This window comes from Brassica napus, chromosome A4 (assembly GCF_020379485.1).
Source record: "Brassica napus cultivar Da-Ae chromosome A4, Da-Ae, whole genome shotgun sequence".
Taxonomy (NCBI): Eukaryota; Viridiplantae; Streptophyta; class Magnoliopsida; order Brassicales; family Brassicaceae; genus Brassica; species Brassica napus.
Window position 1 is genome coordinate 9,426,437 of NC_063437.1, and position 58,487 is coordinate 9,484,923.

A 58,487-nucleotide genomic window follows, 5' to 3' on the forward strand; every position below is an offset into this window, starting at 1 on the left:
TTATTTTGGATTTCCCACAGAATATCCTATCCGCCGAGAATTTTTCAGTATGTTTATTGGATGTTGTAAGAGTTTGGCTTTCCAATAAGGTATCATGAATCGATGCAAAAATAATTTTCCATCAAAAATTTGTCAAAAAGAATTTGAATGTATTTTCATACGTCAAAAATTTGTAGAAGATTCCCGGCGGACTTCTGACAGACTTGAAAATTCCATAAAAATTGTCAAACGGATTGTCGTTCCGGTTACGAATAATAAAAGAAAAAAATATTGACGATATCTGATTATGTTATACATCTGATAAAGAAAGGTTTATCATTCTCACACACTATCCAAAACAATTATACTATTTTAAGAAAATAATCTATCGATTTGGTTTATCATATGTATAAGTATACATATCATTAATTTGAATTTTTGTAATTCATTCAAATTACCCTAAGGTGATGTAATTAGTTTCGAATATTAAGTGTTTATGGTGCCCCCAACATTCTTTTTATATTTATTATATGACCCTTTAATCTTTTTGAAACCGTAAACCCTAAATGCTATACATTTAAGACCCTAAATTGGTATCCTTTAGAAAATCTATGAGGAATTCCCAACGGATTTCTGACATAAATCAATTTTTATTACTTCCATAGGAAATTCATGAAGGATTTATATAAAATTTATATTTATTTAATTTATTTGAGAAACTTTCTAGAATTTCTGAAAAATATATTAAAAATATATATTTATTTAATTTTGTTAGAAATCCGTTAGGAATTCCTGAAATGTTCTCGAAGGATTTATTAAAAATAAATATTTAATAATTTTTTAGGAATCCGTTGAGAATTTCTGACAGATTTCAGACGGATATATTTAAAAATAAATATTTATTTAATTTTGTTATGATTTTTTAAGAAATTTCTAACAGAATTCTCGATGGGCATATTTGAAAATAAATATGTATTTATTTCGTCAGGAATCTATAAGAATTCTAATATCTGATGGATATATTTCAAATTTTATCAGGAATTTGTGAAAACAAATCGATGGATTTTTGACGAAATTTTTTTTATCAGTGTTTAGTCAAGATTCTGTTGAAAACATCCTACGTATTTAATTTTGTCCAAAACTCCATTGGAAATTCATATGTTTTATTATTCTGCCTGAACCAAAATAAAGATAAAATTACGGTTGGTAACTTCTAGTCTTAGGGGGTGAGTGGTTTTTCCGCTACCACCCGCAAACGCAGCTTTTGCGGTTGGTAGCGATTGTCGGCGGTTTGCAACAATCACTCAAATCACTCTAAACCGCTTCAAACCGCTTCAAACCGCTTCAAACCGCTCCGAATCTCATAAATTCAAAAGCTGGCTCCAGCTAGCGTTTGCGGTTGCGGGCGGTTGCGGGAAGGTAAATTTTTTTTCTTTTTTAAAAAGCAATATATATACAAAAGTTAAAATATTTAATAAAAGTTAAAATTGAAATTATGAAAATGTTAAAGTATATCTATTATATTTTAATTAATATTATAAAATTTTATAATAAAAACAATTTCAATAAATTTTCAAAAATTAAAATTATAACTTTCTAAATATAAATTTTATATTTATTATAATTTTATGATTTTTGATATTTTATAATTATATTAAATGTAAATATTGTTAATTTATTATTTGATTGTTACCGCATTAGGTAGTTAACCAATCATAAGTCATCCGTAAACGCACCAATTTTTAACCGCAGTACCAGTCGTACAAAATTTTTAAAACCGCTAGAAACCGCAACCTCCCGCATCCACAAACTCTCGCAACCGCTGCATTTGAACCCCTCAGGCCCTTAATTGTTTTCTCCGCAGGTACATATGCTATAATAAATATACTAGGAAATAAAAATTGTGTAGTTAGTCAAACCACCCATTAACATTAATTGCAATTGTTATAAAATAGAAATATATTATTGGCATAAGAATTGTTGCATATATATGTGGATTCTAATACCATATAAAAACAAACCTTTTTACTAATATATTTTAAATTTTTATTGTCATTTTGCAAATTAATCCAATATTAGCTAAAACAGATATTGACCATTAATTTTAACGTTCGGGTGTCAAAACTAATTTATTATTATGTAATGAGTCATCATGATTCATGGAAAAAGTGTGACTCGTTTTTTTCTTTTTTTGTTTTCTTTGTCACTCTGACTCAGATTCTTGCATAAGTCAAAACAAGATAAAGACCAGAGAAATGAAATAAAAAAGGGTGCGACCGTGGACAAAGAAGCCATACAATTGCTTTTTCTTATCTTTTACTCCTCCTAGTCCCCTATTGTTTTCGTGTATGTGTTCATATGGTGTTTCAGATTTTCATTTCTCTTTATCAATCAAGAATTTTTCCGATTTTGATCTTGAATTTTTATCTATTGCAGATTTCCCCAACAGTGAAATGAATGGATCATCGAGTCAAATTTCCAGTAAGAGGAAATCAGTTCTACCAACTTATAAGATTGGTAAAACTCTTGGACAAGGATCTTTTGCGAAAGTGAAATTAGCTGTGCATAAAACTACTGGACACAACGTTGCTATCAAAATCCTTAATCGTGAGAAGATTAAGCAGATGGGAATTGAAGCAAAAGGTATATAACTTCAGTATATCTAGAATAAAACTACAAGATTGTGGCAATCCTTCCATGGTAATCAATAGCTAATGTATGCTCTTGATAGTACAACTAGTTGGTATGGAATGTATACGAATCTTTCTCATACTCGATTTCGAAAACTGACCTGGAATGTGACTATGACATATAACCTAATTGATAGTTTGTGCTATTGTTGTCGATGTGTTACATATTTTACAAAAAAAAAAAAAGAATTAAGTTGAATGTCTTGGTATATGCATAAGATCACTTTTTCGTTTAATCTTCACTTTTTTTTTTTTGACGTCGGTTTAATCTTCACTTATATATATACAAATTAGTGTTTTCAATATGTCGTTACCTATATTCGACAGACAAAATTTATACTATGTTTTTTTAGGTACATAAGATCACTCTTTTATTGTTTCATATTTGTTTATACGTATGTTTTTTTATATACGCGGTACGTAAAACAACATAGTAGAAATTTTGTCTGTCGAATATAGGTAATGACATATCTTACGTACGTAAGATCAATCTTTTTCATTTAACCTTGATTAATGCATTCTTTAACCTTATAGTGGAGAGGGAGATCAAAATTATCAGATTGTTGATGCATCCTCATATCATCCGTCAATATGAAGTTATAGAGACACCAGAAGACATTTACGTTGTCATGGAGTATGTTAAGGCTGGCGAACTGTTTGACTATATTGTAGAGAAAGGTAAATTACATGAAGACGAGGCTCGCTATCTTTTTCAGCAGGTTAGTTTTTCTTATAACTTTTTACGGTATTTTGCAAAATATATCTTACCTTCTTTGATTTCTAGTATTTTCTTAAAATCTTTTTCTTATTCAGATCATATCTGGTGTGGAGTATTGTCACCGCAATATGATCGCTCATCGAGATCTCAAACCGGAGAATATACTCATGGATACGAAATTCAACATAAAGATTGCAGATTTTGGATTGAGTAATGTCATGCATGATGGTCACTTTTTGAAGACCAGTTGTGGAAGCCCTAACTATGCTGCTCCGGAGGTATATATCATTTGGAAAAACTAATAATCATTTCATTAAATTCAGTTTCTATATCAAGTTTCAATTAATGACATCCGAAAATTTGTTTTGATAGGTTATTTCAGGAAAACTGTATGCGGGACCAGAAGTGGATATTTGGAGCTGTGGAGTCATATTATACGCTCTACTATGCGGTAATCTTCCTTTCGATGACGAAAATATGCCTGGTCTATTCAGCAAAATCAAGGTATATTATCCAACGATCTTTCGCAAAATCATCTATTATACATGTTTAGCAGTCAAATATTTATGTTCTTTTTTTTTCAGAAGGGAGAGTATATTCTTCCAGATCATTTATCGTACGCCGCTAGAGATTTGATACCGAGAATTCTTACGGTTGATCCTATGATGAGAATTAGCATTCCTGGGATTCGTCAACATCCTTGGTTCAGTAGTAAACTTCCCCCTTATCTTGCTGCTCCTCCATTGGATACTACAGAACAAGCTAGAGAGGTTAGAGCCCTTTTCATTTTATCGTAGCAAAATAATATCATTCGTATGAATTAGTGAAGTTCACATATATTTTTTTCCAGATTAATGAGGAGATCATTCGAGACGTGGTCAACCTAGGGTTTGTTGAAAAACACGTTAAGGAATCTCTTTTAAACAGAATCCAAAACGAGGTATAAAGTATTTTCTCAATAATTAGTTAGGTATGTTTATACCTTAAATAGTTTTAAAAAGATTACTGAGGCTTCATATTTCACTGTTTTAGGCAACCGTTGCATACTATCTGTTACTGGACAGTCGACGTCGTAGTCCCAGTGACTATTTCGAGTCCAATGTTAATAGGATTTCGGTATTAATTTGCTCTCTTTCTCTACAACATAAACTCTAAACGAATTAATAAAACTATATAATTAAAAAACATGGATGTTTTTACCAAAAAAAGACATGGATGCAATAACACTACCAGTAACTCATTTGATCTTACCATTTGTTGTATTGGTCTCTAATAGCCTGTGTCGTAATTTCTTTTAGAGTTTTAATTCGACGATTCCAGCTCAAACGGTTGCTCCGTTTCCTGCATTGGTTAATCATCACCTCATGGCTGGACTAAGACCACGGGTTAGCGCTGATAAAAAATGGACCCTTGGACTTCAGGTCAGTCCATGGTTGTTGAACCTTTGTCATTTGACTTTTCATTTATTTTATGGCTGGAAATTTAGGACAATTGATAATCGTGGAATCTCTCTCCATTATACTTTTTAATGTAACCTCTCTCTCCTCTATACAGACATTATACTTTTCGACTTAATCGTTTTTGTTTGTAGAATACAATTATATAATACTAAAATAACTTTTAGTGTGTATTATTTATCTAAACTGCTATAGTTTAGTTTGAATTGTTACAGCTTAACTAATACAGTATATTGAGTATGTTTTCATATATCTTTTATTTCTCACTTCCATCTTAAATACTTTTGGATTGCACATGTTGTTACTTTATAACTTTTACCAGTCAAAACTTAGGATTGCTGTAGTTTAAGTTTTGTTCTTTCTATGTTGACAGTCTCAAGCGCGTCCTAAGGACATCATGACTGCTGTTTTTAAGGCTCTTCAAGACCTTAAAGTGAGCTGGAAACAGATTGGAGAGTACAACATAAAATGCAGATGGGTTCACCAAAGTAGTATCTCCAAAGAGAAATCTAACATGATGGAAGCTGAACTTGCGATGATCTCACCAACCGTTCTCAAGTTTGAACTTCAGGTATATATACATGGTATAATTTATCGAATAAAGTTAAATCGAAAATAATTTGTATCTTTTTGTGTTTATAGCTGTACAAAGCAGGTGAGGGAAAGTACGTGCTGGACATCCAGATAGCTGATGGACCTCAATTTCTCTTCTTGGACCTGTCCGTCTCTCTTCTCAGAGAGCTAAATGTGGTCTGAAGCTCGATATCTCTTCGGATAATTCTTCCATGCTTCACTGCGTGGAATTCAATTATGCTATCTATGTTTTCTGTAAGCCAGCTTTGGTACTAAACAAAAAAAAAAACTAGTTAATTTGTATTTTGTCTATTTGCATGAGTTTTTCTCAAAATGCATGAGACAAAAAACAATATTTCTCAATCTAAATATGAAATTATATATTTAATGCCAACTTGAAAGAAAACATAGTGTAAGAGATTGATTTCGAACAATAATATGTCATATATTCGTGAGTTGTAGTTATAAAAATAAAAGAAAATCACTATAACTTCTTACAGTATAATGGTTTAGGTTAAATTCGTAAGAAATAAGAAATATCTACAATAGAACAGGAGAATATATATGATGTATCCTAGCTTGATATAGAAGACATCCTAATATTACTATTCTGTTTTCACAATAAGTCATCCTGAGTTACCATTGCTCCCAACATGGATAAGTACTAAGTGTTTAGTAATCCTCTTCATCTCAGGAGGAGACCAGGATATTTACATGGTGGATCTTCGTAACAAGTTAACTGCTACAATGTTCCTTTACGAGCAGAGCTGGCTCTTATCTATGGCAATATGAGCATTTGTCATGGGTCCATAGATTTATAATTTTTTTGTGTGTTGATTTAAAGGTCTATTCAATCTGTTAAAATTATCAAAAAAATTAATAATTAAGTAAATTGAATTTACTTATTAAAAACAAAACAATAAAAAAATCAATATTTTTACCATTAGTTTTGAGATACTTTTTTCTTATTTATCTCACATCTTAGAGTTCAAGTTAAGAGAAGTATAGAGAAGAAAAAATATATAAAATATTTATAAAATAGTCTATATTTTGTGTTTCGCCCAATTCTATAATTCCCTATATATTATTTGAGAAGCATTGCAACATTTTTTGTAGCCACGTGTCATCTACTAGAATGATTCTTAGAATCCTTAGAAAAATATGTTGGTCCATCTAAATATATAATAAGCTTTTTATTAAACCCCAATAAATATATTATTAATGTGCTTCATTATTTCCTTAAATAAGATTACGGAATTGCCTAATATGGTTAAAGTATATATGACAATTAATGATTTTGAATAATAAAGATTTGATAAAAATAAGTGTGTATTATAATTATATTTGTTTAATTTTAAGCTATTAAAATAAATTAAACAATCATAGCTAGTAACCATATAATAAAAATTAAAAAAATATTTATATATTATATTTTGAATTTTTAAAAACGAGTATAAATTACTAAAACTGTTAAAAGTTTCACATTCAAATTTTGTGATCTATGATTTAAAACTTTTGTTATGACATGATACAAATAATTAAAAAATAATATAAGTTGAAAGTCTCATTTAATAAGTATAAAAAATAAAAAATATATAAATATATGTATCATTTTAAATTAAACTATATGTCCTATAAAAATACATTAATATCTTAATTTTGAAATTTACTTTGAACATTTTTTGATAAAAAATTTGAACAAATATTGACAACTTAATTTCTTAAAATATTAAAAATTACTTAAACCATTAATCTCACAATGAAAATTTTGTTATCACTAATTTAGACTTTTTGTTATAACATATACAAATGATAAAAAAAACAAATATGAGCAAAAAACATCATCTAATAAATATTAATATTAAAATATACTATATATATGTTACTATCATTTAAATTTAATTATATATTATATCAAATAGAAAAAATATTTTTTCGATTTATAAAATTTAATTATATGTTCGCACAAATTTAATTATATAAGTAGTAGATAATGACTTTTTAATTATTCAATATATATTTATTATTTCATAATATGTTATAAACATATAATATATAAAATAATTTTTATATATAATGTTCATTTCGCGCAAGGCGCAGATCTTAACATAGTATTAGTTAAGACGGCACTGTTTAGGAGTGCTTCAAAGGCCTATGATAACAGGTTTAGTTATCTCAAAAATATATTGGGGTTATGAAAATATTTATTAGCTGGAGAAGTACCAACCGACCAAAGGTCTCCACATTTAATATCATGAGCCGTCTAATTCCTTCACTCCTGATTAAGCCGTTTGGTTTTGTAAGAGTATTTTGATTTTTGAAAAAAGTTTGTTTTCTTAATTAAAATTTTGCTTTGGCAGAGGATATTTTTGTTTTACTTTGTTATTATTATCTTTTGACCTTTTGGGTCTTGGTAAGTTAAAAGGATATAGTTTCTTATGAAAAGCTTCTTGCGGAGATCGATGGATGATGCTATTGTTTTCAGTACAGTGAGAAACAAAAATTAATTCAAGAAGAACTTGTGTGATACCAATGTGTTAGCGGAACTTGATTCAGCGTAGAATTGTTTATTTAGCGTGAAGAAAAAATGTGAAAATGTCATTTGGATTAAAAAAGATTTTTGACTTAAATGAAAAGAAGAATAAAAAGTCTCACATTTTTATAACAAGAGAAATGCTGTGGTATAAAAATGTCATTTTCTTATCAAGGTTCAAAAAATTGAAAACAATGTGGAGAAAGAATGAGTAAGATCGAGAGTATATCGTAGAATTACAGTTCTCAGATTCTGTCTGGAGTGTTGCGAAGCAGTCTCATCACATATTCACATTTGTCTTATGAGATTCAAAAACCACACATAACCGTCACACATTACGGTCATTTATTTGAGTTAAGGACAGAGATCAAATCTCGACTCCCTGAATTCATTTTTTCCTTAACGATTTCTTAAATGCTTTGAAGCTTTATATTATCAATATCATCGCTTTTTGTTTTGTGATTTTCAATTATGATTTTTGCTGTCTTACAATCTTAACTCAATAATTCCGCTTCTTGCTTATCGCTTGAGTCAGATAGAATATTTCGAACAATATTGGTAAAATGATTTTAGAAACATTTTTAAATTAATCTGAAACGGTTCTGCGAACGCTCTTTAGCTATTATAGTATCCCACAAACACATTAATTTCTAACTTATGTACCACGTACAAATTAATTAATAACATTTAAAACCACAACATCGCATCTGTAAACTCCCGCTGCTAATATATAAATAAATACTCACAAAATATAAAAAAAATTCAAAAAATAGTCTCAAACATAATTTTTTATTTTCAAAAAGAAATTTTGAAAAAAATACAAAACAAATTCAAAAAAAAAATTCAAAAAAAAATTATAAAAAATTTCGAAATTTAAAAAGTATAATTAGAAAACATAAAAAAAATATTTCTTTTTTATTTATTTAAATAATAATTTATTATATATATGTAGATAACAAGGATATAAGAATCTTTTGCCACTTAATGAATAATGTATTTTTGAAAATACCCATTTAGTGGTGGTAAGGATGAAAAGTGGTACCATGAAAGTGGTAAACATAAAATTTACTCAACATTTTTAGTTAACTAAAGGTTTCTTGGTTTATTACTTTGAAAATATATTTTATGTTGTCTAGGAATTAAGATTATGTTTAAACAGAATATGGCATATTATTTTTTCTTCATATCAATATTTTTTTTGTTAACTTTCCTATTTTGCTAAACCACATTATATATATATATTATTTTTTATAATTTTTTTGTTGTTTGTAAAAATATAATACGTAAAATATACTAAAAAGAAAAATAAAGTTTAATAACGGTAAATAAATGTAATATTTGAATTTCATTAAGGATACCTCCGTAATTAACTATCGCAAGAATTAATGTGAGCGCGATACATATGAAACTGACTTCTCAAATAATTATATAGAGATTTTGTGTACACCAAATTATCTAATAAGAACAACATCAAATTTATATATATAAACTTTAATTAATAGGCATACAGTAATATTAAGTATTCTTCTTATTTTTACATGAAAACCTACATCAAAATATATAAATCTAAAAAGTAAAATTTTAATTTAACAACTATGTATATTAATAATATACCAAAATCTAATAATTGTAAATTTATAGAATTTTAACTGTGTCTTGTAATCAAAATTTCATAATTTAATTGAATTTTCTCCTGACTTGCTAATTTTTGCATTTTTCAGCTGGCTTCACTTGTTGTGTACTGTTAGAGTATTGAAGTCGTATATGTTCGTGACAATCCCTTTTCTCTCAGAGGATACTTATATACTTAACTAAGATTTTCTATAATGACACTAAAAACGTTTTGGAGAATTTTCATGTTTATCATATTATTGGTATCTTTATTCATGTTTACTTCACTAAAAATACATTTTCAAAAATACATTATTCATTATGAAGCAAAAGACTCTTATGCGTTTACTATATATATAATAAATGACTATTTCAATAAATAAAAAAAATTATGTTGTCGAATTATATTTTTTTCAAATTCGAACTTCTTATTAATTTTTTTTTTTTGAATTTCTTTTTCAAATTTTCTTTTTGAAATCAAAAATTATTTATGAAACAATTTTTTTAAAAAAAAAAATTAAAAAGTTTAAGCATTTATTTATATATTTACTATAATCATAAACTCCACATTCCAAAAACAATATTTTACACTTCAGCTCTAAACTCTAAATTTATATTAGTTAACCGAGAAAACCACCAAAATAATCTCCAACTTTAAAAAAAAATAATACAAAAAAAATCTGAACTCAAATTTGAGCAATTTATATCACCAACCTTTTAATATTGGTCAATTTAATCTCACATTAATCTTGACTAGGTCATTAAACTTTTCCAAAGTCCACCGTTAATTATCATTAACCCTCTGTTAAATATGTAATACACCGCCATCGTTCACTTTAATACAATACAAATTTTTTTTTAGAAAAAAAACTTTATCACGAGACCTAATAATTAAAAGAGAAAAAGACCAAAATAGCACTAAATCAAGTTTTTGTTCCCAAACTAGCACTTAAGGCCAAAAGTCACGAAAATAGCACTCAAGGAGTGGGGTTAGGGTTTATAAATTAGGGTTTAGAGTTTAGGTTTTAGGGTTTAGAGTTGAGAAGTGAGGTTTTGGGGATAAGATTTCAAATTTTGAAAAATAAAAAAATTTAAATTTTTCAAAAGATAAAATGCTATTTTGGTCATTTTAGTTTTTGAATGCTATTTTTGTGATATAAACTTAGAAAGGTGCTATTTTGGAGATTTGCCCTAACTAAAATCTTAATTTTCCTTCCTCTCTCTATGGTCACACGAAGCTTGAACAATAAGATGGCCAAGATCATGCGGTAGTATTTATTGATATTTCTCAAATTACCCTTGACTTTTACTTTCTCAAATAAAAAGTTCACTTATAGTATTTTATGATCGAATCTAGAAGTAGTTAGAGCATACATATAATAATAAGCAGTGTTTAATCTTGGTAAAAAATTAAAACAATAAATAAGCAAGCAAAGCGAACAAGGCAGTTGATTAATTTGAGGTTTGTAAACAGTTATTAGAAAGCGCTAGATCTAGGGTTTCTATTCAAGTAATCAAGATTATAAAGGTATAGAATACTTGGGTTGTCAATCCTAGAACTCGACTTTTTATGTAAAGATATCCAGCTTTCGCATGCGAGTCTTATGTTTTGACTATGTCCAATATCTTAGATGTAGCTTGTTGATACGGATTGAACGTCGATAGATGTTATGGTAAGAACGTCGATCGATGTTCTCTTAGGCAAGCATTAACGAGTTGATCAATAGGTTCACTAGTATTGTTTAAATCAGTTGTCGCTTGTTTCTAAATAATCCTAGCTCAAATAAATCAATTCTGGTGCAGAAACTACCGTCGTAGTTGTCCACAATCCTAAGCTCAAGATTCTAGTTAGCTACTCTAGAACACATTTAACAACAACTCCTTAAAGGATATTTATCACCTTAGAAATTCTAAATTTTGGGCTAATCCCTCGTGATCTATTTGAATCCTAAATCTAACAGATGAATTACTCAGACAGAGCAAACTAAATCATAATGAATAACTGAATAGGATGCATAAATAGAATATAGTTAGAAATACTGGAGTTTCAATACAAATCTCTGAAAGATTTTTGGATCTTCTCTCCAACCTACTAAAAACCCTAAGTATTGTTTGCTGTGAAAAGTAGAAAATATGAAAGTGTGTGTTGCCTAGAACAATGGAAGAGCACATAAATATTAGGTCAAAAGTCGGTCAAGGGTATTTCTATAAATTTGTTGTCACTTGGAAATTAAGTCGGCTGGAAACCTAGATGAATCTCGGGCGCTTCGCTATCGATTGACGGCACATGATGTGCATTGATAGATGTTTGTCTCTTATTGTCGATAAATCATCACTTTTTTTTTAAAACACTCTTGAACTTGTAAATATGCTAAAAAGACATTAAAATAGAATAAATAGTTCCTAAAATACTAATATACTACGCCTAAAAGTGGGTAAAATCTTTAGTATATTATTTATCACACTGCTCAATCAGGTGATAGAGAGGTACAATAGAATACTAGAGAAGATGGTAAAGTTGAAGAGCAGACTAATGACTGTGAGGTAGTTCAAGACGAGGCTGGTTCTGATTTTGAGAATGAAGAGCAGAATGGTATTGGTGTTGAAGAAGAAGATATTGGGGATTAGGAGAGCAATTTGGAGATATTGCTCGAGAACAGGTTGTAGATAAAAGTGATGAGGACAGTGGAGACGAAATTTGGAACGATGATACTATTCTGGATCCATTATCTTCTGATGATGATGATGAAGAAGTTTTAAAGCATAGGGAAGAGGTCGCAAACACAGAGGGATGTGAAGAGCTTTTGTATTTGGGGAAGACATATGGATGTGCATCCGATTTTAAAGTGGCTCTCCTTAGGTATTCACTCAGAAAAAGATAGGACATAAAACTTTACAAGTCATGTTCTAAGCAACTTTGTGCAAAATGCTCTGATGTTGAGTCGAAATGTCCTTGAAAATTTTACTGCGCTTATGAAAGTAGAAAACATAAGATGCAGGTAAAAGTTTATGTGAATGAGCATACTTGCTTACACTACAAGAAAACATCAGATTTACAACTACAAGAATAGTTACTAGTTAGTTGCAAATTAAGGTAATGTAACTATTTTGCAACTACTATGTGTAGTTAAAAATCCTTCGTCGCAAAAAAAAAATGTCGCAAGTTAGTTGCAAAATAGCAACAAGAGTAAAACTGTGTGATTGGTTGTATATAAAGCGACTTATTAGTCACAAAATGTAGTTGCTAATTAGTCTCTTTTCTAATTTTACAACAAAATTTATGTTTTGTTACAAACTAGTCACAAAGGTTTATGACTATTTAGTAACGAAAATATCTATATTTTTTACTAATTAAATTGCAGGAATTATTGATTAATAAACTAATTATTAGTTTAATTTAATTAGAAAGTAAAATTACAAAGATAAATAGTTAAATACACATATATACACAAATACACCATCATCATCTCTATGGGTTCAGCCACGGCGGCACGGATTCCGCCACCGGCTTCTCCACCGGCTCCGGTTGAACGGCACCAAGAAGAATCGGAGTGGTTCCATCTGAAGCGGCGACTCGGAGTGGTTCCATCTGAAGCGGTGACTCGATCTGGTCGGGAAGCCACTGGTGTTGGTCTGATAGATACAGCATCTGCGGTTCCTCCGATTCGTCACGCCACCACCACCTCCGGCGCGTATGCTCCGTTACACCACCACTTCCCCTTCCCGTTTCATCACTGGTCCTTCTCAGATCTGTAAACAAAACAAAAATCAGTTAGAAATAGCATAAGTAGATGAAGATAAAGAAGGTTCAGTCTGTGTGAAATGACATAAGAGAAATGTAAGAGGAAAAAAGAAAAAGAAAATAAAGTGACGAGGAGAGATCAGAGAACAAGAAGAAGATGAAAAAAAGGTTCAGTCTGTGTGAAACTAACAAGGAGAAAGCAGAGAAGAGGAAAGAAAAAAGAAAATCTGATTAAGTCTTGACCGTTAGATTTACTAATCTCAACGGTGATGGAAGAACAAAGCCAATCCTTCCCTTTGAAAATTGACCAATCAGAAGTAAGCTTTCTACTTTCTACTTTCTATTTAAATTTTATTAGCCAAATTATTATGCTACTAAACTGCAACTACGCTAGGTCAAATGGTTGCAAAATAGTGGCTAACAATACCCTAAACCTTAAAATTAATCTCATTACTTTTAAAAACTACAATATCTGAAAAAGACATATTATTATATATTAAGTAAAGAGAGTATACAATCATTTGTGTAGAACAATCTAGTTGAAAAAAATTCAACCCAAATCCAAATCATTACACATGAATGTATTACATTTAGGTAACATATGTTTTGTGAAGATGTGCATATATCCAAATTATGTCAATTGTTCTATCTTATACAAGATATAACCATTTGAGTGTCTTATATATGTTACTAAAATGCTACAAAAAGTATGTTTTATTATGTTATTTATTAAATGATTTATGGTAAACAAAATTTAAAATAATATATTTGGCTAATTATTAAAACAGATTTGATTGCAGTGGCAAAGTAGTAGCTAATGATACCCTAAACTCTACATATATATTTATTTTCAAAATATATGTAAAAGAAGATATATGATTTCATATATTAAATGAAGGCAAACTTAGAAAACTCTTAATGTAAAATATCTGGATTGACTTTTTTTTAATCAAAATGACTATATATTTGATACTCCAATGTAACTATGGCTGAAAAAAAATACTGATAGTCACAAATTAGTTACAAATGTTTATAGTAGTAAATCGGTCACAAAATAAGTTACTACATCGCGACTACTGTACATTTAACAGTTGCAGATAAGTTACAAAATAACTGACATGTAAAACTATGGACATTATTGCAACTATTTTGCAACTACTGATGAAAAATTGTGAAAATTTTACCCTAGACCCCAAAATAACTTGTAATCATCTTAGAGTGGTCTAGCTTCAGAATAATTTATATAAATACAAGCTATATACTAAGTTACGAGACATTACATAAAATGATTGTTAATTTTATAATTTACAATCCAAATTCAAAAGATAAACATGAAATTGTACAAATGTGTTAGTTGTGTGGTCATGTCCATTTTTTCAAATGACTCAAATTTATTCAAGATAAAATTTTATTTATTAGATTATTAAGTATTGGTATGTAGTTAAAATAAAAAAAAAGAATAATTAAACTAATATAATTGTAAGAAATAATACTATTTGCTACTACATTGTAACTGCAAGACATTTAAGAGTTACAAAAAAGATACAAAATAATTGTATTAACCTTGCAACTAAACCTCAAAATACATTTTACCTCAATTACATGGTTTAGATACATGAAAGGTAGCAATTAATATACATGTATCATTCAAAGTATTATATGTAATTGTTTTATAATATATGTATGGAAAATTTGCAACTAATTTGTGACTTGTTCGCTTTTAACTAAAGAAAGTAGTCACAACATCGTAGCAAAGCTACAACTACCATTTTGCAACTACGAGTATTACATAGTTTTGTGACTAATTTATAACTACAAGTTCGCAACAACATATGTAGTTGTAAATTAGTCTTAATAATGCTACTGTGTTGCGACTATGCTTACTAGTTACGAAAACGTCACAAATATGTCTCAAAAAAGCAACTTAAATGCTATTATTGGTTGTGGTTGCATATTTGCAACTAATATATGACTTATTTTTTGTAATTGCAAAATAGTTGCAAATTAGTTTGAAATTAGTCACATACTTTTGCAACCACCAATTGTAGTTGCAAGAGAAGTCTCTAAATTGATGTTTTCTTGTAGTGTTAAGGTCAGGATACTCGAAAATTCTAAACACATCTTCAATTGCTATGTTGTTTGAAGAAAGATTAAGACTGAACCCGAAGCTCAAGAGGACAGAGATGGCAGATGAGATAAAAAGAGAATATAATCTGATTTTCTCCGAGGATCAATGTGGCAAAGCAAAAGCTACAGAAAAATAAAAACCAGCCATGAAGTTCATTTTTCTCGTATTTGGGACTACCAAGCAAAGATTCTTCACACGAAACCTTACTCAACGATGGAGATTGAAATGATTCCAGAACCAGTTTTACAGAGCAAACAAAGGTTTGATCGTCTTTACATGTGTTTTGCGGGATTGAAACATGTAGGCCAATAATAGGTTTAGATGGAGCCTTTCTGAAATGGGATATAAAAGGACATTTTTTGCTGCGATTGGAAAAGATGGTGACAACAGGATAGTTCAAATTGATTGGGCAGTAGTTGAAGTGGAGAACAACATAAACTGTGAGTGGTTTGTTAAACACTTGAAGGAAGATCTTCGACTTAAAGATGGTGCAAGATTCACCATCATATCAGAAAAACAGAAGGTTAGTAGTTAAAGCTTTAGTAGAATCTTATGACTTTGTATTTGAACCGTATAAACTTTAGTAGTTAAAGCGTCTCTGTATTATGTATTTCTCTGTATTTTAAGTGTTAATTATTTATTAGTTCGTAGTTAAAGCGTTAGTATTGAACTCGGGACAAAAAAATTCAAGTTAAATAATAGGGTTTGAATACAAATTAAAGGGAAAGTTCGTGAGTTCAGAAATCCTAAACTATAAGCGTTATAGAAAGTAGAAAACTTGTGATGACAAAATTCTTCACGTCTCTTTTGGAGTAAGACTTGATGTATTATAGAAAGTAGAAACAGAACATGTAATGACAAAATTCTTTTAGTACATACAATACTACAAAAGCTTTATAGTAAGAGTTTAATTGTTTCCTTTTACAAAAAAAAAAAGAGTTCAATTGTTTAGTTGTTTTGAATTTAGGTGTTTACACTTCTTAAGCTTTATACTTCTAAAACACGTATTATAGAAAGTAGAACAAAAAACGTGATGACAAAACATATTATAGTAAGACTTTTGGTGTTTTGTTGTTTTGAATTTGAGTGTTCCGATTTAGTTTTTTTTTATTTTTTTGCTAAATGCAGGGTTTGGTGAATGTTGTCAAAAATGAACTACCTAAAGTTGAACACCGTATGTGTGCAAGACACATTCTGTCTAATTGGAAGAGAGATAGTAAAGATCCTGAATTGGAGCGTATGTTCTGGATAATAGCACGCTGCTACACAAAAAGAGAATATGAGGATTCTTTAAAAGTACTTAAGAAGTATAACAAAAGTGCGCATAACACTTTTGTTCTCCAAAATTCTCCAACATGGTCTAGAGTATTCTTTAGATTAGGATCATGCTGCAATGACAACTTGAACAATCTATGTGAGTCATTCAATAAAGCCATTAGGGAAGCAAGGAAAAAGCCATTACTCGATATGTTAGAGGATATTAGGAGGCAGTGTATGGTTAGTAATGCAAAGGTGGCTATTGTTTCTGGTAGGTTGAAGACAAAGTTTACTAAGAAAGTACATAGTGAGATTAAATTGACAAAGGAAAAAAAAAGATTGTAGAAGGTATATGGCGTATGGTAATTGACATGAGATTGATCATCATAGTGTTTCATATAGTGTGTATATGGACTTGAGAGCATGTGGGTGTAGGAAATGGCAGCTTACGGGAATTCCTTGTATACATACCGCGTGTGTGATTGTTGCAAAGAAGATAAGGTTTGATGATTATGTTGTTGATTACTATACAACAGAAAGGTGGCGACAAACATACAACCGTAGAATCAAAACCTACAACAGAAAGGTGTAGCGATCTGTCCTTGTATGGCTGCGGATTAGGTGGACTTAGCAAGCTGTTTTTGACATTCCGATCTTAAAGAGTTGGGCACCGGGGAGGCCAAAATTACTGGGTCCAAGCTTTCGTTTTAACTGCGGTTTTGATTCTGTGGCAAGCGAATGCTCGGCCTCTGATGTTTCCGTCTTGCGGCTGTCGTTATTCTTGTAGATAGGTCCTGTAATGATTGGTCTGAGTCTCTGTTAGTTTTATTTATGTTGCTCTGTTTCTTTGTCTTCTCAGTGCTTCTGTAAAAAACTGCAAAAATTGGTAATAATCTTAACATGTTTACCAAAAAAAAAAAAAACCTATCAGGTATGAAGTTCTGGCCTAGGTTAGGTAGGATAGGAGTTCTGCCACCACCATTTAGAGTAGGCAATCGTGGAAGACCAAGTAATCATGATATGAATAAATGTCTTAACGAATCTTCAACCAATAAGAACAAGTTAAGCAGAGATAAACGTATCATGACATGCTCTACGTGTCGAGATCGAAGGTCATAACAAGTCAACTTGTCCTAATGAGAGAGTCAAGAATGGGTCCAAAAGGCCAAGAGGTCGACCACGAAAAAAGAGATATGATTCTTATTTTTTAATTACTAATGGGAAGGATTGAATCACAGTTTCTTTTAACTACTATGGTATATTTTGTAGGGAGATCTCTCTCAAGCATCCCAACCATCTCAAGGACTACCTCAGCCTCAAGTGTGATTGTATCCCTGTTTCTATCAATGTATTATCTTTGTGTTCAAACTTATTAGCATGTATTTGAAACATAATAAGCAGATTAATTGTGTTGCATCATAAGCAGAGTACTTATATCATCGTTCTTTTTGGTTGTTGTGTCGCAGAGGCTAAACATATGAATCATTTTTTCTATGTTAAGCAGAGACTAAATAAGCAGATATCTAAAGTGCTACATATATCTTAAAACCTTTAACGTAATATTGTTGTTTTGCAAAGTACTCAGTCTATCTTAAAACTCTAGATTATGTTTTTTTTTTTTTTGTAAAAAAAAAGCTTAAATGACCTAGTCAACATAAATGACCTAGTCAACATAAATGTAAGATTAAATTGGCCAATATTAAAAAGTTGATGATTTAAATTGCTCAAATTAGAGTTCAAGTTTTTTTTTTTTGCTTTTTTGATAGTTGGAGATTATTTTTGGTGGTTTTCTCTTAGTTGATCATAGGGTTATAAGTATCTTTTTCTTTTTAAAAATAAGAGTAAAAGTGGTTAATGTAAACATGAAAAATGATATTAAAAATGTGGTATTTTTCGCAATTTCCCAAAAATTGTTACCATAAATATAGTACACAAAAACTAAGCGACCAAAATATTTTATTAAAGAAAGTAAATACATACTAATATTCTTAGGATTAACTAATCTAAATTTAAAGTTTAGATTTGAAGGGTATTTTTAGAAAATAAGTACTTAAATTTTAGAAAATTTTAAAATAAAATTTTTTAAAATAATTTCAATTCTTTATTTGGATTTCAAAAAAAAAAAATCAAATTTTTTTAGATTCAAAAAGTAATTTTAAAAAATAATAACAAAGGAGTTTTTTTATCTTTTAATAAAATTTATTTTGGTCATTTAATGAAATTTATTTTGGTTATTATCTTTTAGAAGAATTGCCCTAAGATTTGCTTTTATTACTTAGCTTGCAATAAGAAACACAATGTCGACAGGTGAACGAATGTGTGCATGGGGTCAGGTACAATGCTGCCTATTTTGTGGTGAACCAAACGAATCCAAGGATTATTAATTTTTCGTTTTCCCTTACACTTACCCGCTCTGGTTAGAGGTTGTTGGTACGCTTCTGGGTCGTTCCCTGATCCTGATTGGGAAGAGACCCTCACTCACCTTGCAACTCATGGTTTTGATCATCTCACCTACCTACTCTTGAGACTCGTGTTTCAAACTAATGTTTACATGGTTTGGAGGGAGAGAAATGATAGGAGGCATCTTAAAAAGCCTCGACAAATTAGTCAATTCGCCAAAGTGATCGGGAGAACAATGAGAAATCGAATTTTGTCAGTGAATTACTCGGAAAAACCTCGACGAGGAATGATGCAACTCTGGTTTAGTATTCATACTTAGGCCTGGAAAAAAATTATTCCCTCTTCGTACATAACTATTTTTTTTTGATGATAATTAACATCTCATCAAAAAAATTGCCCTAAAATTTATGACATTACAGATGGCTCACATTTGTAACACATTTGGTTAAGGGTTATGACAAATTTAACAAAATTATGACATTACAGATGGCTCACGTTCTCATCGATCCACTATTCTGAAATTGATTCACTACTTTTTGTGATAATACTGGAGTGTAATCTTCTTGTAACACATTTGGTTAAGGGTTTGAATGGTAACGTGCGGGACAACTGCAGAATAATTGCAGTGCGGTTCAAATAGTAGAAAAAACATATAGATGTTATAGGTATATGTAGAAATTTTTGTTACTATTAACGGCAGTGCGGTGCCGAGCGAACCATCACCACTAGACTCAAAAATAGTTTTAGTTAGATATTTAACAATAACATATTTTTTTCAACGATATTTTTTATATAATTTTGATTCTTAGTTTTTTTATATTATATAATATTTTAAATGAAAAATAGAAAAGTATGATTCCGTTGATGTTTTAAACTAAGGCTGGCAGTCTTTAGCGTCAGCGTTTAAAGGTTGTCTGTTTTATAAGACAAAGTCAATAAAAACGAAATCCCTTCAAAGACAACGTCAACTAATAGTCCCCACAGGCTACAGCCAACGGTCCCAATCCGGACATATTGTTAAAATAATATTTATTGGATCATAAATATAAATAAAAATATAAATAATATTTTAATAAAACAACCACTTAAGAAAGACTGTTACAGTCAACTACAGCTTGAAACGAAATACGACTTTTCTCACCTCAAATCCTCTTCTTCTGATCTCATTCAAACCCCCAAAGCTGCCTTTCGATCATCAAATTGATTTTCTGTGTTTCAATTTCTGGGTTTACTGATTTTATTACGAAACTGGCTTCGTAACAGATGAAGATCGGAGACTTGCTGTCGGAACTGCTTCTGTCTCTTCCAGAAGATGTCTTTGCTCTCATCTCTCGTTTCCTTTCACCAACCGACGTTTGCAACCTAAGCCTATGCTGCAAAACTCTCCGCGACCTTGTTGACTCAGAGAAGATATGGCTCGTGCAGTGCGAAGTCGTAAAGGTTCTTCCTTTATCTGAAATAGTCCAATGGCGAACAGGTATCTCTTCTTACAAGGCTCTCTGTCGGTTTCTCGTAGAGGTAGTGAAGCCTCTTGTTGGGGTTTGGGTTCACCAGAACCCTGAACTAGGGAATGTTGTTTACGTGATGTCTGGTTTCTTGTCTGTTATTGGTTGTCGGATCATTCCGCAAGAAGTTGGTTCTTTGGGGATCCAAGAAGGGAGGCTTCTGTGGTCGCCTGTGTTTGAGATCGTCTCTGGTTTCGATGGCTCGGCGAGGTTCTTCCTCCATGGGATAGATAGAGAAAGCAGTTACTTGTACCCTGGTTTCGTTACTAGCATTGACAAGTGTTGCAATGTGCTTCTCCTTGAGGTTGAGCCCAAGAGACGAGAGATTGAGAGAAGGGCAGAGAAGGTTCTGTTTCCTTTTTGTAAGCTACCTTTTTGCGATAGGAGGAAGTTGCTTTACTTGGTGACGGGCCATGTAGGTTTACCAGTGCCTGAGCTATCGCTGAAAGATGATAAAGCGAAGTCGTTGGAACGCAGAACCATGCTGCTTAAAAGTGGTGGGAACTGGAGTCACATGAGCCTGGAGGATGAGTTGTGTTACGATCCGATTCAGGTGGAGATCAACGATGAGTTGTGGACGCATCTTGGTTACGGTGGAGATTTTCGCCACGTGGATGATGAGGTTCAGGTGCAGGGGACACAGAGGAAGAGCTTAAGCAAGTATTTCAGAAGTGGGATCAAGAGCATCTTGAGGAGGTCTAACTCAACTGGTTCAAGTTCTTCTTCTGCAAAGCAGCAAGCGTCTTGCAGCAGTGAGATTAGACGTTTCAATCTCCAAAAGTTTCTTAGCGCTGGTGATTTTGTAGGTCTTAGTGTTAAAGCTTCAAAGATTAAGCTGACTTCTTACCGAGGTTGGCCAAGCATGCACGAAACTCATTTCGCTCTTTATAAGCTACCAATTAAGATACCTGTGGAAGAGAATCAAGAGTATGCTGGCTTGTGGGGAGGAACATTTGGCTGGCCACCTGGGAAATGCACTGAAGATAAACCCGGTAAGGCTCTTTTCTTACTGATGCTCACTTATGAAAAATCTCAAGATGGTAGTGAGAGACTTCTTGTCGGGACTAAAATACTAGAAGGCACTCACTATGTGATGCATCCTAATGGATCTGCAATGTTTGTTGTAAAGATTGGTTCGCCTACTTCTGAGATCTTTCCTTTTGATGACACAACAAATGGAGAAGAAAAATATAGTTTTGAGTGTTGCTACACAGGAGAAGGTATTGCAAAGGGTTATGGTTTTCGGTATCCTGGATACAAACCGGGTTCACTTTTCGTGACATCTAAAGGTCTTCTCATGTTTGTTTTGAAAGAAACTAAAACTGTGTTGACGTTGCAAAGACTTAACCTTGAAGAGCTCTTGAAGAAAGGCGTTTGTGTATCGCCTTTGCCTCCATGTCTAAATTTTACTTATCTGACAAAATCTCACACCAATGTGTTTGCCTCAGGACAAAGAACATCATAGAAGGCTTCTTCAACATACATGTCTTGTCTCGTTTCCATTATATTTTCATTGTTGAATGGGAAAACCACAACATAAAAGTATGCTTTCAGTATATGTATGTACTAAGTATATAAAACAATGTATTCTTACAGTAACTAGATTTGTGTCTTGAGTTAAAATATACTCACTCCGTTTCATTTAATTATCTTTTTAGATTTGTGCACATTAGTTTTATATATTTTCTAAATAAAAACATTATCACTTACACATTTAACCACATTTCAATTAATATAAAAATAGACTGGAAAATATAAAGAGTAATATATAAAAGATAAAGCTAATAAATTTTGTATAGAAATTTTAAAACTGACATTTATTTTGAAGCAAAAATTTTTATTCTACGGCAACAATTAAAAAAGTAACGGAGGTAGTATAAAACATTATATTGTTGAATGAACTAAAGAGAAAATTACACAAATTCAAGTATTGTTAACGTATTGTTTAAAATATATAAAGTAAGTGAAATCTCAGAAACATTTGAGATATCTTTTCCTGTGAGTGTAAATGTAAAGAGGCAAATGATGTCACAAGACATTCAATAATGAGTTTATATCGCAGAAACAAGACAAGATATGGGAGAGAGCTTTGAGTATCTGTTGCAGAGTGATCCATTTTCCAACACTGCCCGGAAGAAGACGAACAGATTCATCATGACTTGGTAAACACGTTTGTGTAAGACGTTTCCATATAAGTAAAGTTCTCAACTGGAGGCAGAGGAGGCACCCATAAACCAAAACCTTTCTTCATGATCTGGTCAAGGTCTAGTCTTTTCAAAGTAAACACATCTTTAGTTCCATGCCAAACGAACGCGAGATGATCATCAGAGATCACGTAAAGTGAACCAGGTTTTGAACCAGGATAACGGAAACCATAACCATTTGAGATACCCTTTCCTTTATAAGAATGCTCAAAGTCTCTTCCATCTGCATCAAACGGAAAGGGCTCAAGGGAAGGTGTGTCGTCTATATCCACAACAAACATTGCTGTTCCATTGGGATGCTCCACATAGTCAGTGCCTTCGAGTATCTTCGTCCCAACAAGACGTTTCCCATTGCTCTTTCTAGATTCTTCGTAAGAGAGCATCAGTAGATAAAAAGCATGACGTGTTTCATCTTCATTACATCTCCCAGGTGGCCACCCAAAAGTTCCTCCCCACAAACCAGCATACTCTTGGTCATCTCCAGGGCTCTTGATTGGTAGTTTATGCAGGCAAAAGCGGTCTAGGTCCATTCGTGGCCACCCTTTGTAAGAAGACATCTCAGTGTAGGAAGCTTTGAGACTAAGGCCAAATGTGTCACCAGCGCTAAGAAAGCTCGAGAGATTCACACATGGAGAAGCACCCATCTCGTTTATGTCAACCTGCGTAGGATTGTAACACAACCCATCCTCCTCCAGGTTCATGTGCTTCCAGTTCTTACCAAACTTGTGCATTTTAAGGAGCATGGTTCTACGTTCCAACAACATCCCTTCTTCATCTTCTCTCCTTGTGGGAAACAACTTTACATTTAATGGTTCAGATTCATGTAGAAGACCTACATGGCTTGTCACTGATTCTATTAAGTTTCTTCTATCGCTATCATCAAGCTTCTGAAATGGAACCCCACTCTTCTTCTCTTGACTGGGCTCAACCTCGAGTGAGAGCACATTGCAAGTCTTGTCGATGATGCCTGTAACAGAACCAGGGTACACGCAACTTCCTTCTCTGCCTCTTCCATGGAGGAAGAACTTGGTGGAGCCATCGAAATCAGAGACAATCTCAAACACAGGCGACCACATAAGCCTCCCTTCTTGAATCCCCAAAGAACCAACTTCTTGCGGAATGATCCGACAACCAATAACAGACAAGAAACCAGACATCACGTAAACAACATTCCCAAGTTCAGGGTTCTGGTGAACCCAAACCCCAACAAGAGGCTTGATCACCTCTACGAGAAACCGACAGAGAGCCTTGTAAGAAGAGATCCCTGTTCGCCATTGGACTATTTCAGATAAAGGAAGAACCTTTACGACTTCGCACTGCACACGCCATATCTTCTCTGAGTAATCCACAAGGTCGCAGAGGCTTTTGCAGCATAAGCTTAGGTTGCAAATGTCGCTTGGAGATAGAAAACGAGAGGTAACAGCAAACACATCTTCTGGAAGCGAGAGAAGCAGACAAGTACTACCAACTGATTCTTCCGACCGTAACTCTCTGATCGTCATCATATTATGACACTCAGGGATCAAATCTGTTCGTAAAGTCGAAATGGGCTTTTGCCGGATTCTCAGAGTATTAAGATAGAAACGTAGACTGGGTTTTTTTTAACGCACGAAAAAATCAAACTTTCAGATCACACATCAAAAGTCAAGAAGACATCTTCTTCTTTTTTTTTTTTGGTCGAATCAAGAAGACATCTTCTTAAAAAGTCTACTAATCTACTGAAATGGACCGACCATCCGATTGGACCGGTCTATCCGTGACCTTGAAACTATCCGGTCCGGTTACACCTTAAAAACCGGAAAATCATGTCAAAAACAATGATCCGGACCGGTGGTTTTCTTCAAAATTATTAAGAGTTTTTAATGAGAAAATTTCATATATCACTTGAAAGATAATTTTTCACAAAATATGAGAAAAAAATTCTAGAACAGAGCATTCATGAAACAAAAAAAAAAAAAAAACACTAAAGTATCCTAAATTATAATCAAAACTTTACCTTCTAAATAGCAAAACCTTAATCATTAGACTTTGAATTGAACCCAATGTAAAACAAATATTTGAGTGAATTAGTTAAAAAATCCTAAAAACTTTTGAAATTGGCTTAAAAAGAAAAATGGATCAAAAACCTGGATGACTGCAGCAGCAAAGATAGCAAAAAGACGCGCTTCGATCCTAATCCTGCAACTATAATGAGAAAATAGATGGGTTGTTGCCACCATGACCAAGCAAGTCGGTTAAATAACCAATGATCAAACTGCTTTTTGGTCTTAGTTACATTCAGGATTCGTAGGCACCAGAACTAGTCATTTCCGAATGCCTCGCAAGTATCAAAACGTATCAATCTCACTTTTCATGATCTTGTAGACGTTTCCCATTTACTTCTTCGCTCAACATTCGCCAAAATGTTAAATAATTTTTTGTTTAACTTTTTTGCCTCTCTTATGCTGAATAAAGATTTCTCCTTTTGTCCTAACATCTGAAGCTTTGTTTAGCCTCTAGAAAACTTACACAACCTCATTTTTCTTTGAGTGTTAAATTTGATTCTTGTATTACCAAGTATATGTAAATGTCGGAGATCTCATGACATCGTTACACACGCTTCTTCTCTCGTAAATCAATTTGTGGATTTACCTTTTTGTGGGTTTCACTGAACAATACATATGATAATAACTAATGAATAGAGGTTTTATGGGTTTCTCTCGTAAAACAAGGAAGAACGGTCTTATTGCGAATATTATAACACTTCAAAAAAGAGAAGGAAACAGATGAAAAGCATAACTTAGTAAAGAAGACTTTGAATCCTAAACATGCTATTAGTAACTTCTTCCCCAATAGGTCCACTTCTTGGCTGGCTTTCCTGATGCAAAGCAAAGAGTGTCTTCTCTTAGTTCAGGCTGCTCAAAGGGAGTACATAGAGTCTTCGCTCCTGCTTCGTTTTCACCTTTAGAATTCTCCTTCACATCATTCTCCACCTCAACTTCATCACACCATGGAGCTAAAACCAGCTTCTTCTGTCTCAGGGCTTCCTTAAACTCATCCCAAGTTTCAACCTTCTGAATGCTTTCTTCAAGCTTTCTCTTGGCGTCATCATAGAGATCTCTCTGTATTACTTCCAACAAGTCCTTGACTTTCTCAACCAAGTCCACTCTCAACACATCCATCTTCACTCGAGTGTCGCGCCTCACCACTCTCACCTGATTTTTTTCCAAATCTCTTGGACCGAGTTCGATTCTCAAAGGAACACCTTTCATCTCCCAGTCTGCGTACTTCCAGCCACAAGCATAGTTGTCTCGTTCATCTACTATAGCACGGACTCCAGCACCTTGCAAAGTGGTTTTAACAGCTTGACACTCCTGAGAGATCCTTTTGGTATCAGCACCTTTGAAAGGAACAGGGACCACAACTACTTGATAACGTGCCACTTTTGGAGGTAACACCAACCCTTTGTCATCTCCATGTGTCATAGCCATCACTCCTATCGATCTTGTACTTACACCCCACGAGTTCTGCCACACCAATGGCTTTATTATTTTGCCTTTCTTGTCTCTTTTTACTTCCTTATCTTCAAAGGCGATTTCAAACATCTTTGCAAAGTTCTGTCCTAAACAATGCGAGGTCGCAGCTTGTACACCACGACCAGTTGTTGGTATAAAAGCCTCGACGCTTGTGGTGTAATCCGCACCAGCAAACTTCTCCTTGTCGCTCTTTCGACCTTTTATCACAGGAACCGCAAGAAGATCTTCATAGACACGAGAGTAGATGTTCAAAACTTCAAGCACCTCTTCATCAGCCTCTTCCTTGGTGGCGAAGGCACTGTGCCCTTCCTGCCAATCGAACTCACGACCTCTGATCAATGGGATAGGGTCGCTAACCTCCCATCTAACAACGTTAACCCACTGGTTAACCTTCATGGGGAGATCACGGTGTGTCCTAATCCTGTTTTTGAAGTAAGGGTAAATGATGGTCTCGCTAGTTGGACGTAGAGCGTACGGTGTTGGAAGATCATGTTCACCAGCTCTTGTGACCCAAGCAACCTCTGGTTTGAACCCTTCGATGTGGTCTTTCTCCTTCTCGAGTGAATCGCGTTTTATTAACATAGGGAATTTCTTCTCTTCCACGCCACCCAACTTCTCCAGCTCTGCATCCATGTAACTTCTTAGAGTGTTCCAGATCTTTGTTGCTGATGGCTCTAGGATGTAGAGTCCTTTTGTGTCGGAGAGGGTTATCAGTTCACCGAATCTACAAACCTGAGAATACCAACTCGGAAAGTCTTCATCTTTCTTTGCAGAGATTCCTAGACGGGTCTCTTTCTTCATCTCCTTCTCTTTTCTTTCACCAAAAACAGAAGCTTTTGCAACTTCTAGGGTTTTCTCAACCATAGATTGCGAACTACTACTACCGACATCTTCTTCCCGGCCTGACTTCGACATGTTGTTCAAGAAAAAGATTAACTTTGTAACAATAAGCTCTCTCTCTCTCCCTCTCCCTGAGAAAGAAGAAAACGTTTATTTGGTTGGGCTCTGGTGGTTCTAATACATTGGGGGTAGTCATGCTTTTTATATATAACTTCAAAAAAAAAAACACTTTTCCTTTTTCTTTTAATCTTGTAATGTTAAAACGAAACTTGATCGATACTTTTTATTTTTATTTTAATGCAGATTTTCCCTTCTTTTTTTTGTCTTTCTAAAGATTTCGTTTCCTTGTTGCTTGAAGACCACGTTTCCTTTTTGTCATGATTTCGTTGTATCATCAGGTCCCACGATTATATACGATCCAGCTTCGTTAGTGAAATCAATTTTAGGGTTTATTAGCTTTTGGTGAATTAATTTCGTGCAAAGTGGAGTCGTACTACATAATGATGATTGGAGACTTTAAGTCAGAATATTCCAGTGATTTTTTTATTCTTCTTTCGCTTCCAGAAGACATAACTGTTCTCATGTTTCGTTTACTTTCTCCAAGGGACATATGCAATCTAAGCTTTTGCTGTAAAAGCCTATGCGACATTGCGAACTCTGAGAATGTCTGGCTTGACCAATGCGAGATAGTGAAGGTTATTCCTTCGTCTGAAATAGTGAAATGGCGAACTGGTGTCTCTTCTTACAAGTCTCTTTGTAGGTTTCTTGTAGAGGCGATGAAGCCTCTGGCTGGGGTTTGGGTCTACCATGAACCTGACCTTGGGAATGTTGTTTATGTAATGCCTGGATTCTTGTCTGTCGTTGGTTGCCGCATAATCCCACAAGAGGTTGGTCCTTTGGGGATTCAAGAAGGGAGGATTATGTGGTCACCAGTGTTTGAGATAATCTGCGGTTTTGATGGCTCCACCAAGTTTTTTCTTCATGGAAGAGACAGAAAACACAGTTGCTTGTACCCTGGTTTGGTTACAGTCATCGAAAAGAGCTGCAATGTGCTTTCACTGGAGGTTGAGCCGAGGCTAGAGAAGACTAGTAGCGAAGCCTCAAGACAAGGGTTATTTTCGAAGTTATCTTGTACAGATAAAAGAAATTTAGTTGAACTCGTGACGAACCATGTAGGTCTACATGTATCTGAACCATTGAGTGTAAAGTTATTCCCCACAAGGAGAGAAGATGAAGGTATGTTGTTGGAACGTAGAACCATGCTCCTTAAAATGCACAAGTTTGGTGAGAATTGGAAGCACATGAACCTGGGGGAGGATGGTTGTTTTACAATCCTAAGCCAGTAGACATAAACGAGATGTGGGAGAAAAATCGGTGTGTTTACTTTGAATACATTGCAACAGACGAAGAAAGAGAGATTAGATATTTGAATCGTCAAGCTTTTAGCTCTGGTGATACATTCGGTCTTAGTCTCAAAGGTTCCTACACTGATGTGTTTTCTCACCTAGGGTGGCCAAACATAAACGGAGACGACTTTTCTCTTTACAAACTGCCGGTTAACAACCCCATGAATGACCAAGAAGAGTATGCTGGTTTGTGGGGAGGAACATTTGGGTGGCCACCTGGGAGATGTGATGAAGATGAAACCGGTAATGCTTTTTATCTACTGATGCTCTCTTACGAAAAATCTGAAAAGAACAATGGTAAACGTCTTATCGGGACAAAAATACTCGAAGGCAATGACTATGTGGACCGTCCTAATGGAACAGCAATGTTTGTTGTGGATATAGATACACCTTCCCTTGAGCCCTTTCCGCTTGACGCAGATGGAAGAGACTTTGAGCATTCTTACACAGGAAGGGGTATCTCAGATGGTTATGGTTTCCGTTATCCCGGTTCAAAACCTGGTTCACTTTATGTGATCTCTGATGATCATTTTGCGTTCGTTTGGCATGAAACTAAACATGTGTTTACTTTGAAAAGAGTAAACCTTGAAGAGATCTTGAAGAAAGATTTAGGTATGTGCGTGCCTCCTTTGCCTCCAATTAATAATTTTACTTTTATGGGAAGGTCTTACACAAACGTCTTTACTGAGTCATGGTTCTATTCTTCTTCCTCCGATTCTGATGAGTAAAGAATGTTGAAGATGTACTCTGCAACATATTTAAAGCTCTCTCACATCGCTTTGTCTAGTTTTTGAAATATAAATTCATAACTGCATGTCTTTTACATCATGTTCTTCTTACATTTACAGTACTCACTATGATTGTATCTTGTGTAGTTTTATTCATTTCGGCATAAGAAATTGAAAAAGATGATTAGAAATATGTTCAATTCAAGAATTTGGTTAAATGATCAATTTCAGTACTTCAGGCCTGGTTCATGGCTTGGTTAACAAGATGTCCCAGGAGCACACCTATATGGTTCGTGCCACCATTAGCTTGTTTCCTTTACATAAGCCTAATTTTCTTCTTCATAGCACACTCTGCTACAGCACACTATGCTTATGTGCTGCTCAGCAGTAACTGCTAGGGAGTTAATCACACACCAGGCGGGCTTGCTTTGCTAAAAAATAATTCCACTAGTGTGTGCTGATGAGAGTGAACTATGTTACTCGGAGCAATATCTGAAAGAAAGCTTAAAGAAAGGCCATAGTATTCTTTCTTCAAAGGTGTTCCCTGAACAACTACAGCTCGATAGAGATAACTCGGAAACTAGCATTGAAAAAGGGCATATTATCAATATGATCAATATAATATTGATATGATCAATATGATGCCGAAGATGCTTGGCATATGTCAGCGACGAAGATATCGTAAATTGGTCCATAGGCGTCACGATAAGTCCTCTGTCTTGCCCCAGTGTGGTAATCAAAGGTAAAGAACCGAATACCTAGAGGGGATTACTGGTTTCGGCTCCAAAACTCTTAATATTAAATAAAAGAAATGTTTTTTTAGTAATTCAGAATCAGTTTTGCTTGGGGAGTTTATGATCATTTTAAAAGTTGTTGATAGCATATGTAAATGATTATACACACCAAAGTAAAAAATCCTAGAATATCTGATAATTATTTATTTTTCGTCTTATATTTATTATTTATTTAAATATAATTAACCTGACAATTGTCTTAATCTTATTTGAATTTTTTTAGAAAGGATATAAAATTTCTATACAAATGAGAAAATTATAAAGTTAGAATTTATACGACTTAATAACAGTAAACTATATATTCTTGACTTTTTATTTGTGTGCTTATGAAATTATATTATTAAATGTAAAAACTATTAAAATGGCAAGGTTGTGCATTTAAAAAAATAAAGTGAGACCCAATTATTTTCACCTATTTGCAATTTAAAAATCAAATACTGCCAAATAATATTTTTTTTTTTTTGAAAAATACTGCCAAATAATATTAAAACATCTTTTTATCGTTAAAATAGCAAATGATATTTTTCAAAAAAACATTCATTAAAAATAAAAATAAAATAAATATACACATATTTATACTAGAATTAATCAAATAAACCAATAATTAAAAAATAAAAATAAAACATACAATAATTTTTAAAGAATTTGCACGCTGTCTATACAAGACTTTTGTCGAAATTTGCAATCTGAAATATTCTATGTTTGCAACTATTACATTGAAATTTGAGTTTAGTATATCTTTTTTAATTTGAGTTTAGGAAGGTTTTCCTGAATAAATACAATATCAACCTAAAATATGTATAATATCTTCATAAAATTTTAGAAATATTTTCATCAATATTAGTTTAAAATAAATTCTTAAATGTGTATTTAGGAAAACCTTCATAAATATATATATATATATATATATATATATATATATATATATATATATATATATATATATATATATATATATATATATATATATATATATATATTTTGAACACCTTACTGAATGTTAATTATATGTATATTTAATAATATTTTCCTAATGTTTTGGGAAGACCTTAATGAATTTTATATATGAAATTTATAAAAATATTTTACATATTTCAAAGCATTTTCATAAATTTTTGAGAGATGTTATATATCATCCATTAGAGAATTTGAATATATTATATTTTTTTTTAAAAAAAATGGATACACCTTATAATAGAATTGAGTTTATCTACAATCTTAGTATATTTTATAGTAAAATTATAATAAAAATAAATAAAAGTATCTCTTACTTTACTGAAAAATGGCCATAGATATCCCTAAACCAAGTTTCTCTTCCAAATATAGACCCAAGGCCCAATTAGACATAAATGTTTCATTTAATGATAGCAAATTACCTGGTTACCCTTAATCTTAATTTAACCTAAATTATTAAATAATAAAAGAAAATTATTTTAAAATGTTTTCGTAAGTTTTGCTGTCTAAGCTGTGCCGTCGTCTCCGTATCGCCGTCTGTCGTCTCCATATCGCCTCCGTAGGGCTGCATTGTCCTCCATCCGTCGTCGTCTGTGCCCTTGCCTCGTCTTCAATTTGTCGCGTATCCACCCTTGCATCGTCCTCGATCTGTCGTCGTCTTTGTGTCTCATTATCTCGTGTCTCCTATCTTATCTAGGTATCATCATTTCAGATTCATTATAAATTGATGATATGTTGTTGCTATTGGATTTTCTAGTTGTTTTGAGACTTAAGATTGTATTGACGTCATCTTCACCTTATATACTCACAAATTTACTTAAATATCTTTGCAATTGGATTTTTTAGTCATTTTTTTTGAAACTTAAGATTGTATTCTCGCCATCTTCACCTTCTACACTCAAAAATTTACTTTAATGTCTTTGTGGTTGGTCTTTTTGAGATTTTCTTGTGATTTTTTTAACAGATTTTCGAACTATGACTGAAGTTTTTTTGTGTTTGTGGACAATGGAGCTCAAAAGAATCTTTCCAGTGAGAGTTTAATGTTGATAACAGAAACATTGATTCAAATCTCTTTTTTTTTTTGTGTTTGTATGATTTTATATTCTTTCTTATAATATTCATGATAGCCTTCTTAACCATGTACTAATCCTTCATAAACAACTTAAATTTTGCAGACATTTCCTTTTCAAGGTGTCTCTGCAATCCCTCTTAATCTTATTCCAGATTTAAGTCCTGTCCATATTGGACTTCCACCAACCATAATAGCTATTAAGGTGAAAAGCTATTTTAAGAGCAACGAAGAATTAATGTCGAGGATGAAGAAATAGTCCTTAGAGGGGAAGTTGAGTACAAGGCTGTGTGTTCTAACAAGTCAAGATTTGTATTGCGGTGTGTTAGTGACAATTGCTCGTGGGGGATGCGTGCCACCAAAGTGTCTTGTTTAGATTTTTCCTATTGTTGTAGATTTGTGCCTATTTAATTTTGTATATTTTTAAAATAAAACATCATTATTTATACATTTGACCACATTTCAGTCAATACAAAAAAAAAACTAGAGGATATGAAAAAAACATATAACATATAAAGTTAATAAATTTTGCATTGAAATTCTAAAACGACACAAGGAAACTTTTATTCTACAACAACAATTAAAAGGAAAGGAGGTAGTATAAAACATTGTATTGTTGAATGAACTAAAGAGAAAATTACACAAATTCAAGTATTGTTAACGTATTGTTTAAAATATATAAAGTAAGTGAAATCTCAGAAACATTTGAGATATCTTTTCCTGCGAGTGTAAATGTAAAGCGGCAAATGATGTCACAAGACATTCAACAATGAGTTTATATCTCAAAAACAAGACAAGATATGGGAGAGAGCTTTGAATATCTGCTGCAGCGTGTTCCATTTTCCAAGATTGCCACGGAGGAAGAGGAACAGACTCATACTGACTTGGTAAACACGTTTTTGTAAGACGTTTCCATACAAGTAAAGTTCTTACCTGGAGGTAGAGGAGGCACCCATAAACCAAAACCTTTCTTCATGATCTGGTCAAGGTCTAGTCTTTTCAAAGTAAATACATCTTTAGTTCCATGCCAAACGAACGCGAGATGATCACCAGAGATCACGTAAAGTGAACCAGGTTTTGAACCAGGATAAAGGAAACCATAACCATTTGAGATACCCTTTCCTTTGTAACAATGCTGAAAGTCTCTTCCATCTGCCTCAAACGGAAAGGGCTCAAGGGAAGGTGTGTCAATATCCACAACAAACATTGGTGTTCCATTGGGATGCTGCACAAAGTCATTGCCTTCGAGTATTTTCGTCCCAACAAGACGTTTCCCATTGTTCTTTCTAGATTCTTCGTAAGAGAGCATCAGTAGATAAAAAGCATGTCCGGTTTTATCTTCATTACATCTCCCAGGTGGCCACCCAAACGTTCCTCCCCACAAACCAGCATACTCTTGGTCCTCTCCAAGACTCTTGATTGGTAGTTTGTGCAGGCAAAAGCGGTTGAGATCCATTCTTGGCCACCCTTTGTAAGAAGACATCTCAGTGTAGGAAGCTTTGAGACTAAGACCAAATGTGTCACCAGCGCTAAGAAATCTCCGGCGATTCACACATGGGGAAGCACCCATCTCGTTTATGTCTACCTGCGTAGGAGCATGGTTCTTACCAAACTTGTGCATTTTAAGGAGCATGGTTCTACGTTCCAACAACATCCCTTCATCTTCTCTCCTTGTGGGAAACAACTTCCCACTCAATGGTTCAGATACATGTACACCTACATGGCTTGTCACTAGTTCAATTAAGTTTCTTCTATCGCTATCATCAAGCTTCTGAAATGGAACCCCACTCTTCTTCTCTTGACTCGGCTCAACCTCGAGTGAGAGCACATTGCAAGTCTTGTCGATGATGCCTGTAACAGAACCAGGGTACACGCAACTTCCTTCTCTGCCTCTTCCATGGAGGAAGAACTTGGTGGAGCCATCATCGTGATCACAGATGATCTCAAACACCGGTGACCACATAACCCTCCCTTCCTGAATCCCCAAAGGACCAACCTTTTGTGGGATGATCCGACAACCAACAACAGACAAGAAACCAGGCATCACGTAGACAACATTCCCAAGCTCAGGTTCTTGGTGAACCCAAACCCCAACAAGAGGGCTCACTACCTCCACAAGAAACCGACAGAGAGCCTTGTAAGAAGAGATCCCGATTCTTCGCCACCGGACTATTTCGGATAAAGGAAGAGCCTTTACGAGCTCACATTGCACAAACCATATCTTCTCTGAATAATCCACAAGGTCGCAGAGGCTTTTGCAGCATAAGCTTAGGTTGCAAATGTCGCTTGGAGATAGAAAACGAGAGGTAGCAGCAAACACATCTTCTGGAAGCGAGAGAAGCAGACAAGTACCACCAACTGATTCTTCCGACCGTAACTCTCTGATCGTCATGATATTATAACACTCAGGGGATCAAATCTGTTCGTAAACTCGAAATGGGCTTTGCCGGAGTTTTAAGATCGAAACACAAAAGAATCTAACTTTCAGATCACACATCAAAAGTAAAGAAGAGATATTCTTTCAAGTACAGAATCACAAAGGAAAAAGCAGAACTTCATCGTGAAGTCTATTCTATTGAAACGGACCGACCATCCGATTGGACCGGTCTATCCGTGTCCTCGACACTATCCGGTCCGGTTACACCTTAAAAAAACAATGATCCGCGCCAACAACCAATGTGACCCGGACATAGTTTTCTTCGTAATGAAAAACCACTAAACCAGCATGAAAACTTATTATTTATGTTTTCAAAAAAATAAATCAAACACCAAATTATATATATATATATGATGAAAAATTTAATTAAAATATATATGTTTATTATTGTGCAGAAATTTTAAAAGAAAACATTCACATATTAGAAATATTTTAAAACAATATCTTTATACAAATTTAGTTGATTAATATTTAATTATGAATTGTTTATATGTTATTTTCCTAACTTTTATAATTGAATTTTTTTTTAAGAAAACAGTATAATTTATAAGAATTATCTTATTCAAAAAAATCTAATATTATAAATAAAATTTCATTTTTAATTATGTAATTAATTATATAAAATATTTATTAAGGGTAACATTGACTTTAACCACTTAATTTATTATAAATTGTTTTATATCTTACTTTTAAATTTTATAATTGAAAAATATGTTTTAAGATAACAAAAAAATATATAAGAAATCTTTTTTAAAAAAATTATTTTGTTTTTGATTATATATAAAATTCATTAAAGATATTATAGATATTAACCACTCTAACTTTCAACGTTAAAAATTATCTAATTTTTATGAAAATATATATTGTTAATAAAAATTGTTTTTGATTATATAATTAATTATATATTAAATTCATTAAAGATATTATTGATTTTGACCACTCTAACTTTTAACGTGAGAACTCGAATGAAAAAGATTACTTTATAAATAATAGTATAGATATGAGAAAAAAATATATTCTGGAACAGCATTCATTAAACAAGCAAAGACTAAATTATCCTAAATTATAGTTATTACGTTACCTTCTCAATAATAAACCATAAACCTAATCACTGAACTTTCAATCCAATATAAGATCAATATTTGAGTGGATTAGTGAGAAAATTCTAATGACTTCTGAATTGGTTTAAAAGAAAAAAAGAAAATGATCAAAAATCTTAGGCTACAGAATCTACAAGCATAACTTGATCGCTTTCAGATCCAACAAGGAAAAGATAAATAATATACTGACACGGACCCACTACTGGTTGAACCGGTATATCCGAATGGTATATGAGTATATCCTTGACCTTGACACTATTATCCTTGAGACCGGAAACCTAGTAAAAACAATGATCCGCCAACAAACTAAAAACAATGAACCGCCAACGAGCTTCTTTTTGAAACTTGAAAATACTTTTTAAAACTATCTTGAAATGTTTTATTTTGAAATTTTTAATATTTATTTTTTAATTTTAAATCTCACTCTTTAATTCTAAACAATAAATCTAGATTAGTTAAATATATATTTATTTTTTAATAAAATCTCTTTTAATCTTTTTTTAGGATTTTTTGGTGATTTTTTCTAAAAAGCTATCTTTAGACATTGGCATTCAGGATCCCAATCGGGTTTTGGTTCTGTCCAATCGGGTCTCCGTTTTTCGAGTTTATCAAAATCAGCCATATTCGGGTTATGTGAAAGTTTAGTTCGAGACCGGTTCGGGTTCTATAAGAGTTAGTAATTTTTCAAAGAACTGGTACAATCCGATATACTTTTCGGGTTCGGGTTTTTGGTTTAAGAGTACCTGATTTGTATCTATTTTCTAACCAAAACATAAGTAAAATTAGTTTTTAGGTTTTAAAGTATCTGATATATACCTATTTTGTAACCAAAACATAAGTAAAAACAATTTAAAAATAAGAAAAGAACATCAAATATGATCATTCAAAATCAACGAAAGGTAAACATAGTTATTGATAGATAGAAAATCAAATAAATAAAACCATAAAACAAAAATCAAATTCTCATGAAATGAGAAACATTATTCAATGAAAACAAAACCAAAATCTATATGAATGTTAAATATGTATATGTGATGTATTAAAACGATGAATCATACATCGGAGAGTGGTCGAGTGGGGAATAGGTTATTGTGTGTAACCTGGGTTCGAATCCCACTTTAAACCAATTTAAAACAATTTTTTTCAACAAAACGACGTCGTTTTGGGCTTAATTTCCACGTAATCATCTGTTAAGTCCACGTAAGACTCCGTCAATATTTGATTAACGGAGACACGGTCAATGTATGAATTTACCGAAAAGTGTTAGTTGACGTATGAAATTTGAATATAATTTGAGTTGAAGTATGTTTTAGCATATGGTGTGTGTGTGTGTATTGATCGGGACCGCGACCTGATCTTGTTGATGTATGAATTGGCCGTTTTCCCAGAAATAACTTGGGGAACCATGTTTTTCTTTTCCGGAACAGTAATATGTTGGCTTTTAAGAAATATAAACATGAATTGAGATCAAAATCAATACGAGGGAAGAGAACGAGGAATTGTGAAAATGGAGGAAACTGGTTTTAGTATTTCAGCTTCAAAATCTTTATAATAACTAGAACATATAGAATTCAATAGATAACTAGTGTAGAAGAGTAGTGTATGATTCCTAAGTTCGTCATCTTACTTTAGTAGCATGAAATTATTTTTATTTTTTGCTAAATTGTAAATATCATTCATAAGAATGAAGGTTTGGTTACAAATTTGAACCAGAATCTGCTTAATAGCATTTAACTTAAGTTGATCTAGACCAAAAGCAAACCTACGTCAAGAAAACCCTTCTTTGAAACACTTTGGTAGTTCTTCTGTATTGTATTAGAATTAAAAAATATTATGTTCTTAGAAGCCGCAAAAAAGTTTTTTAAAAAGACTCCTAAGAAACACATGAATTAAAATCAAGACAACCACAAGTGGAAATCCTGACGTTAATAATAACTTAGAACAAACAATAACATATACTCTCAATTCCAAGCACTTCTTGAGCTCTCAGTTACGAGAAGAAACCAGAGTAAAGCTACGGGGAACTAGCACGAACACTCATCCGAAAGTGGCTCTAAGCGGCTTGGACGGAGGCGGCAGGCAACGGCTCCGGTACACCTCAGGAGGAGGACGCCGAGCAAAGAATCCTAGCTTCCTCGGCGTTAAGACAGAATGCAGACCCAACATTTCCTTGCTCGACCCGATATAGTAAAACTATTTTTAACGGCTTCATTTTCCTGCTTGATTTGGTATTAGTTGCATTTATTTTGGTGCCTTTGGTTATCTATACTATTCAAAGGGAAGGAGTCCTAAAAAATCTACTTAAACAAAGTTGTTGGACCATTTCATTAGACCTAACTATTTATTTGGTTTTACCTTATATTTTTTCTCTAACTATAAATACTTTACATAATTTAAATGAACTGATTTATTACTCTCACATAATCTATTATATAATTACTCTAACAATAAATTCTCATGAATATATGACAGATTATTCAAACATGTTTATACATGATGTGATCATTACCACATATAGTTACATTAATAGTATAATTTTTTTAATGGTTTAGTTATGTTTAATAGGTATATAATTTGTATTTTAAAAATTTAAGTACTCATTTGGTCCTTAGTTTGGTTTTTATTTTTTTATTCGAAAAATATAGGATATGTTCGGATATTTATGAAATTTAGCTTAATTTTGGGATTTTTTTAATTTAGTACGGTTCAATGTACCAAGTAAATTTACCCAAACATATACATTATCTAATATAGAAAGTATATAAGAAGAATTTGTTTAATTTCAAAAATAAATTTGCGCTTTCTAAGTACGGGTCAAAATCTAGTTTCTAATTAAGACATTAAGTGACTATTTTGAATGAGTTTTTCTGTCTTAGAGTTCTACTTCGATTTGATCATTTAGTTTGATCGAAGATTAGGGTGAGATGGAAGGAAGAAAGAGAAATTGATACTTAAATGAGGCATTGCTAAGTTATTTAAAGTTGTGATCAAAATTCCATGAATCCCAAACAAAGGTTGAGCGTTTAATGATTTTGGGAAAGAAAAAAAGTTAGTGGTCACAAATATAAATTCTAAGAATCAAAATGACTAAAATGTTTAATTAAAGAGGCAAATATACATTTATACTCCTACGGCTAATTAATCTGAACCTTAGGGTTTAAAATTAAGGGGTCAAGATTTGGAATTGAAGTTTAAAATTTTATAAAATAAAAAATAAATATTAAAAATTTGAAAATAAAATTTTTAAAAATAGTTGCAAAAAGTATTTTCGAATTACAAAATGAAAATTTCAAAAAAAAACTCAAAAACATTTCGAAAAAACAATTTATAAAAAAAAATTAAAAAAAAGTTCGAATTTGAAAACATATAATCTAAAACTATTAAAAAATTAATTTTTAATTTTTTAATATATATCTAGGATATTAAGGTCTTTTTACCTATTAAATGAAATATTTTGGTCACTTTCTTTCTTGTAGTCTATTTTTGTGACCAAAACTTAAAAATTGTCTATTTATGAGAATTACCCTTTGGGAAAAGAGATCGATTTCGCATGCAAATGTAATTAGTTAATTAGTATTTTTACATGTTCTGAGATGAGGTTGCATGTTCTAATGAATTTATTAGTTGAAATTTTTATGCTGACGTGAACATTCTCTCCATCAAGGATATTAGAGCATCAACATGGATCATTTCTCACATTAAGTCTCTTATGATTATTATACTATTATATTTTTTAAGTAATTAAATATTTTAGATCCAAAGCAAAATTATGTGATCGAAAGAATCCAAGTGGCATTGCCGTTTCTTCCCATTGTCGAAGAGACTTGCATAAAGGGTCACAGGGGCGGATCCACCACCAAAGAAGGTGGGGGCACGTGCCACATACTGTTTTTTATTTTTCCTTAGTAACTAAATTAGTTTATTTCTAGTCCAAACCAAAGACAAAAATGATGTGCCCCACCCAATTTCCATGAATCAGTCCAATTAAAATAAATCTGTGTATTATAGCCCAACTTTGAATACAATTTTTTATTATCTAGCCCAATAACAATTCCTCTAATATTTATAAACCATAACTAGATCTTGACCCGCGCCCCCGCGCTGATATTGGATTTAACTTGCGTTCAATGTAAATTTATAAACCATTGATTTTATAAAATGTCAATTTATATTTTTATGTTATGTAAAATATATTTAGAGTATAATATATTATATTATGATATAAATGTTTGATAATAATTTTTTATCTGTACGTAATATTATATTTATAATTTTATAACTTGATGCAATTTGATGTAATTGTAATATTCATTTATTAACTTATTGATTTTTTTTTGCTTATTTATTTAAAAATGATTTAATTTTTACAGTAGGTTTTTTTGAATTATTATTAATTTTATGATATTTGGTTTTCTTGAAAATTGTAGTGTAGCAGATTAATATATACTATATATTACAGGTTGTCTTTTTATTTCAACAACAAGAAATAACAATTCATTGTAATTAATTAATTAAAATTTTTTATTTTAAGTGAAGTGGCAGATTTGTAAATAAAAAAGAAATGCAATGGCTAAATGTGTAAATTAAAAAAAATATTGAATCTGCTATCTGTGTTTCCAAACAATTCTCATTTAATTTGCCATCCAAGTTTCTAAACAACAGAATCTGTAAATGAGAAAGAAATAGAGTGAGTAAATATGTAAATAAAAAAAAAATTAATATGTTATCATTGTTTCCAAACAACTTTCATTTAATCTACTATCTAAATTTCTAAACAGTACCAAAAAATACTTAAGTTTTAATAATATAGATATTTATCCTTACGTGCTTCTCTTCAGAAAAGTAAGTTCATATCTCAAATTTTTATGCTTTTTCTCGTTATTTATAGGTTGCTAATATACTTTTTACGTGCCTATGGAAATATAATAGTGTGTAAAACTAATTTGGAGAATTTTCTTTCACGTTCCTCAGTACCAATTTTTCATATCACACATCTAAAAAAAATTTATTAATTATTTCATTAGTTATAATTAAAATATGTAGGTGCCACGGTCTAAGTAAATTTCTGGATCCGCCCCTAGGAACATACCTCGTATATTTATCTTTCTTTCTCCTACTATTTAGTTTTTTTTTTATTCTTTTTGTAGATATAAACTCATGTGAAAAGCTTAGCCTTTTAGTATTGGTATATTTTTAATTGTCTTTATGCCTTAGAGTTTTACTTCGAATTCAGTCATTTATGCTTGATTGTATAACTTCAGGTTTATGTCGATATTTTTTTAATAGCATACCCATTAGTTCCGTTTTGATATTTTTTTTAATTTCTGGGTCGGATTCAGAAATAACAAAAGATCTAGAAAAAAAAACTATCAAAAATATGCATAAGTATTCAAATGTATCTAAATTACTCAAAAAACCTGGCAAAGCAATCTAAATTATTAAAAGAATTCAAAAGAGCATATGATTTAACAAAAAAAACTCATAAAAATTATTCAAATTGCCCAAAAAGGTACCTGTTTAGTTAACTTGGATTTTCTAAACTAATTCAAATTTTGATTTGAATCGAGTTTTATCCGATATATGAAGTAGTGAAGTGTAATCCCCTAAGCTTCATTCGGTTTGGGTTTTTCTGAATTGGATTCCAATTGGACTTTGGATTTAGTTACAAGCATCCATATTTATTTGATTGTATCGTTTATTTTGTGTGGATCAACGTTCACTTCCTTACTTTGATTTGTGCATTCCACTTAATTTTTGTTCTTTCTCTTGATTCAGGAGAATTTATAGGAAACATAATTTGTGAATAATTTGAAGATTCAAATGTTAAGATAATTTTAAAAGTTAAATGGATCTACCAACAATTCGATGAGGTCTTATCAAATATTTTTTTATGAATTATCATCGATTGTTATTGCTTATCAAATATTTTTAGAATCAAATTTACAGAATAACTAGATTTGTGTAAACGGTAAAATTAAACGTACTTATTATTAACAGAGTTCAGCCAACTTATCTAGGTATACTAGGTATACGAAACTATTACAAATCTTTTACTATAAACCCATAGAATTTTACACTGGTCTCAACACACCATAAACCAATTACATTTTGGTAAAAAAAACAAGGGAAAACTGTTTTTTTAGAGCAAAAAAATAGTAACTATGTCCCTTTAGACTAATCTATATTTTGTGTCATATTTTTCTATAATACCCTTTAATATTTATGAAAATAATTTTAATAAATAGTTTTACAAACAAAAAAATTTTAGAAAAATAGTAACATTTGTTAAAATACCTATATGAACTTAATGATATATTTTCTAGTTATAAAAAAGTTAAAATTATAAATTTCAGATTATGTTCTAAAAAAAGTAGAAATGACATTCTACGAAGTAGAAAACGAAATCTACTTTTTTCATTGAATCTACAATGTTTAGAATACGTGATCTACGTAAATAGGAGTATTCTACAAATATGTAGAATACACATTCCGCGCTTAACCTACCATTCTAAAATTATTAGAAATCGAAATCTACACATTAATCTAATTCTAAAACATGTAGAAACCGACTTCTACAGATTTACTATAAATCTAAAACATGTAGAAATCAAATTCTAAACATTACTATAATTCTAAAAAACTGTAGAAACTGATTTCTACATATTAGTTGTATTCTACGGATAAGAAATCATTTCCTAAAAATATGGAAACAAAATATTTGAGAATATTCACTTTTATATTTTTTTTTAAATTGTTTTTTTTTTTTTAAAAAACGAAAAAGGAACAAAAAAAAGCGACAAAAAAAACCTTGGCAACCTTCTTCGCCGTCTTCTATATTCCATTGATTGTTCACAAAATTTTCACAAAATTTTCACATTATTTCTACCATGATTCATGTCTATGCTTCATGTGGTGTTTGGGAATTGGTTGTATCTTCAGTTTGGAGTTTTAATGTTGATAAAAAGAAAGGGGGAAGGTTATTTGCTTTGGAATTAAAGTCTTCTCTGGAAGAGTTACAGAAAAACGTTATAGAGGATTTTGGTTTTGAAGAAACAGATGCTGATTTGGAGTTGGGTTATCTTCCTATTGGATTGATCAATTCATCAAAATGTCCACCAGTGATCATTGGAAACTCAAGGCAAGTTCAAAATTTTCTAGGGTTTTGTAAGAAGCATCAGTCAACTCAATTGTGTGTCAGCTATAAAGCAAAGCAAGGAAATCCAAATAAGATCGACATTGATCTTAATAAGATGTCAACTGATGCAAGTACTAGTGAAGAGAACAAGCGAAATCCTTGTGACATTTGGACCGCTTCAAATATTGTTAAGGGGGCTAAGCATAACGAGAAGAGGAAAGGGAAGATGAAGCAAAGTGAAGTTGATGGAGATGATTATGATGCTGACAAGCATAACGAGAAGAAGAAAGGAAAAATGAAGCAAGACGAGGTTGAAGGAAATGATTATGATGCTGACAAGATCAATTCTGAAAAAGAAAACAGAGAAAAATTGGCAAAGAGTCAGGTGGTCGAATTGGTTAAGACGGGAGATCTTTTCCTCAACAAAACAGTTTTGAAAGCGAGGTTTGAGTTATGTGCAATGAAGCATAACTTTCACTACACAGTTACCAACTCCAATAAATCAGTTTGGTGTATTAGATGCGCTGATAAGGTGTGCTTTTGGGGTGCTCGAGCTGAGTGTTTGAAGGGCTCCACATATTTTATTATTAAGAAGTATGTCGGTGTACATTCCTGCGCACCTTCAAACAAAACCAGTGCCGGAAGGACAGCTTCAGCGAAAACGATAGGCAGTCTGATAATGCATAAATATGAAGGTATCAAGGAAGGGCCTAAAGCGAAAGATATTTTTCAGATTATGCGTAATGATTATGGATGTGAGATCTCTGATTCTTTAGCATGGGATTCCCGTGAATATGCAGTCAACGGTGTTAGAGGTATTCCAGAGGAAAGTTATGGGAAAATACCAAAATATTTGCACATGCTGCGAGAGGCCAATCCGGGTACACATTCCTCTTACAAGACTGACGTCGATGGTAGATTTCGATATCTGTTTATAGCGTTTGGTCAATCGATCAGAGGCTTTAACACAGTCATGAGGCGTGTCATTGTTGTCGATGGAACATTCTTGAAGAGTAAATTCAAAGGGGTGCTACTGGTTGCAACTGCTATAGATGGAAATTCAAATTTATATCCTATTGCATTTGGGATAGTAGACTCTGAGAATGAGCAGTCTTGGGAATGGTTTATGAGAGAATTAAAAGTTGTTGTTGCTGATGATAATGGTTTGGCTTTTATTTCGGATAGACAAGTGTCAATAGCGAAGGCACTGGAGAAAGTGTATCCGCTAGCGAGACATGGTATTTGTATTCATCATTTATTGAATAATGTGATATCATATTTCAAGGAGAAGGGATTAGTTGGGTTGATTTCTAAGGCTTCAAAGGCTTATAGAGTGGTTGATTTCAAGAAGACGTTTGCTCATGTTTGCAATATCAGTCCAGCAATTGGAAATTATCTTATGGAAGCAGATGTCAAAAAGTGGGCTAGATGTCAATTTCATGGATACAGGTATGACATTAGGACAAACAATCCTGCAGAGTCGATAAATTCTGCGTTGCGTTCGCCGAGAGAGTTTCCCGTAATTCCTTTGTTGGACAGTATTAGAGAAATGCTGACACGCTGGTTTTTTAAGCGTAAGAAGTTGATTTCAAAGCACACCCATCGTTTGACCATAGATGTGGAGGAAAAGATTGATAGGAGAATTGGAAAGGGGAAAACTTTCGGAGTTTACCCTGTAACCGATAGCCAGCTGCTTGTTAAAGGCGATACAATTGACTGCTTTGTTGATTTGGACAAACGGACTTGTTCTTGTGGAAAGTACGACCTCTTGAAAATCCCTTGTAGACACGCAATAAAAGCTGGTTTCTTTGTTGGTAGAGAACCATATACATTGACTGATTTTTTGTATACCACGGGAGCTTGGAGAGAAGCTTATCAAGAAAGCATAAATCCCATTTCAGTTCCTGAAGATGGTTGGTCTGTCCCACAAGTTGTGAAAAATTCTGAAGTGCTACCGCCTGAGACAATAAGATCTCTTGGAAGAAATAGAAAACGCAGATATGAAACTGTTGAAGACAAAATCCGATCATCACAAGGATCACAGGGGGGTCAGTCTCGTAAGTGCAGTAGATGTGGTCTTGGTGGTCATAATAGAGCAACTTGCAAGATGCCAATATAGTGGATTTGTTTGCTGTATTCTTCACATTTTAGTGAAAGTTTTCCAGATTTCATTTGCTTGATTTCTAGTAACTTTGTTTCTGTTTGTGACAACTTTGTTTCAGTTTTTCTGATTATATTTGCTTGAATTTTAGTAACTACGTGTGGATCGATCGATCTGTATATTAAACGGTCGATCCATCGGTCGATCCTGATCAATATGCAAAACAAACAAAAACACGGACAATCTTTTGATCGACCTGGTACAGTTCTCTCGATCGGCAAAGCTCGATCTCGTACCGACCGATCGATCGAAAATATGGATCGATCGATCGGAAACTGGATCGATCGGTTGAAAGTTTGGAACGATCGATCCCATACTCTGATACATCTTATTTGAACCTAATTTAACGCAGCAAAATAGAGAGAATATGATAAAAAACCTCCATTTATCTTCTCCTACATGACTACACTTAATAGAATGATAACTTACTATAGGTTATATAATGAGAATTCGGCCAAAAAAAACCTCGACTTTACACGAATTGCCAAAACAAACATGAACTTTGGGGCTGGCCAAAAAAACTGTTTGGTGTTTACACGAATTGCCAATGAAAGTTTGGTGTTTTTTTGGCCAGCCCCAAAGTTCATGTTTGTTTTGGCAATCGTGTAAAGTTGAGGTTTTTTTTGACCGAATTCCCGTTATATAATTAATAAAAGTTATAATCCAAACTGGACTAATAAAACATACAAACAATCCAGATCCGAATTCGAAATGCGCAGAAAATTTAAAAAACCGGTGGAATACAATGGAAAGATATAACTGATACTGATCATTGGTGGTCGTCAGGACTGCAGCTCCTACTCTGTCCTGGTGCTCGTCTGCTCCTATGGAGGCGTGAACCGCGCTCTTCATCGGTTGCTTCATCAGATGGTTCATTTCCTGCGTCGTCTCTAGTTATACCAGCTGCCTCTGAAGTCTTTGGAGCGCGGCAGCAGAAAGGAGTAGGTGGACATCTAATCTTTGCAAGTGCACCCCACACAGTCTGCATCATCGTCGAGAGCTTAACTAATGTATCGGCAGTCCATGCGAACTGCTGCTGCTGTGTACCATCTAATGGTGGTGCTCCAGAATCAAACTGACCAGTATATGGTGGTAACAAATACTCCATAGAAGGGTTTGGAGTATGATTGACTGAGATATCCGGGATGGTGTCATCCTCACATTCTGTCTGCGCAGGACCAGAAGAAGAAGAACCACGATGACGTTTTGAAGCTGGTGGAGGAGGCGTGTAAAGAACTTCAGCAGGAGGCATGAACTCCATGTTCTCCACTGACGTCAGAGATGTGATAGCAGGTTGTGGAAGCTTGCAATGAAGGATTGTCCCATCAGGCATGGTAAAATGGTAAATTTTACCAGAATGAAGGATCTTGGTGTTTAGGAAGAACTGGGCATCAAATCTGTCAATCGTATCCACACAAGGAGTATCCGAAAGATCAATATCATGGTGCATGAAGATCCGAGTAAGTAGACTGCCAATAGGCTCATCCAAAGGCTTCCTGTCAAGAGGACGAAGACCCCTAAACTTCCTTTCAAACAACATCTGAGCAAACAATGCTCCCATGTTTACCGAAAGCTCTGCTGGAGGTTCATCTGCAACACCATACGTTGGCCTGAGAGCTAATGGCAGCCCGTAGTGAATAAGTTGCGCTTCATCTTCAGTAACTGATCCTGCTTCTGATTTTCCTAGTAGAAGATGACCCAGATATTTTGCTACCACTCGCAAGACCGGGTTTCTGAGCATTGCAAGTTTAGCTTCCCGAGATACATAAGAACTGTCTGCAATCTGGCTCCACAACAAGTAAGCGCAAGGGAACTTGGGCAAAGAGCATGCCTCATGTCGGGTCTCAAATCCGAATAGTATACACAGCTCGTGTATAGACATCTCATAAAGCAGTCCTCTACATAGGAATGTAAGTTTACCTTCGCTAGCAACTTTGTTTACCTCGGACTTGTAGTGCAACTCAACTGAAGAGAGAAACTGTATAACCAAGTCTGGATATAAGGGTTGTGGATTGTAGCCAAGAGTCCCAAGTCCCATGTTTTTCCACATCTTTTTGACATCCCGCACAATTCCCAACTCCTTTGTAGTGTAATCGCAGATGAACTTTGTTGGTTTAAATCTCATCCGCTGCAAACCATTGTAGAGAATGCAGTGGTAATCACTCCAACCAGCATAGTAATCGCGGTGTGCGTAGGATGCAAGTTCTCTCAGCTCCTTCTTACTTGAGATATGTCGGTTATGAATTGTAGGGAGTTTAGAGAATGGAGTCAATGGGTCACGAGGCCAAGGGGCTGCTTCCCGAAGCTCATCACTTTCGGGCTGCGCTGAGTTCGAAGCAGCTGTTGTGTCACGTGTCTGTGTTGCCGCCGGTGCTGTTTCCTTGGTCTTTTTCGGTATTCTTTTTTTCACCATTTTCTGCACACAACCCTTAACAAATGAGTTCTCAAAGGTAAAACTGAGTAAATTGACATGGACAATGATTCAACACCTATGCAACTCAACAACTAACATTACAGCATCAGTAATCTCACTCTATTAATTCCAAATTTTCGGAATTTTTTTTTTAAATAAGTAACCCTAATTTCTTAAATCAAACTTAAAACTACGAATTAAGGCAAGAGCTATATGGAAAATCGTCACTAATCATCACCCTAACACACGATTTAAGCCAAAACGACTTAATAACACTAAAATTTCACTTTTTGCTATTAAAATTTCGAACTATAAAAGTGGAGATAGAGTTTCATACCTTTACAGATCGACCGAAAGAGTGGTAGATTCGGAATTAGCTCACGAAATCGTCTGGGTTAGGCTCAAGAATCGTCCAAATCGGAGTTAAATCGAGAGAGATAGGATTTATGAAGGTGGGTTTGATTCCATTCTCTCAAGAAAAATTGGGGAATGAGATAAAAGTGAGGTTTTGATCTCAGTATCACGATTTTATGAGTAAAATCGTGTTATTCCGGTTCAAATTAAGTGGGTATTAAACCGGATTTAACCGATGAAAACCATAAAATCGATTTGAGAGACTTATCTGGGTGCGGGATCGATCGATCCGAAAGACAGATCGATCGATCTGAAGGCGATCGAGCTTTGCCGAACGAGCGTACTGGAACAGGTCGATCAAAATATGCTGGGCGTTTTTTGTTTGTTCTGCATAATGCTCAGGATCGACTGTCGGGATCGATCTGGTTCTACGTAGAACGATCGATCTATATAGATCGAGCTTTCCGGATCGACCAGCTTCTTTCGATCGATCGATCTATTTAGGCTGACCGGATTTGCAATTGTTTAGTGAACTTTATGGTTTCTCAATTGATAATGTTGTCTTTCATTTTGTAAACTCAAGTACTGTATATAGAAAAAAATACCATTATAACACAAACTCCTAAAATCATTACAAAATAAGTTTAAAAAAGCATAACCAACAATAAATCATAAATCATCAATCTCAACATACTCGAAAGGCTTACTACACTTAATAGGTTCATACTTTGACATTCTCTCAATCAGTTCTAGATCATTAGCTGCTTCCCATAGATCCCACATAATCTTTATCCGAGCTTCCCAGATGTTCTCATCACTCACCATAGATATGTCCAACCCAAGCACGTGGCATTCGATGTGTTTTATAGTGTACACACCACAATGACGTTGAATTCGGTTAAGACCACTCATAGGTACATAGGAAACATTGTACGGAGTGATGTGGAGATGCTTCTGTATTGTCAATGACTGCACGGCCTTGACAATCCGAAGAATAAGCTGCGCGAAAGCTTCCACTTCCTTGATTTTTTTTACCCCCGCAATCAAACACCTGGATATTCCTAGTCACAAAACTGATGCATAAAGCAATCCAATGGTTGCAATTAACCCAGACAGGAACGTACATCCGATCCACATCGACATTCCACAACATCCGTGTTCTTCCATGGGAAGGCAGTTCACCTTTACCGTATTGCAATAGTAATGGATCCATAGTGTATTTCTTAATATCCTTACAGAAATTCTGGTAATCCTTAGCAATGAGGTCGCTGAAGACACATGTCATGAAAGCAACACGGTCTACGTTCCATCGTTTCAATGTTGTTCTTTCCCGAAAAACATACATTATAGCATCAATTTCCTACAAAAACAAAGACAAATCTGTAATGTATACATTTATATAATAGGTAACATTTTATAGAAATAACCGGTTGAATGCTTACGTAATTTTTAAGCCAACTGCTGGCAGACATAATACGTCCGGCTAGATCACCGTCTAACATAGAAGGACCAATCTGTATAGCTCTGTAAACAAAATACAATGGTAGAAATGTCAATTATTAAGAAAATCAACGGAATGATATATACAAAGGAATAACATACGTTCGTGTATCTTGCCAGTCCTGCATCTTCTTAAAATCTGTAGGATGCACAAACACCAAGCAGCGATCAGGGAAATTTTCACCGTCTAGCTCTATATCTCGGTCATCTAATCGGACCGCTGGCTTCTTCAATGATTTTAGAAGTTCCAATGAATCTGTTGGCTTCTTCAATGATTTTGGAAGTTCCAACCAATCCAATGAATCTTCGACTTTAGCTTGAGAAGGATTCAAACCTTTCACAAATGTGTCTAATGGAAGGTTCTTCATGCAACTTTCTAAAAACTCTTGTGTACCCATACGAAGATCACTAGCTGATGATTGAGTAACTTTTGCACGAGGTAAATTGACACACGAATCAGCAGTCTTTAACTCTTGGTTTTTTACAGCCTGTTGACAAACACGTACAATTACAAATTACACATACAAATTTCAAGTTCAAAATAGAGAATAGACATAAACGACAAGTTCGAAATCCATAATAAACATACAAACTTCCAAATACATATTACATTAAATATAGTCATTACATAAACGACAAGTTTCAAATACATATTACCGCCTCATTCCAAGTTCTAATAACCTAGCTTCAAAGACCTACATTCCATCGCCTAGTTCCAAGCTTTCAACAACTTTTAACTCTTTCTCTTAGTAGTTACCTTTTTCTTTGATGGAGCAGTGCCTTTTTTGCTGGTGCTAGGACCACTGTTGATTTTGGTCATGCTAGGACCGCTTGCTTGATCACTCTTTCCCACCAATTCAGTCACCACTAAAGTTGTCCTGAGCTGTGTAACCTCAGCCTCAATTTTTCCCAATCTGTCGGTTACAACTGTCTCAAATTGCTCAGTTCTCTCCGAAGCTGTCATGAGTTGTGTAACCTCAGTCTCAATCTTACCCAACCTGTCCGAGAACTGCTGACAGAATTTCTCCCCAAAAGTAGTAAAAGAAGCTTCTACCAGATCCTCCAAGAAATTTTTCATATCTGTGTCAATATTTCCTTTTGATGAAGCAGCTAGGTGACACAAAACATTCTTCTTCCTTGACTCTGCTCCTCGGTCTGCATGCTTTCTCTTGTTTCTTCCCGAAACATCAGCTGTGCCATCAACATTCCCTGCAACATGACTATTTTCACCACTCTCAGTATCAGCTGTTTGATCCTCTCCTTTCTCTTCGCCAGATTCCTCAAATTCAGAATTCATAGCTTCTTTTACTCCCCAAACATGATTGTTCCAATCATGTTTACTATTGATCATATCCAAAATGCGATCTACTCTTTCATCTTTCTTCTCATCCTTCTGTACAAAATCAGTTGCCAAAAGGACCACTCCATCTATGTGGGATTCCATGAATGAATGCAAAATCCCCTACAAACAATCAAATCATTAGTAAAGTGAACAAGACAATAAATATTTTAATTTGAAAAATATATGCATACATTTTCTGGGAATAAGTTCTCAACGCCAATGATATCTTCATAAGAACATTTTGCACATCCTCTCCAATTACCACACAGTGGACCTGTAAAATTTTTACTGACTTTTGTGCCACAAATCTCTCCTAAAGCAGGAACAGCTTCCATTATCCAAATTTGGAAACCAAACAAGAATCCTTCCATCAGATACCCCTCTTTCTGCTCTAATTTATGCCTTCTTTTATCAATTTGCTTCAGAAGGAAATCAAACGAATACAGACCCCATGAGTAATTCCGAAGCTTTTCCAAATTCATCGCCAACTTCATGTACAGATGCGGGATATTCACCTTCTCATCCTTCTCCATCACCACACCCATAATAACGCAAAGATATATCAGTCCCACCCTATCAACCCAAGTCCAGGTATTGCTCTCTTCCAAATGCTTCTTTTTTATGATCTGCAAATTTATTTTTCCATTTGTCTTTATCTGCTTGCTCCAAAAACCATCATCATCTTTCCATGTCACTAACCCACTGTTATTCTTTCGCTTCACTTTCAGACCAGTGACAGCATGATACTCTTGCAATCCAAAACGCAGAGGTCTCCTAGCGAAAGTTAACCACTTCTCATGTCTCTTGCTTGTCATCAACTCCTTACACAAGAAAGAGTGTACCAACCTCGCCGAAAACTTCAGATCATTCTTCTGGATAACCGTAATCTGTGAAAAAATGGGATCTTTCATAACTTCATCGAATTCTGGTTCCATTTTTTCTTTCAGCAACTCGAGAAGTTTTAGTCGGCAGCTGTTATTAATCTTCTTAACCTGAGGTTCCAATCCCTCACCGTATAAACGATTAGGCAACTCCAACTCCATACCTGAAAATTGAAAACAATACAACATATATCTATTAATAACAAATATCACAGCTCAGTTAAATAATGTCTCTTAATACTTTATCAATAACCAATGTCAAAGAATTAGCATTCTCACTGTATTAATTTCAATTTTATGGTGTTTTAATTTTTTTTTTTAAAATAAAACCTAAAATTCCTAAATCTATCCCAAAAATATGATTTAAGCCATGATTGTGTACAAAATCGTCTCTAGTCATCACCTTAACACATGATTGAAGCCTAAATATCCTAACTAACTCAAAAAATTTACCTTTTACCTTTCTATTTTCAAACTCTAAAAAGAAGTGGAGATAGAGTTTCATACCTTTGCAGAACGAACTAAAGAGTGATAGATTCGTAAAAAGCTCACGAAATCGTATGAGTTAGGCCAAATAATCGTCCAAATCAGAGAATTGAGTGAGTTAGGGTTAATGAACTTGGGTGAGAATTTGATTTTCTCCCCCTTTGTTCGTGAATGGAAAATTATGGGTTTCGTCCCAGAGAAATCGAGCTTAAAGAGTTGAAATCATGCTTGGTCGGTTCAAATCAAGTGGGAATCAACCCGGATATAATCATACAAAACCAAAAAAATCGATTTGGGATTCTTTCCTGGGCACGGGATCGATCGATCTATCCTTACAGATCGGTCGATCTGTAAGGAATCGACCTTCGCCGATCGAGTGAAATGGACCAGGTCGATCAGTATATATTTCGCGTTTTTTTTGTTCTGAATAATGATCGGGATCGATCGATCCACTGTAACTTCTAAAGTGGGATCGATCGATCCCGCTTGTCGAACTCAATATTTATCTTTTTTAAAAAATTACAATTTTAAGGACATTACTGCCATTTTAGAAAAAAATAGTCTAATAGGACATAAAGTAGTATAAATTAGTCTAAAGTAGGGGTGTTCAATCCGGATATCGGTTCGGTTTCGGTTCGGTTTTTTCGGTTTTCGGTATTCCGCTTAGTAAAATATAACTACCATTCTAAATCCATATTTACTTCGGTTCGGTTCGGTTTATATACCGTCGGTTTTCGGTTTATTCGGTTTTATACCAAAAAAACATAATTATTTTGTTTGAGATCATATTATATGAATTTTAGAGTCATATTGTCAACACCGTCATTTATTAAAAATATATTACATGTTCAAATAAATGAACAAAAAAATAAAAATGCTTCTACCATCAAATAAAATAATCAAATCTATAATTAAAATCAAAGCTTGAAATTTTGAAAATAAAAATATGAAACAAAAGAGAAACATGAAAGAAAAGTTTTTTCACTCTTCTATATTTAGTGTTCATTAAAGTCATGCTTTTTCAATTGAAAAATTTCCATTAATTATTGTCCATCAAATTTATAATCTTCATATTAATTTAGTGAAGACTAAAATAAAGCAAAAAGATCAAAAAAGACTTAGAAAATAAGATGTCTGAATTGCGATGTATCGTTATTTAGTTATAGTTCAAGTGTTTTATAAATTAAGGTTTTTTATTTCTATAAAATTATGGTAATAGTTATTAACACAAATTTAACTTATGTAACAAATAGATTTTCATGTATTGTTATAAAATATATACATATTTACATGTTTCTACTTTTAATCGGTTTTGTTCGGTTTATTCGGTTTAATCGGTTATATACCAAACCATATCCAAATCCTACGGTTTTTATAAAATTATATCCATTCGGTTTATATGGTATATACCAAAACCAAACCATATTGTCTATTTCGGTTCGGTTCGGTTCGGTACGGTTCGGTTTTACCATATTGAACAGCCCTAGTCTAAAGGGACATATTTACCATTTTTTTCTCTAAAAAAACAGATTTCCCAAAAAACAATTACATTAAAATTTATAGTTAATTCTGGAAATCTAATAACCACATATCCTGAAATATAATTAATTCAATACTCAATATTCTAAGTGTTACGATATATAAGATATTATGTCGAAAAATGACAAAAGTGTGAAGATGGATCAAACATAAAAACATGTGTCAAATATGAAGATGGACTAGTTGAAAACCAAAAAAAACCCATAAACCATAGAGAGAAAATTAAAATTTATGGTTTGTCATTTGAACCACCTTATCTCAAGTAGGTCCGCCTCTTACGACTTGTTCCTCTTTTCTTTTTTTTTTCTTTTTTGGTTTACTTAGAGACACTAGGTAATAATCAGCGTTTTATGTATGGAATGTGATTATTAGTTTTGCTATTTTTTAAGGAGATATTAAATTTATTTAATCTGGATATAGCTTCGGTTTTAGGTTACTTTTTTTGTTTTTAATCTCCTAAAATATAGTATAATTATAAATCAATATTTCTTTTTGGTTTGTTCGGTTCAAATTGTTGATATTTTTGGTTTTTCCGGTAATAACCAGAAACTAATATTATTTATTTGGTTTCAGGTTATATGGATTTTAGATAGTCCTAATGTCGAACCAATGGTTTTATATTATAGTTTCTAAACATATAATAGTTAAAGAAAAAGACAATAAAATTATTAAGACAAATCATTTCACTACAATTTGGTCGATAGTGAAAAAAAAATTAAAAAGAAATATTTCAACTTTCAAAAGAATTATATATTTAGTTGTAGTAAATAATTAGTTATATTGTTCATGTCAATGTCCAAGTGTATATATATGCAAAATATATAAAAGTGGTCGGTAAATATATAAACCACTTCACTCAGAGATTTCAGTGGATCTGTATCTTTTTATTTTTATTTGGTTTACAAATTACAACCAATGAACAAACCACAAAATTCTCTTTTTACCGAGCAAATTTCGAGAATATTCTTTCGTCTTTCAAAATATCAGACGAAAACTCATTGATTTTTCTTCTTTTCCTCAGGGTCGGGTTAGATAGGGGGGCGAACGGTGCGACCGCCCTGGGCCCAATCCGTTGTCCTCCTATTTCTTAATAGATAAAAGTCCGATTTTTTCAAAAAAACATGTATTTTTATATTTAAAACAAAAAGGAGGTCTAAATTTTTTTATATAAAATATTTTTTTTATTTCCATAGATTTATTTTTAAAAATACTTCTGGTATTTCGAAAAAAACATATATCTATCATATTTTTTTAAAAAAATAATTGTTTGGAAATTAATTTTTTTTTTTGCCCAGAACCCATAACACCATTAAACCAGTCCTGCGTTTCCTCACCGCTTCTCAGGCATTACCATTGAAAAAGTTCGAGTTCGACAAATACAAGCAATTTTTTCTTTGAACTAATATATTAAGTATGCATGGATTCCACCTAATGTTTAGCACACTGCACATATGATTTGGCTGTGATTTCATTATGTTTTTCTTCTTTGAATAAGAATATCATGGGTTAGCATATTTATTATTCATGATCTTAGCCACAATCTATCTTATTAAAACTCAAGTACAAAATTAGAGTGTTTGGAGACTTGAATAGGACTTTTAAAAATTTGGAGTGTTTGGAAACATGGATTGCAGTCTTTTAAAAAAAAATATTTTTGTTTGAAAACAAGGATAGTAGTATTAAGAAAAAAAGTAATGGGCTTATGTTTTTTAAAAAAATTGAAAGTTATCTAGGCCACTTTTAAAATATACCAAAATGGGTCAATCTAATTCCCTAAAAAAAAATTTTCTAAACTAACCATAAAACAAAATTTAAACTTTATATACATATTTCAAATCAAAATAATAATTCAAATTTGATTTATATCAAAAATTGATTCAAAAATATACATATATTCAAAAATGGATTTTTACTAAACTATTTTTCAATAACCATTATAAAAAAATATTGTCAATATATATAAGAAAAATATAATACAAAGCCCAATTTGAAATACCAACTCAAATTATGGTTTTCATATTTCATATTAAGTTTTAAAAATATAATATATGTAATTATTTATATGATGGTATGTATAAAATACTATTAATTATATGATTACTTATATGATGGTACATATAAAATATGATTAATTATATGATGATAAAATACGATATATAATAATGACTAGGGATGGGCTTTTGGATACCCATACGGGTTTAGTTCTGATCGGTTTGTATTTTGGGTTTTCGGGGTCAAAGATTTCAGCCTTATTAGAATGTTTCTAAATTTTGGTTTCAGTTCGATTTGGATCTTTGCGGGTTTGGTTTGGGTTTGGATAACTAATTTAAATTATTTTTAAAGTCTTAAATCATTATATATTTTAAATTTCTCAAAATGTATAAATAAAATAATATATTACGTATAAATTTGAATAACATATGTCATAATACTTAAGCTTAACATATCAATTGGCTTGATTTAAAATTTTGGATACGAAATCAATAATTATTTTAAGTATTTTTGGTGATTTGAGTATACTTTAACTATTTCAGATATTTACTTTTGACTATCTATATATATTTTCAAGTATTTAAACCAATTTAAAAGTATCATTTTTGATGTTTTATATACGTTAAATCTAAAAATAATTAATATATATAAGTATATAAATCTATTTTTAGATAAATTCGGATACCCAAATACTTCGGTTCGGATCAGATTCGGTTCTCTAAATAACAAAATTTTGAATAATTAGAATATTTAATCAATTTATGTTTGGGTTTGGTACTATATCTTTGGATCGGTATCGGTTATGTTCCTCGGATTCATTTTTCCAATTCCTAATAATTACATGAAAAACAAATATCAACATATTTTTCAAAATATACACCCGAGCGCCTGCGCGGGTCAAAATCTAGTTCTAATTTACAACCTACGTCATACTGCATGGTCTTTGAATTCTCTATCTATGACCATGGGCGGAACCAGAATTGTTTTGAACATCGGGCATACAAACATTTTTGAATAATATGGGGCATGTAAAGATATTTAGGCAAATTTTAACATCTATCTTATATATTAAAACAGAAGTCACAACCTTGATTCATGTGTGATTTTCTTAAAAATGGACCTAATTGACCTATTCATAAAAATTCATATTATATTTTAGTTCAGACTAATAATAAATAGAATTTTTAAAATATTTTAATCATAATATCTTTTGATATCTTTTCATTTTAAATATAAATATATTTATTTTAAAATTCTAACAAATCTGTTTAAAAAGATTTTTACAAGATCTTCATTTTCGAAATTATATTTAAATATTTTTGCTAATTTCGAAATTAGTTTAAAATATTATTATACATCAGTTATATAAAATTAAAAATAAAAAAATCTATAATAGTTTATTTATTATATAATCATATTAAAATAAAATTATTATATTGAGCTAAATATAATAAAATTGTATTAAATTTTTATATTTATTTATTTTATTTTTGTAATTATAAAATATTTATGTTCAAAAATAAAATCTAATATGTTTGTAAGATGGGTTAACATTATCAAACTATATAATACATGTATAAAAATTAACATGTATTTCTTTAAAGTTAATAATATAAAATATTTGTAACTACTTTAATCATAATATATTTTCATTTTAAATATAATATATATTTATATATTATATTTTAAAAATTCTAATAAATCTGTGTAAAAATATTTAAACAATAACTTAATGTATTTTAAGTTATCGTTTAAAAATGAAAATAAATAAATTATATCCTATTTTATCTACTTTATAGTCATGATCATGTTAAAATATAATTATTATACTAAAATAAATATGATAAAATTATATTCAATTGATAAATTTATAAATTTTATTTTCATAAATATAAATTATTTATTTAAAATATAATATGATGATAGAATAGCTTAAAATTAACAAACTATATAATACATGTCTAAAAATTAACATATCTTAGACTTTTATATATACAATAATAAATTATCTAATATTGGTAAAAAGAAATCCAGTTTTGAAAGACGGGTCAAAATTTAGCATAAATTAAATACAAAATAATTTTTAAATATATTTTTTCATTAATATATTAATTTGCTTAATAACTAAATGCAAATACAATAAGATAAATATATAGTAAGAAGTGGTAAATAAATACGGTTTAAACAATTAATTAATTATAACATGTAAATTATAAAGTTATTGTATTTGAAATAGTTATATAAATATTTAAGTATATGATTAACATTAAAGATATATACCACGTATGTTCTAAAACAATAATTTATGTATAGAAAAGTGAAAACAAACACCCGTGCGGTTGCACGGGTCAAAATCTAGTCTATTATATTAAAAGAGAAGTCATGACTTCTTTCATGTGTAATATTTTAAAATGGACCATTTCCTAGAAAGTTGTTTAAAATAGTTATAATGAAATTATTAAATCCATATATATTTGATAATTCAAATAAATATTACTGCCTTAATAATATTTCCAAAATCTACAGAATCTTAGTTCATTTTAATGTGTTTAAGAATATTTAAAATGTAACCTATTAACATGTAACAAACAACCTTTCAAACATCAGAAAACAACCACGTAACAAGATATTTGCATAAACTGATAACCAATCAATTACTATTTTAACACATGCACACGATTATATAAAGCACATAAATGAAAATCCTGTCCATTTGGAATTCTAATCACATTTCATATTCCTATAACTATTCTAATATATTACCCAAAAAATATTATTAACTTGACATTAACCTTTAAGAAAATTGTATTATCTATTCTATTAAAATAGAAATCACAACCTAATTTCATGTGTGATTTTTTAAGTTGGACCATCTCTTAGGAAAATTACTTAAATGACTTATTTTAACTATTCTAAATATCAAATATATATTTCGTTATTTCTCTGAATTACATTTAAATAAAATCATTCATATCCTTTTATTTAAAATATAAATATAAATATATATAATATGTTTCATTAAGGCAAATATTTAATTACTTTTT

At 32.4% G+C, this 58,487-nt stretch overlaps 7 protein-coding genes and 1 pseudogene across 7 annotated transcripts; 4 read left to right on the forward strand and 4 right to left on the reverse strand.

Moving 5' to 3' along the window:
- Window positions 1–2,327: 2,327 nt before the first annotated feature.
- LOC106449516 (SNF1-related protein kinase catalytic subunit alpha KIN12) lies at window positions 2,328–5,807 on the forward strand. The gene is made up of 10 exons (XM_013891264.3): window positions 2,328–2,622; window positions 3,204–3,388; window positions 3,483–3,665; window positions 3,760–3,891; window positions 3,972–4,157; window positions 4,238–4,327; window positions 4,420–4,503; window positions 4,686–4,808; window positions 5,218–5,415; window positions 5,487–5,807. Exons 1-10 carry the CDS (start codon window positions 2,328–2,330, stop codon window positions 5,598–5,600), a joined length of 1,590 nt encoding a protein of 529 aa, XP_013746718.2. The 3' UTR covers window positions 5,601–5,807.
- Window positions 5,808–20,160: 14,353 nt separating this feature from the next.
- On the forward strand, window positions 20,161–22,239 carry LOC106445960 (F-box protein At5g39450-like). The gene has a single exon (XM_013887625.3). The coding sequence runs from the start codon at window positions 20,352–20,354 to the stop codon at window positions 22,056–22,058; it is 1,707 nt and encodes a 568-aa protein (XP_013743079.2). The 5' UTR covers window positions 20,161–20,351; the 3' UTR covers window positions 22,059–22,239.
- A 323-nt stretch (window positions 22,240–22,562) lies between these two features.
- Window positions 22,563–24,478, reverse strand: LOC106445961 (putative F-box protein At5g39480). The gene has a single exon (XM_013887626.3). It carries the CDS (start codon window positions 24,300–24,302, stop codon window positions 22,746–22,748), a length of 1,557 nt encoding a protein of 518 aa, XP_013743080.1. The 5' UTR covers window positions 24,303–24,478; the 3' UTR covers window positions 22,563–22,745.
- Window positions 24,479–25,502: 1,024 nt separating this feature from the next.
- Window positions 25,503–27,281, reverse strand: LOC106448235 (proline--tRNA ligase, cytoplasmic-like). Its single transcript, XM_048777433.1, has one exon. The coding sequence runs from the start codon at window positions 27,225–27,227 to the stop codon at window positions 25,611–25,613; it is 1,617 nt and encodes a 538-aa protein (XP_048633390.1). The 5' UTR covers window positions 27,228–27,281; the 3' UTR covers window positions 25,503–25,610.
- Window positions 27,282–27,619: 338 nt separating this feature from the next.
- On the forward strand, window positions 27,620–30,139 carry LOC106448238 (annotated as a pseudogene).
- A 2,479-nt stretch (window positions 30,140–32,618) lies between these two features.
- LOC106445962 (putative F-box protein At5g39460) lies at window positions 32,619–34,721 on the reverse strand. The gene has a single exon (XM_013887627.3). It carries the CDS (start codon window positions 34,493–34,495, stop codon window positions 32,978–32,980), a length of 1,518 nt encoding a protein of 505 aa, XP_013743081.2. The 5' UTR covers window positions 34,496–34,721; the 3' UTR covers window positions 32,619–32,977.
- Window positions 34,722–43,070: 8,349 nt separating this feature from the next.
- LOC125608162 lies at window positions 43,071–44,894 on the forward strand. Its single transcript, XM_048778120.1, has one exon. It carries the CDS (start codon window positions 43,071–43,073, stop codon window positions 44,892–44,894), a length of 1,824 nt encoding a protein of 607 aa, XP_048634077.1.
- Window positions 44,895–48,372: 3,478 nt separating this feature from the next.
- On the reverse strand, window positions 48,373–51,588 carry LOC106372823. Its single transcript, XM_048778121.1, has 6 exons — window positions 50,737–51,588; window positions 49,961–50,665; window positions 49,306–49,691; window positions 49,146–49,227; window positions 48,828–49,063; window positions 48,373–48,754 (listed from the first exon to the last, which is right to left on the reverse strand). The coding sequence occupies exons 1-6, from the start codon at window positions 51,586–51,588 to the stop codon at window positions 48,373–48,375; spliced, it is 2,643 nt and encodes an 880-aa protein (XP_048634078.1).
- Between the last annotated feature and the right edge of the window lie 6,899 nt (window positions 51,589–58,487).

Coding starts and splice junctions, on each gene's coding strand:
- LOC106449516 (XM_013891264.3), top strand. CDS start 2,328: ATGTGTTCATATGGTGTTTCAGATTTTCATTTCTCTTTATCAATCAAG. Junction 3,389..3,482: donor CTCGCTATCTTTTTCAGCAG/GTTAGTTTTTCT, acceptor TTTCTTATTCAG/ATCATATCTGGTGTGGAGTA. Junction 5,416..5,486: donor TTCTCAAGTTTGAACTTCAG/GTATATATACAT, acceptor TTGTGTTTATAG/CTGTACAAAGCAGGTGAGGG.
- LOC106445961 (XM_013887626.3), bottom strand. CDS start 24,302: ATGATGACGATCAGAGAGTTACGGTCGGAAGAATCAGTTGGTAGTACT.
- LOC106445960 (XM_013887625.3), top strand. CDS start 20,352: ATGAAGATCGGAGACTTGCTGTCGGAACTGCTTCTGTCTCTTCCAGAA.
- LOC106448235 (XM_048777433.1), bottom strand. CDS start 27,227: ATGTCGAAGTCAGGCCGGGAAGAAGATGTCGGTAGTAGTAGTTCGCAA.
- LOC125608162 (XM_048778120.1), top strand. CDS start 43,071: ATGAAGCAAGACGAGGTTGAAGGAAATGATTATGATGCTGACAAGATC.
- LOC106372823 (XM_048778121.1), bottom strand. CDS start 51,588: ATGGAGTTGGAGTTGCCTAATCGTTTATACGGTGAGGGATTGGAACCT. Junction 50,666..50,736: donor AGAACTTATTCCCAGAAAAT/GTATGCATATAT, acceptor GATTGTTTGTAG/GGGATTTTGCATTCATTCAT. Junction 49,064..49,145: donor GCAGTTGGCTTAAAAATTAC/GTAAGCATTCAA, acceptor TTGTTTTTGTAG/GAAATTGATGCTATAATGTA.
- LOC106445962 (XM_013887627.3), bottom strand. CDS start 34,495: ATGACGATCAGAGAGTTACGGTCGGAAGAATCAGTTGGTGGTACTTGT.